The following is a 72,089-nucleotide window of genomic DNA, read 5'->3' as shown; positions in this document are numbered from 1 at the left end:
CACTTTAATATGGGAGGTTCTAAAGAGACATGAGAGATCTAACGAATTTTGACAGGGCTTAAATAGTTTGTGTCCAAATTGCAGGTGAGTCACTCAGAGAAGTGATGAAATGATTAAATGTGTCAGGAGAACGATGATGAAAACCATAATGGCATACAGAACGAACACCAAAACAAGGGAAACAGCATCAGGAAGGAGGAACAATGGTCACTGTTCACAGCTTACCTACAGGGCTAATGGTCTATTAAAAGAGTAGCTTCCAAAAACAACAAACACAAGCCTCATAAATGACAGCAGAACAGAATCTACAGCACAGTGACCCAGTGTCATCAAATACTGCTCATCACGAGCTTCACGAAGCTGATATTTATGGTAGTGCTGCCTTTCAGATTCCCCTTGTAACACATAACTTGACGTAACTTGACGTAATGAGTGCAAAATCTTAACTTGTGAGCAGTGGATGGTATGATAATGTCTGATGAATCGTGTGTTGCTCTTATTCCTACAACTGGACTGAAAAAATGATGTATAAGTCTGATGTATTCACAGACATATGAAAGACTCTGATGTCAAAATGTGCGTTGAAACTGTCTGATAATGTTACATTCTTACTATTAATCTAATAGCGATTGAGAAAGTAGCACTTGAAATTTCAACACAGTTCCTTAGTGTATGAAGAGGAATGCAAGGTGATGTCTGCACATGGGCTGAGAACAGGAAACAGCCTGTGACTGGGTGGATGCAGACAGTGTTGTTCCACAGAGACCCGTGTGCAGCCTGTCTGTGTCTTTCTACAACTGTATCCCTGAGCAGTTCTGAAAGCTCCTTAGTCTCCAGGATTGAATCTTTTCTTTATATCCACTGTCTGACTGAGGGATCTCAGAGAGACAAAGTATTTCTGAAATTGTGTGTATGACTATTATTACAAACAAGGGCCACAAAACTATTAGGTAAGCTCATTTTGGTAAATTTATACACCCAAATGAATTTGTTTCCTCAGTAAGGGTTTGAAAACGTATGCAATCATGACTTTGTAATTTTTCTCATCATATTAATTATCCTTTCCCATTTTGCGAAATTGCAAAAATGTCAAGATTCTTAGTACCTGTAGAATGAACTGCATGAAAAGCGCTCTATGCAACTTTATCCACCACAGTCAGCACTTCCGCTTTCCGCCATTTTGAACTTCAATACACTGTGAACCCATCTCGGCAGCTCTGTGTGTCTTCAGAGCCGGAGTCCTGCACTCGGCTGCAGACAAGGATCCTTGTCAGAAACTACCACTTGACAACGCTGTACCAGTACAGAAGAGAGGTGAAACGGTGCCTCTTTCTGACATATTCATTGCTGAGAGACTCACCCAGGGTGGTGTAAAGTTTCCGCTGAAGTCCTTCTGCTCGTGTAGTTTACTCTAAAATATTTTCAGGCTCTCGGACTCTACAGTCAGTGGTCTAAAGTCTGCTTTCTTGTCCAAACTCTTGCTCTCTCCACCAGCCACCTTCCACAATTACAGCACTTCAGTGTGTTTTTAATGCAGGGGTATTTTTTTTCCCTCTTTACTTGTACCTAATTGTGTCTCTTCTGCTTGGCTCTTAATGGAGACGTATCAGGAACATACTTTCTATTTCACTAAAGTTTCATTTTCAAATAGGAAACCACTGTAGGAAAGAGAGGCTGAAAAAGACACTCAGAAACATCGTGCTGAAGGACTTCCTGTGAAATGGTTTTGAGTTCTCTTTTCCTACTTTAAAGTTAAGGCAAAAGTGACAATTCAAATAAATTGTGTTAGAATAAATCATCTACTGCACCTGCAAATGCCTGGGAGATGACCAAATTAATGGAAAGACAGCTAAAAAGCACTTGTAAATTGGAACAATTAAATGACAGCTAAAATGGATTCTTCATATGTTCCATGTTCAGTTCAACATGAATCAACAAAACGTTTCTGCCTTAAAAGCAGTCTTATAAAACACTTTAATATTGGAGGTTCTAAAGAGACATGAGAGATCTAACGAATTTTGACAGGGCTTAAATAGTTTGTGTCCAAATTGCAGGTGAGTCACTCAGAGAAGTGATGAAATGATTAAATGTGTCAGGAGAACGATGATGAAAACCATAATGGCATACAGAACGAACACCAAAACAAGGGAAACAGCATCAGGAAGGAGGAACAATGGTCACTGTTCACAGCTTACCTACAGGGCTAATGGTCTATTAAAAGAGTAGCTTCCAAAAACAACAAACACAAGCCTCATAAATGACAGCAGAACAGAATCTACAGCACAGTGACCCAGTGTCATCAAATACTGCTCATCACGAGCTTCACGAAGCTGATATTTATGGTAGTGCTGCCTTTCAGATTCCCCTTGTAACACATAACTTGACGTAACTTGACGTAATGAGTGCAAAATCTTAACTTGTGAGCAGTGGATGGTATGATAATGTCTGATGAATCGTGTGTTGCTCTTATTCCTACAACTGGACTGAAAAAATGATGTATAAGTCTAATGTATTCACAGACATATGAAAGACTCTGATGTCAAAATGTGCGTTGAAACTGTCTGATAATGTTACATTCTTACTATTAATCTAATAGCGATTGAGAAAGTAGCACTTGAAATTTCAACACAGTTCCTTAGTGTATGAAGAGGAATGCAAGGTGATGTCTGCACATGGGCTGAGAACAGGAAACAGCCTGTGACTGGGTGGATGCAGACAGTGTTGTTCCACAGAGACCCGTGTGCAGCCTGTCTGTGTCTTTCTACAACTGTATCCCTGAGCAGTTCTGAAAGCTCCTTAGTCTCCAGGATTGAATCTTTTCTTTATATCCACTGTCTGACTGAGGGATCTCACAGAGACAAAGTATTTATTTCTGAAATTGTGTGTATGACTATTATTACAAACAAGGGCCACAAAACTATTAGGTAAGCTCATTTTGGTAAATTTATACACCCAAATGAATTTGTTTCCTCAGTAAGGGTTTGAAAACGTATGCAATCATGACTTTGTAATTTTTCTCATCATATTAATTATCCTTTCCCATTTTGCGAAAATGCAAAAATGTCAAGATTCTTAGTACCTGTAGAATGAACTGCATGAAAAGCGCTCTATGCAACTTTATCCACCACAGTCAGCACTTCCACTTTCCGCCATTTTGAACTTCAATACACTGTGAACCCATCTCGGCAGCTCTGTGTGTCTTCAGAGCCGGAGTCCTGCACTCGGCTGCAGACAAGGATCCTTGTCAGAAACTACCACTTGACAACGCTGTACCAGTACAGAAGAGAGGTGAAACGGTGCCTCTTTCTGACATATTCATTGCTGAGAGACTCACCCAGGGTGGTGTAAAGTTTCCGCTGAAGTCCTTCTGCTCGTGTAGTTTACTCTAAAATATTTTCAGGCTCTCGGACTCTACAGTCAGTGGTCTAAAGTCTGCTTTCTTGTCCAAACTCTTGCTCTCTCCACCAGCCACCTTCCACAATTACAGCACTTCAGTGTGTTTTTAATGCAGGGGTATTTTTTTCCCTCTTTACTTGTACCTAATTGTGTCTCTTCTGCTTGGCTCTTAATGGAGACGTATCAGGAACATACTTTCTATTTCACTAAAGTTTCATTTTCAAATAGGAAACCACTGTAGGAAAGAGAGGCTGAAAAAGACACTCAGAAACATCGTGCTGAAGGACTTCCTGTGAAATGGTTTTGAGTATACTTTTCCTACTTTAAAGTTAAGGCAACAGTGACAATTCAAATAAATTGTGTTAGATAGAATAAATCATCTACTGTAATGAGTGCAAAATCTTAACTTGTGAGCAGTGGATGATATAATAATGTCTGATGAGTCGTGTGTTGCTCTTATCCCTACAACTGGACTGAAAAAATTATGTATAAGTCTGATGTATTCACAGATATATGAAAGACTTTGATGTCAAAATGTGCTTTGAAACTGTCTTAAAAAGTTACATTCTTACTATTAATCTAATAGAGATTAAGAAAGTAGCACTTGAAATTTCAACACAGTTCCTTAGTGTATGAAGAGGAGTGATTTCTGCACATGGATTGAGAACAGGAAACAGCCTGTGACTGGGTGGATGCAGGCAGTGCTGTTCCACAGAGACCCGTGTGCAGCCTTTCTTTTCTTTCTACACCTGTATCCGTGATCTGTTCTGAAAGCTCCTTAGTTTCCAGGATTGAATAATTTCTTTATATTCACTGCTTGACTGAGGGACTTACAGAGACAAAAGTATTTATTTCTGAAATCATGTGAATGACTCCTATTGCACATAAAAACTATCAGTGCAGTCTGTTCTGGAAAATTTGTGAACCAAAATGAAATAAGGGTTTGTAAATGAATGCAATCATGACTTCTCCATTTCATTATGATATTATCTAATTTTTTCTTTTTTCTTTTTCTAGTTTGTGTACATAATAAAATATTATTACTTCATAGTATTTTGACCAACAAGCTTAAAAACAACAAAATGCAAACATGTCAAGGTTCTGAGTACTTGTAAAAACTTCTCAGTACTTTTACAAAAACACTGTCTTATATACCACAGTCAGCACTTCTGCTCTCCGCCATTTTAAACCTGAACTTGCTGTGAATCATCTCAGCAGTTCCGTGTGACTTAAGAGCAGGAGACCTGCACTGGGCTGCAGATTAGAATCATTTACAGAAAGTAACTAACGTTGAGTTAAATGTTGTTTTTAATCAGGAAGCACTGAAAGAAAGAGAGGCTCAAAAAGACAGACTCACCACAATGAAGGACTTCTTGTGAAATGGTTTTTAGGGCACTTGTTCCACTTTAATGTATAAGATAACACTGATGATTCAAACACGTCGTGTCAGAGAGAGGAAAGCTTGTACTGCACCAGCTATTGTACAAAAGGAGGATAAAATAATGGAAACACCTAATGAAAACAACACTTATAAATTGAAATAAATTCATGACATCTAAAAGGCTTTAACACATCATTCATTTTAAATTCAATATGAATTACCAATGTATTTTTGCTGATGAAGCAGTCTAGAAATCCACCCTTTAATATGGGCGTTTCTAAAGCAACATGAGAGATCTAACAGATTTTGAGAGGGATTACGCAGTTGGTGCCTGATTCACAGAAACTTCAGTCACAGAAGTGGCAAATTGATTTAATCTGTCGAGGGAACAGTGACAAAAATCAGAACAGCATGCAGAATACAAAACAATAAGGAAGCATAAGGAAGGAGGAACAGTGGTCACAAGTCAAAGCTCATCAACAGGGTTAGACAGACACCTTACAGGATCGCTACTAAAAACTACAATACAACAGCCTCAGGAATTACCACAGCACTTAATGTATAGCTTTGTGACCCAGTCTCTACAAATACTGCACATCTTGAGCTTCACAAAAGTAGCGGCAATGCTTGTTAATAAGACAGAATTAAGTGTTGCTGTGCTTTCCCAAATGAGGCCCCATCTCTCTCTTCATCTCTGTGGTGCAGCCACAGAGAAACTATTCATGCAGGCTGATTTAAAGATGTTTTCTTTTGATAAGGGACAGCTCCCAAATGGGATGCACTTAGCTAAGCCTGGCTATCATGACCAATGGTCATCCATTGGTGCCTATCTGTCTAGGGAGTGCCAGATGGACATCTGGACTGCATTCCTAAGTGTCAGTAGTAAGTTACTCATATCTCACCTTGATCAACCAATCAGGGACTGGTAGGGCCAAGTAACCCACATGGGACTCTGATGCCCAGGAAACTTTCAGCCAATGAACGAGCTGAAGTTGATGCCCAGGAAACTTTCAGCCAATGAACGAGCTGAAGTTCCTCCAGCTAAAAACAGGCAGCACAGAGTTCCAGAACTATTCCAAGGAGAAATGAGTAGGAGAATCTCTAAGGAGAATTCCAGGGGTGTGAGAGAATTCCAGGGCAGGACAACCCAGGAGCAGAAGGCTCCCAAGGGCAGGACATTCTCGCAGCACGCCTCCTGACCATCCTGAGACTCAGCCCGGACAACCACGGAACGGCCAGTGGGTCCGAGTGCCAGAACTTTCCTTTGTTCTAAGAGTCAAGAGTGGAGGTTGCCACGAGTAACCAAAGGATCCACCCCAAGTTAGCACCAGCAGCAAGCCTCGTGAACACGTCAGAACTGTGGACAGCTGAATCAGTATTCAGAACTAGCGCTTCATCAGGAACAAACCAGTCCTCTTCCTGACCTGCTGGGACCCACAGTCATCTGTTCTCCTGTGCACAAACTCTTGCTAGTTTCAGCCAAAACTAACTAGCCGGTCTTCAGAGAGCATCAGCAGCGCACCGTCGCAAGCCGCACAGCACAGCCTGGCACCGAGCCAGAGAGCGTGGATTGGACAGCAACAAGCCTGCAACTGCTTCTTTGTGCCTGCAGGAGATCCGAATCCCCAGAGATTGGATGAGTATTCAACTTCACTGCATTACAGCTCGAGAATTCAATTGTTATCCCAACCAGTTGATATCAATTTAATTCCTAAGAGTTATGTACTTCTTTTGAATATCTAATGTATAGTGAAGTTGTAACCAAGTTCAATTACGAAATGGTCTAAATGAATGATATACCGAACGTATGTCCTCTTGATATGTGTAACTCTTCGTAACTGAATGAATATATATCTTTTGTATTCTGATAACCCTCACGATAAGATCTGTTAGGTTTACATGCATATTCTATGTATTAATAAATGTATCCTCGTGTATTAGTACCTGTGTGTGTGTGTTGTTTGAGTTATACCGCAAGGTTGGATTCTAAAGCCATTAAAAGAATAATTTTGTGATTTACGGCTACAATTAATAATTGTCCCCGTAAATGCCCAAACCCCTACAGAACTGGTGCCTCGTGAGAACACACTACAAAAAACTGATATTTATGGTCGGGGCACCATGCAGAAACCCCTTGTAACCAAGGCCAGTGCAAAGCAATGCATAATTTGGAGCACAAAACATGCACTTCTCAGCAGTGGAAGAAATAAAATGTTCCGATGAATCGTCTTTACTCTTATTCATAGAACTGGACTGTACAGAACATTACCACACACTGTCTCAGACTGTACTGTACATGGACAACAATGATACATTCTCTCAGGCTGTACTGTCTTGTACACGAGCAACAGCCATGCACTCTGTACTGCACATTAACAAGACTGACACACCCTGACACTTTTTACTGCAGAATAACCACACTGACACACTCTTACATACTTCACTGCACAATAACAACACTGACAAACTTTCACACAGACTGAACTGCACATTCACAACATTTTTAACATTTTCAATTTAGTGTTACAAACTCAGCCTTGTCTTTTCTCATTGAATAGTATTAACTGAAAAAATAACCTGACAGTGTTTTAAACTAAATGAATTTCAATGTTACCCATAAGAAAAATACCTACTACCAGACTGATGTATTTGCTGACATGAATCAAATAACATACTGTATGACATCTTCACATTCATATGATCAACTGTGATGCCACTATGTGGACAGAAAACTAAATTAAAAATAAACACTTGAAATTTCAACACAGTTCCTAAGTGTATGAAACGGAATGCAAGGTGATATCTGCACATGGACTGAGAACAGGAAACAGCCTGTGACTGGGTGGGTGCAGGCAGTGCTGTTCCACAGAGACCTGTGTGCAGCCTGTCTATATCTTTCTACCCCTGTATCCCTGAACTGTTCTGAAAGCACCTTAGTCTCCAGGATTGACTTTTTTCTTAATATTCACTGACTGACTGAGAGGCCTTACAGCTGACATACATTACATTCTGTGAGAGCACTTCAATGTTGCCAATATGCAGTACAGGGGTTCATAATAAAAAAATACTTTTGTCTCTTTAAGGCAGTTGTAGAAAGGAACAAACAGCACACACATCGGTCCCTGCGGAACAACACTACCTGCATCCACCCAGTCACAGGCTGTTTCCTGTTCTCAGTCCATGTGCAGACATCACCTTGCATTCCTCCTCATAGTTAGGACCTGTGTTAATGATTTCAAGTGTTAATAATATAATTAGAATAGCAATAAATCAGAATAGAAATAAGGTGGACAAATAAAGTAAGTGCCTTTTATTATAATAGTTAAGGCATTTATAAATGCATTATATTAAGAATACTATAATAGTATCAGAATAGCAATAGAAACATACATCTATAAGACATTCCATGTCCACCTAGTGAAGTCACTCTTTATTTCCTGGAAATATCTCAGTCAGTTGCTTTTTAACTTTTTAATAGGTAACACTGAAATTGATTAATTTTGACACTATCAGGTTTTCAGTGAGTTTATGAAATATATGGTTAATTAAACAACCAATGACAAGACAGTTTACAGATCACTATACCACAGAGTTTGTTACCCTGTACGGAAAATGTTACAGATGTTCTATAAGTACCATACAGTACACTCTGCAAGAGTGTGTCAGTGTGGTTAATGTGCAATACAGTATGTAATAGTATGTTTGTGTTGCTAATGTGCAGTCTGTTTGTATGGCTTTTGGTATTGTACAGGAGTGTACAACCTATGAGGGTGCACTACCGTCTGTGAGAGTTTTTCAGTGTTGTTAATGTGTTGTTAATGTACAGTACAGGCTGTGAGGATGTGTCAGTGTTGCTAATGTGTGGTATATTCTATGAGAGTGTGTCAGCATTGATAATGTGCAGTACAAACAAAGAGCGTGTCAGAATTAATGTGCTGATAGACCCTGATAGTGTCCCAATGTTGTTAATGTGCAGTACAGTCTGACAGAGTGTGCCCGTGTTGTTAATGTGTAGTACAGCCTGTGAGTGTTTTTCTGTGTTGTTAATCTGTTGTGTAGTCTGTGAGAGTGTTCAGTGTTGTTAATGGGCAGTACAGTGTGTGAGAGTGTGTCAGTGTTGTTAATGTGCTGTACAGTGTGTGAGAATGTGTCAGTGTTGTTAATGTGCAGAACAGTGCAGCTGTTAATAAGAATAAAAGACGATTTATCAGACCATATTATTTCTTCCACTGTTATGTTTTGCTGCATATTGGCCTTGATTACATGTGGTTTCTGAGTGCTAGCCCAATAAATAGCTTTGTGAGGCCCATGATGTGCAGTATCTGTTCAGACTGGGTCATGGGGGTGTGGATTTGTTTCTGTGGTCATTTTGAAGGCCGTTGATTTTAGTAGTTATCTTCTTAGGTATCTGTCTAGCCCTGATGATGAGCTTTAAACAACTTTCCTCCTTCCTGATGCTGTTTTCCCGTGTTTGGTATGCTGTTATGATCTTCATCACTGTTTTCTTTCACACATTAAATCATTTTGTCTTTTCAGTGACTAACGCACCTGCAATTCAAACCTCTTTCAAAATTGACCTACACCTAACTCCACCAGCAGACAGACCCTCAGACTGTAGTCGATTTCATAACTACCTTGCAAATACATTTTTCCGCAGCCACAATCACCAGAGAAGATGGGGGAGTAGTGAAAAGAGGACGAGGAATGGCTGAGACACCTAGGACCAAGAAGGCAACCCAATCCAGACCGGTCCTAGGAATCGCTATCTTGTTCTCTGTGTGGACCAGAGCAGAGTGCAGAGACCCGACTACCCCCATAGGAAAGGACCTTAGCGCTGTCGAGGGGAACAAGGAGATGGATTGCAACATGTTCCCCCCCACCGTCCAACTATCCACAAGGGGAGCCCGAAAAATTTAATTCCACAATCTATCTGTTAACTGATTCGGTCCTCCTCCACCATAAACTGCAGGTGCTGCATGCCAAAATTAATTGAGAACTTCTAAAGTTTACTGTGGTTTTGAGTGTCACCAGGGTGCTCATCAGTGCCCCCTTAATGTGCTTTGAGATCTGCATCGGAGCAGACTGCTGAAGGGAATCACCCCTGAATCCTCGCTAAATTAATTAATTGCTTACACTTATATCAGGGCTTAGGGCTCAGTGTGAGAACTGGGACACGACCAAACTGTTGTCTCCTGTCAGTTGCGCCTGCAGGAGCCTCTCTCTGTGTCCTGGATAAGGCACTCACAGACAGAGACGGGGTAACATATAGACCTACTGTAAGTACCCTCATTAACCCCGTCAGCGTGCCTATAGACAGAGGGAAAAACACGGAGCCCCAGTGTCAGGGAGAGTTCTTTCCGGATCCTATGCAGATGACACAATCCAGGGTAAAGTGAGAAAACAAGGGGAAAAAAGCATGCAGGATATGGGGATGAGAATGGGGGTGTGTGTCCATGGAGTGCTGTAGTCGGGGGAGGTGTGGCCAAGGCAAACGATCCAGGGATGAGTCAAACAGGAAATCCAAAACGGCACAAAAAGTCCAAGGCCAGGCGATCCATCCAAGATAGATGATTAAAATCCAGAACCGGGTCGGGGCCGGCAGGGGAAATGGGAACGGGAACAGGAACAGAAACTAAAACCATAACGGAGCCAGGCGCATCCTGGTCCCGGGCTCGCATGATGCGGGAACCAATGCAGAGCCTGGATTAGTGTCAGTGTCTGGCTTTTAAGGGGGAACTGAAAAGGGGCTGGAACAGGGAACTGGTGCAGGAGATGAAACTAACAAGGAAGCGCTGGAGCGCCCTTAAGAGGAGAGAGAATCGTGACACCCGGTGTTCCCACCCACGTCACTCAGATCAGCTAAACTGACTGTTGCTTTCGGAATGTACCTGTATTTTCAACAGTAAAGTTTTATTTTGTTTACTTTGACTGCTTGGTATTTTTTCATTTTATTTTCTGTGTGAAATATTATCTCATTATAGTTGAAAACAATATCCAATAATTATTTTTTTTTACAATTGCTAACAAGTGTTTTTTAATACCGAGCTCACTTTTTCAAAACTCTTCACACAGTTAACATAACAGCCCTCTATGTGGACCAAACCATGAATGATTTTTTCATTGCTTAGAGACAAAATGCATTCGGTGAACATAGTTTTAAAAATTATTCAATTCTCACTCAAGAGAGAAACAAAATAATGAATAAAAGAAATACAATTATTTAATTATAATAATTAAATTCCAAATACAACAAGCATTTAAAAATGCACACTACTTTAAATAGGAACAATAAGTTAATTCCATGCTGAAAAGAGAAGAAAGAAAACACAATGTTTCAGCTGCAAAGCCTTCTTCGGGTGTAAGAAAGATAGGACAGTCAGCAAAGATAATATAGCATGGGAAAACAAAAGCCAGGAGAGAGTAGGAGGCAGGAGCAGGGGAGAGGCAGAGTGGCCAATCAAGTGGTGTGTAGATTAAACTGACCCAGGGACGCCAAATAATGTAGGGAAAACCGGTTCAGGGACGCCAAATATGTAATCATAGTGGCTCTCTGAAGGCACCAGTTCTGTAGGGTTTGGGCATTTACTGAGACAATTATTAATTGTAGCAGTAAATCACAAAGTTGATTCTTTTGATGGCTTTAGAATCCAACCATGCGACATAACTCAAACAACGCGCACACACAGGTACTAATACACGAGGATACATTTATTAATACATAGAATATGTATATAAACCTAACAGATCTTATCGAGAGGGTTATCAGAATACAAAAGATATATATTCAATCAGTTACAAAGTGTTACACATATCAAGAGGACATACGTTCAGTATATCATTCATTAAGACCGTTTCGTAAAGTGAACTTGGTTACAACTTCTATATTAGATACTCAAACAAGTACATAACTCTTAGGAATTAAATTGATATCAACTGGTTGGGATAACAATTGAATTCTCGAGCTGTAATGCATTGAAGTTGAATACTCATCCAATCTCTGGGGATTCAGATCTCCTGCGGGCACAAAGGAACAGTTGCAGGCTGTTGCTGTCCAATCCGCGCTCTCTGGCTGTGTGCCAGGCTGTGCTGTGCGGCTTGCGACGGTGCGCTGCTGATGCTCACTGTCCGGCTAGTTAGTGTTGGCTTTAACTAGCAAAGTTTGTGCACAGGAGAAAAGATGACTGTGGGTCCCAGCAAGTCAGGAAGAGGACCGGTTCGTTCCTGATGAAGAGCTAGTTCTGAATAGTAATTCAGCTGTCCACAGTTCCGACCGGTTCACGAGGCCTGCTGCTGGTTACTCTCTGGCAACCTCCACTCTCGACTCTTAGAACAAAGGAAAGTTCTGGCACTCGGACACACTGGCCGTTCCGTGGTTGTCCGGGCTGAGTCTCAGGATGGTCAGGAGGCTTGCTGCGAGGATGTCCTGCCCTTGGGAGCCTTCTGCTCCTGGGCCGTCCTGCCCTGGAATTCTCCTTTGAATTCCCTTTAGAACAGTCCACAGAATCCTCTTCAGAATCTGAATCTGAATCTGAATCTCTCAATCTGAATCTCTCAGGCTCTCTGTGCTGCCTGTTTTTACCTGGAGGAACTTCAGCTCATTGATTGGCTGAAAGTTCCATGGGCATCAGAGTCCCACGTGGGTTACTCGGCCCTACCAGTCCCTGATTGGTTGATCAAGGTGAGATATGAGTCACTTAGTCCTGACACTTAGTAATGCAGTCCAGATGTCCAACTGGCACTCCCTAGACAGATAGGCACCAATGGATGACCATTGATCATGATAGCCAGGCTTAGCTAAGTGCATCCCCCTTTGGGAGCTGTCCTTATCAAAAGAAAACATCTTGCATGAATGGTTTCTCTGTGGCTGCACCACAGAGATGAACAGAGAAATGGGGCCTCATTTGGGAAGGCTCAGAACACTTAATTCTGCCTTATTATTAAGCCTTGCCGCTACAGGTGTGAGGGTGAGAGAGGTGAGGAGAGGTGTAAAACGAAACCTACAAATGAATGGAGAGAATTAGAAGAAAACAAGTTTGTCATTGAGAGAAGGGGGAAGATGTGAACCAAGTTTCAGGATAATTTTAGTTTCTGACGTCTTTCTGTTATAGGAGTTAAGAAACCCTACTTTGAGAATGGAGACAGAGAGATCAGTGTGATCATGGCCATCAAAGGTGAAATGAGAAACTATAGGCTTTAAGATGTTCTCTGAAGCGGTCTCCAAGTCTCCTTCCTGTTACATGTGGCTGGGCATTTACTGCAAGAGATACAGTAAATAAGGTTGCTGGAGGTACAAGATGTCATCTAAGTGATCCAGAATTGTCCTGAGGAGCCTTGAATGAGTGTGGTGATAGATATGCACTTGCAGGTGATATAGCGAGTTCTGTAGCAAGGGAGTCTGCGGTCAAGGGAGCTGTGAACAAGAGGTTACGCAGATTAAGTGGTCGGCGATATGAGATGATAGGGCGGTCAGAAAAGAGAGCCTAATGGAGGGATTATCCTGTAGGATAGGAAAATGGTAGTTCATGGTCCTACTCTTTACTGACTCACTTTCTCTGCCTGGCTTCTTGGAGAAAAGTTGAAGTCATGACATGGTCTGCTTGGAGTCATATGATTCGTAAAGTCAGAGGTAAAGTCAGAGGGCTTCTATTTGAAGATAGAAGAGAAACCAACAAAAATAAGTTGGGTTCTAGCATTAAGGATGTGGCATAAAAGTTGCTGATAGGAAGTTATCAGGTATAGTCCTGGTGTCCGCCCTGGACCTTGGGGTGATGGACAGTGGACTCTGATCCATTTTCCTGGCTTGACCCAGTGGAGCCCATCTGTGTTGTACAGTATATAACTAGATGGTTCTGCCTGAGTTGGGCCTCTTTAGCATTCCTCTGCTTTTACACAGATGTGAAAACTGCTAGGCCAAGGCAAACAAAGATTATTATAAACATTTAATAACCCTTAATTCTAAGTGTAATAATAATACTTCATTGTCCCTAACCAGAGCCCAAAATTAGCAAAGTTCACCATTACTGCACCATGCCACCCTCATGCTTCTTCTTTTAAATTATATACAGTGGTATGAAAAAGTGTTTGCCCCCTTCCTGATTTCTTATTTTTTTGCATGTTTGTCACACTGAAATGTTTCAGATCATCAAACAAATTGAAATATTAGACAAAGATAACACAAGTAAACACAAAATGCAGTTTTTAAATGAAGGTTTTTATTATTAAGGGAAAAACAAATCCAAACCTACATGGTCCTGTGTGAAAAAGTGATTGACCCCTAAACCTAATAACTGGTTGGGCCACCCTTAGCAACAACAACTGCAATCAAGCGTTTGCGATAACTGGCAATGAGTGTTTTACAGCGCTGTGGAGGAATTTTGGCCCACTCATCTTTGCAGAATTGTTGTAATTCAGCCACATTGGAGGGTTTTCGAGCCTTAACCACTTTTTTAAGGTCATGCCACAACATCTCAATCGGATTACAAAGCAGATTACATAATGGAAATTAATTTTTCAATAGGGTAAGCACAACTTACTTAACAGAAATTCAGCAACTGACCTTTTCTATACAGATGGTTCAGCTAAAGCAAACAAAGAATACTGAGTCAAAAAATGAAAATAAAGACAAATTTATCGACACCCAAAAGAAGCAGTGAAATGATTTGCTCACAATGGTTCCTGTTAGGAAGAAGAAGTAAGAACAAAAAAAAAATCCACACAGTCATATCTGTCATATCCAGGCTAGACTTAAATCCTCCAAAGAGGCCCACTGGTTTCACTCTATCCATTGCGACAATCCCTACTTTCTAGACCCACTATTCTCTGCCCCAGGTAAGCCAACTCCGAGTACAGTTAACTCAAGTCAGTTTCTAGTGTCTCCTTTGGAATGCTAGTCCTGGACCAAATGTGCCTTTCTGCTGTGATCTCACTGAATGGGGCTTCCCCTGCTCTGGCTGTTTTGCATAGAGGGACTGGTGGGAGGAAGAAAGTCTCTCTAAGTTCTCAAATCAGTTTTTTGATATCCTTGTTGGCCAGCCAGTCCCACTCTGTGGAATCCTGCTGTTCTTTCAGTCAGGGTCAGGAATGTCCAGGTGATTAGAGGAGGAAGCTCAATATAAAAAGAAAACAGATCAGGTTTGTCTGAGGACTGTCTGTGTGTCGTGGAGCTCTGTCCCTTCTTTCTTCCCTTTCTGTCACCTCTCCCCATGTCCGGTCCACACTGCGTCACCCAATTAACATACCAGTAGTTACTTTGTAGTGATGGAATGGCAAGGGCAAACTGTGTTGTTCAATCTTTTTAGATAGAGAGGTTTGAAGACATTTATTGAGGGAGGAGACAAATACGCCACCATGACAAAAACAGTGGCCAGTATATACACTGGCCAAGAAAACCAGGAATCTCTTTCATACTGCACTGAGGAGGGTCAGGAGGAGAAACAAATGGAAGAGAGAAACCTTGTGTTAACAATGGGATGACCAGACTACATGAAGACAGGACTTGTGGTAACGTTTCAGGACTAAAGGCTGTAGAGAAGGATTCAGTTTGTCCCCTGCATTTTGTTGTTTTTATATTTTTTTCCTAAAACTAAATTGCTGTGTATTTTAAAGAAAATCCTTATTTTTTTAAAGAATGTACCATATTCTTAAGAAGTAAATGTCTGAGTAAAAGGTAACTGTATCCACACAGTTCACAGACACCTTGTTCCCAGTCTGAGTCAATCTTCCTCCCCCTCCTATCCATCACCTCCTGTCTCATCCCTCCTGTTTCAGGGGTTTGGTCTGGCGAAGAGCACCAGGGCCCCAAAGAGCGCCAGCAGTAGAATCAGTGGCATCATTGTCCTCTGGGTTTCAGTGACTCTGAAAGGGCTGAACAGTGATTGATTCCCACTGTGTGCTTTAATGAGCACAACAGTGTGTAAAATATGTCAATGACTGTCATATGCTGTTAGAAGAGAACAAGATCCCAAACTGAATTCCATCAGAATGGACTACACCTTCTGGAAAACATGGGGTATACATGGGCTCACTGTTTTCTCCCTGAAGTGAATCTTGGAATATTTCTGTCATGAAGATGCATGACTTATTATCTAGAATGTTGTAGGCCCAGAATCCAGCAGACATTTCTTCACAAACCTCAGTGCACAAATTTTGTTTACAGCTTATCTTAGCTAAAAGTCATGCTCAATCAAAGAAGTCAATTTGCATAGAACAGACACTTTGCATTGGCAGCACATGCTTCAGAGCTCTGGGAGTGCTTATAGCCCTGTGAGGTTAACACTTCATGACTGAGAGCTGCCCTTCATGACAACAGAACCCACAGCAACAATGACTTTCATCACCATCTTCATCTGTACACTTGTCTGCTTTCATGGTGAGTAGAAATGAAATGATTGCAATGAAACATTAACACAGGGAGATTTGCAATGTAAAACTATTTTATATAATGTTTTAAATCCTGAAACTATTTGCAGGGTGATCTTTTCCAAGTATTACAGATATTTTGACATTCTAAAATAATAATCATTCAGTAGTAATACATGTATTTATTTATTTTGTTCCAGGTTCAAGTGGCCAGATTATTGTGACCCAGACTCCAGCAGTGACATCTGTTCTCCCAGCACAGACAGTCACTGTGAGCTGTAAGACCAGCAGTTCAGTGGACAGCAGCAGTTGTTATTATAGTGGCTCATATTATCCCTGTCTTGCTTGGTACCATCAGAAAACTGGAAAAGCTCCTAAACTCCTGATGTATGGGGCTACAATCCGTCAGTCTTGGATCCCAGAGCGTTTCAGTGGCAGTGGATCTGGAACTGACTTGACTCTGACCATCACTGGAGTCCAGGCTGAAGATGCAGGAGATTATTTATGTCAGAGTGGTCACTACATCAATAGCAAGGATGTGCTCACATAGTGATACATGTCTGTACAAAAACCCTCTCAGTTCTACAGGAGCTGCTCTGGATCATCAACAGGAACCACTGAGGCTGAGAACAGCTGCAGAGCAGCTTCAACATTGAACAGAGCTCGGGTTAAACAACATTTATACATATTGTGTAGTAACACATAAACAATTTGTCGACATATTTCAGTTAAATTAAAAAAGCTATGAAACTTAAAAATACAAATTAAAAAGAATTAGTATTTACATTATAGCTAATAAAAGCCATCAGAGAAAATATTCCAATATATTTTTAGCATCTGCAGATGTCTGATAATTATTATCTATGATATTTATTGTTAGTCAATCCAATCAACTACATTTTTGAAATCAGATCTCAGAATCTACTGTTAAAACATAAAGTTTAGTTTCTAAGTGACATGTGAGACTAGGCTAGATCTGTTTGAATGACAAATCACAAATAGAAGAAAGAGCAGCTTGGAAATACAGAAACTATGGATGTTGTTACTTCAGACACATTCTTGTTCTGCTTGATTTTCAGCAGCCTTTGACACTGTAGACTGTAGCACTCTTCTGCAGAATTTGAAAGACTGTGTTGGACTGTAAGGCACAGCTCTGAAACTGTTTTTCTCCTATCTTTCCAACAGGCAGCAGTTTATCTCTATTAAAGAAACAAGATCAGAGTTGTTGCCAGTGACCTAACTTGTTCCCCAGGGGTCAACATTGAGGCCCATCTTGTTCTTCATTTACATGTGTCCTCTGGGTCAGATCATGCAGAACTGGGGCAGTAACTTTCACAGCTGTGCAAATGACACACAGCTGTATATCAAAACCAAACCTGATGTGGTAACAAGCTTGGAAAATATAAACAGCTGTCTGGAGGAGATCAGGATAAGGATGAGCCAACATTTTGTCATATTCTGTGGAACTCCTAATAATATCTCCAACACCAGTATCTACAGTCCCATCATTGATAGAAGTATTATCTTCCTCCTGTCCTCAATGGTCAGCAATTTGGGTGTAAATGTCTCTCAATTTCTCAGATCATATAAAAACATTAGTACATCTTCATATTTCCATTTGAAAAATATCTCCTGACTCCTGAGGTCATCTCTCAATTTTCCAGATGCTGAAAATGTATTTTAATGTCATCATATAATTGTCTGTGAGAATAGAAGTTAATAGAAGTTCATTAAGAGAGTCTTAAATAAATTATGAAGTTAAAATTAAAAAGTGTTACAGTCAAAGTATTTTGACCCTAATATTTGTAGCATCAAAGCCTATACTACTACTACTACTAGTACTACTACTACTACTAATAATACTAATAATAATAATAATAAACTTTATTTTATATAGCGTCTTTAAAGGTGGCTTCTCAAAGTGTTTTACAGAATGACAACAACAATAAAAAACAAGATAAGCATGATGAGAATACACAGTTAGAGACACAGTAGATGGTGGTACTAAGTACAGTAGGAGCAGAGAGGTAAAGACCAGTTAAGTAAAGGCTCTTCTAAAGAAGAAGGTTTTGAGTCTGGATTTGAAGGTGTTTAGAGAAGGTGACTCTCTGATATCCTTGGGGAGAGAGTTCCAGAGCTTGGGGACATAACAGGAAAAGGCCCTGTCACCCATAGAGTGTAAACTGGCTTGGGGGACAGTAAGGAGTCTAGAATTAGAAGAGTGAAGGTTTCAAGGTGGGGAGTAGGGCGATAATAGCTCAGACAAGTATGGAGGTGCCAAGCAATGCAGAGCCTTATAGGTGAGCAGGAGATTTTTGAAGTTGACACGAAACTTGACAGGAAGCCAGTGCAAAGACTCCAGGAGTAATGTGATCACCTGTACTTGACCTGGTCAGGATTCTGGCTGCTGAATTTTGGACATACTGCTGTTTGTTCAGTGTGGATTTAGAAACCCCAGTGAGTAGAGTGTAACAGTAGTTGATTCGGGAGAAGAAGATCATACTTATAAGAGATTTCTAATAATTGTTGTGTTGCCTTGACACAGACAACTTGGTCCTCTGTGCACATGCATACATCTCTCTGATAAAAGACATTGTAAAGCTGTATCCAATGCTGTACATATAAAGATATACAGTGCATATGTATTCAATCAAGTCAAGACCACTGGTCCAAGGTCACTGTTCATCACCTAAAGGAAGATACATCAATGAGGAACCTGCAGGATGATGTGTACTGTACCTTAAAATCAAGAACCCAACTCTTTTTTGTTCATTAACTAACTGGCTCCTCATCTCTTTCCAAGTAAATTGGCTCTGACGTTACCAACCATGTGTCTGCAAGCAGTCTGAGTCAGGATCCAGAGTAAATAAAGTGCAGAATTCTGCCCAAGATATTCTTTCTGAAACAGAAAAATTTTTTAATAAGTTTGTGTGTTCATGAGCCCACTGTTATTTTTGTGTGATCAATTAAATAAGACATTTTTCTGTTGGCATCCTGAATATGTGAGCATATTCAGAAACACACAATGCATAGACTGCTTTTTAAGACCAAGGTTTAGCCACACTAACTTTTGACAGAGTTGCCTGAAACCCAGAGCAAAGCAAAGCTCTCTTTCCCTCTTCCTCTCCTGTCTGTACTCAGGAAACTCCCAGGACAGAGATAGCAGCTAACAAGTCAGACCACAGACTAATCCAACCAGCTTAGTCTTTTCAGCAGAATGTTTTACTTATCAAAGATGTTGGGCCAATGGATCTCTGAGTATAAATGTTTTGATATTCAAATATTTTCTTTCTTCTTTCACATCACAATTCTTAAAAGTATAGCTATTATTCTAAACACGTATTGTGCTTTGTTCACAACAATAAATGCATATGTGACTGGTAATACCTATGAGGTAAACCATAGCGTGTCATAGTTCATACTGTATGTACTATGTTTACAAATATAAGCTGCAACCAGAAATTTGTGCTCTAAAAGCTTTTCTAACACTAACCTTTGTTGAAGTAAGTGACTTGGTCTCCTTTGCCACACTGTATTGCTAATCTGAATAGTAGCAACTTTGAATCCCCATTTTCAAAACTGCTTTATGCGGTACAGGGGTACAGGGGAGCCAGGCAAGCTACAGGCACAAGTTGGAATTCACTCTGTAAGGTCCCTGGCAAGGTGCTACAGTGCCTTGCGAAAGTATTCGGCCCCCTTGAACTTTTCAACCTTTTGCCACATTTCAGGCTTCAAACATAAAGATATAATTTTTTTTATTTTATGTGAAGAATCACCAACAAGTGGGACACAATTGTGAAGTGGAACGAAATCTATTGGATTTTTGAAACTTTTTTAACTAATAAAAAAATGAAAAGTGGGGCGTGCAAAATTATTCGGCCCCTTTACTTTCAGTGCAGCAAACTCACTCCAGAAGTTCAGCGAGGATCTCTGAATGATCCAATGTTGTCCTAAATGACTGATGGTGATAAATAGAATCCACCTGTGTGTAATCAAGTCTCTGTATAAATGCACCTGCTCCGTGATAGTCTCAAGGTTCTGTTGAAAGCGCAGAGAGCATCATGAAGACCAAGGAACACACCAGGCAGGTCCGTAATACTGTTGTGGAGAAGTTTAAAGCCGGATTTGGATACAAAAAGATTTCCCAAGCTTCAAACATCCCAAGGAGCACTGTGCAAGCGATCATCTTGAAATGGAAAGAGTATCAGACCACTGCAAATCTACCAAGACCTGGCCGTCCCTCTAAACTTTCAGCTCAGACAAGGAGAAGACTGATCAGAGATGCAGCCAAGAGGCCCATGATCACTCTGGATGAACTGCAGAGAACTACAGCTGAGGTGGGAGAGTCTGTCCATAGGACAACAATCAGTCTTACACTGCACAAATCTGGCCTTTATGGAAGAGTGGCAAGAAGAAAGCCATTTCTCAAAGATATCCATAAAAAGTCTCATCTAAAGTTTGCCACAAGCCACCTGGGAGACACCCCAAACATGTGGAAGAAGGTGCTCTGGTCAGATGAAACCAAAATCGAACTTTTTGGCCACAATGCAAAACGATATGTTTGGCGTAAAAGCAACACAGCTCATCACCCTCAACACACCATCCCCACTGTCAAACATGGTGGTGGCAGCATCATGGTTTGGGCCTGCTTTTCTTCAGCAGGGACAGGGAAGATGGTTAAAATTGAGGGGAAGATGGATGCAGCCAAATACAGGACCATTCTGGATGAAAACCTGTTGGAGTCTGCAAAAGACCTGAAACTGGGACGGAGATTTATCTTCCAACAAGACAATGATCCCAAACATACAGCAAAATCTACAAAGGAATGGTTCACAAATAAACGTATCCAGGTGTTTGAATGGCCAAGTCAAAGTCCAGACCTGAATCCAATCGAGAATCTGTGGAAAGAGCTGAAAACTGCTGTTCACAAACGCTCTCCATCCAACCTCACTGAGCTCGAGCTGTTTTGCAAGGAAGAATGGGCAAGAATTTCAGTCTCTCGATGTGCAAAACTGATAGAGACATACCCCAAGCGACTTGCAGCTGTAATCGCAGCAAAAGGTGGCTCTACAAAGTATTAACGCAAGGGGGCCGAATAATTTTGCACGCCCCACTTTTCATTTTTTTATTAGTTAAAAAAGTTTCAAAAATCCAATAGATTTCGTTCCACTTCACAATTGTGTCCCACTTGTTGGTGATTCTTCACATAAAATAAAAAAAATATATCTTTATGTTTGAAGCCTGAAATGTGGCAAAAGGTTGAAAAGTTCAAGGGGGCCGAATACTTTCGCAAGGCACTGTATATCTATATATATATTCCTCATATTCTGGGCACGTCTATCACTTTTTGTAATTTACTGTGTTAATGTGTTTTTTTTTTCTTGAAGTTAGTTAATGATAACTATGATCCAAAATGTTCTAGCATATGTTTCATGTGAAAATCTACTGTATATCTAGAATATTATAGTAAGTAAATTATATAGTATTTAACAATCAAAATATCAGAAAATTACATTGTCTCAAGCCTTTTCTACATATACATTATGTAAATAAACACTAAGGTGTCATTTTGGATTATATCAAATTTGAGTTAAACATCAAATGTTCAGAACTTCATCAGGAATTAATCTATTCAATATTTATTCCTTTTTGGTCAGCAGGTAGTATTTTGGCTGTGGTTCTGTCCGGGACACGATGATGCCTACGAAATATACCAACTGACACCTTTCACATTCAAGATGGCTTCATCTGTATGGTAGAAATAACATTCCGTCTCTTTCTTGAGGTCAGTTTTAATAACTGTAGCCTGTATTTCTTATTGTAGTTGTACTGTATTTGATGATACGTGAAGGAAAAATATTCAGCATTTCATGTTTCTTCAAGCTCCTGCTTCATCTGATTGTCATTCTGATAGATTGAGTCTTGTTTATCATGTCATTTAGAAACAAATTTCTTCTGCTTTAACAGTAGCTTCTGTGTTCTGTCTTCACAAATGAGTTGAATGGGTTGTAATTGGACATTAAACAATACGTTTCACAAGATAAAATAGACATTAAGAGATACTTCAAATCTATTGAAGAAATATGTTTGATGGCAATTGTAGTATTAGGTTCAGTGTTACAAGCCCAGCTCTTTTCAATGCAATTGTAGCACCTCTGTGTTACGCCCAGGCTGGGGGCAGCCTGCGTACAGGTGTTGCTCCAAGCAACCTGTGCATTCTCAACCCTCTCCAACCACATGAAAACCTTCATCAATCTTTCAATCATGTGCATCCTTATCATATAATTAAATAACATGATTTAAGGATAATTCCCTGTAATAATGCTGCATACTTTTGCACAGTACTTAAGAGCTCTTTTGTTTGTCCGCTGCCTTCAAAGGGCACTGAATATACAAGGAAGGTTTTCTCTTGTTGCCTCTTTTCAGTTGTCTTCTTCACAATATGGCCCGTTCCGCCCTCTGCTGTACAGCCCTACGGGCTTTCACTGCAGGAGCCTTCCTCATCAGACAGCTTCATAACCAAAGCCTGCAAACCTTCCTCCCCCAAAACCCTCTGAAGTCCGTTGAGTGCCTGTTCTTGGAGTTTGGCTTGTCATTCTCCATGGTTCCTCACATTCAGGGATTGGACATTAACATTGGACATTAACATCGGGGATTGGTTCCTGTGGATGAGACAGGAGAGCAGCTCCTGTAGAGTTGTAAACCTGTACATCTGGAATATTTTCATATAGAAGTATGCCACTGTGTGAAAGAAAAGCTCCAGCCCTGTCCACAGTAGTTATCTTCTGTGTCTTGAGTCTGGATCTTAGTTGTTTTCAGTGTAAAGGCTGTTCCAGACCCACTGCCACTGAATTGATCAGGAACCCCAGACTGACTGGTTGTTTCATTTTAAACCAGGAGCTGTGGAGTCTGGCCTGGCTTCTGCAGGTACCAGTGGATCATTGTTGATAAACTGACTGGCTGTTTAGCTGATTGAGACTGAGCTGGAGAGAACAATCTACCCACAGGACTCTGGAGTTGAATTGGTAAGAACAAACTTTTAATGCTTGTGTTTGTAATAAATGTTTGTGTTTTGATTTGCATGTGAAACACATTTACTTGCACATTTCCATTAAACAACTTAAAATTTAACATTGGTGATTAAAATTAAATTGTAACTAAAGTTAACTTTGAGTACTACGAAATTATTAATGTAATTAATCTTCATGTGAGCAAAAAGCTCCAATGTCTCTAGCATAAAAAATTGAATTTTACATTAAGATAAATAACAATATATTACACATCTGTATACTATGTATAAGCTCACTTATGTTCAGTACTACTGTATGTGCTCTGCAGCTGTTCTGAGTCTCCACTCTGGTTCCTATTGATGAGTCAGAGCAGTTCCTGTAGAGTTGAAGGAGGTTTTTGTACAGACGTGAATCACTGTGTGAGAGGGAAGCTGTTTCTCTGCTGACAGTAATCATCTCCTGCATCTTCAGTCTTGGTTGGGTTGGGAGCTGCTCGCGTCCTGGTGTTGCTCCTGGCAACCAGTGCATTCACACAGGGTCTCAGTCTGTATCCAACTCTGTGCAAACTCACTGGGGACACATCTCTCAGCCTCCAGCAATTTATCAATCAGGTGCACTGCAATCATCCAGTTAGGCTCACTATTCATGGGTAATTCCCTGCCTGTTTGGTGCTCAGACTTTAAGCTCATGTTCAGTGCCAGTGAGTAGTAATGAAGCTGTCTTTTACTTTCTCTCAGCCGACAAACTTTTCCTGACTTTTTTCCAGCCTTGACCTTGTCGACCTCTGCCCCTGCTGTGCATCCAGAGCTCTGCCTGTTTTAACTGCTGCCTGCCCTGCCTGCTTCATCTTCCACTTGTTCCTCAGTTGAGCCTCATTCTTCCTGCTCTGGTACTGATTCCTCATTCTGATTATCGATGAGAGTCACACAAAGTAAGCAGCTGCATCACTACAAAATTAGACACCAGGCTGAGAGTGTGTCCATATACAAGTAGAATTCTCCCCAAGTCTTTTCAGCACAAGAGAAGTCTTGCTACTCTCTTCCCACCTGCAATTCCTTGTGATCAATCAAACAAATATAGTTGGGACTATCGGTGTATATTCAGTGTTAGCAGTCATACCGAAGGAGTGAACTGAGTTTCTTCCTCCTTGTCTGACTTGCAGTCTGTTCCTGAGACACACCATGTGCACAAACAGGTGTACTTAAGAGTCACTTAAGAGCAGAGTCCTTTTCTCTTTTGTCCCCCAAAAATCTGAGTTATCTGGTAATTATGAGATAGCAAATTATAGCAAATTATCTAATAATTACCAGACAGCAATGATCATTTCACTGTATGAACAACCTGTTACAGTTTACAATGAGACTACCACCAAGTTACCGATAGCTTTGCTGGAACTGCGGGTTTAGTGTTCCTTATGTGCAGTGCTGCAAAATGTACATGGACTTGCTTCTCCCTCTGGTTTATTTGCAATGAAATTTTGCAGTAGTAATCTCCTGCATCTTCAGCCTGGACTCCAGTGATGGTCAGAGTCAAGTCAGTTCCAGATCCACTGCCACTGAAACGCTCTGGGATCCCTGACTGACGGATTGTAGCACCATAGATCAGGAGTTTGGGAGCTTCTCAAGGTTTTCTGATGGTACCAAGCAAGACAGGGCTTTCATGAGCCACCATAATAACGCTCACCCACAGAACTGCTGGTCTTACAGCTCATTCTTCACTATCTGATCAGGGAGAAGAGATGTCGCTGAAGGAGTCTGAGTCACAGTAATCTTTTCACTGGAACATGGAACAAAATAAACCAGGAGCTGTGGAGGCTGACCAGGTTTCTGCAGGTACTAGTGGAGGAAGTTGATAATGCCACTGGTAACAGAGCTGCTGGATATACAGTACCTCTGATAGAATCAGCTTCTCCTGGGAGAACAAGCTGAGCTGGTGACTGAGTCAGAACAATCCACCAACAGGACACTGGAAATTAAATAGCGACAATAGTAAATAGTAACAGATAACGAATTGTTAAAGCTTTCTAGCTGTAAATATTTGTGTTTTCTATTGCCTAAGAAAACATATTTCTACATCTCAATTAGTTTTTTTTTTTAAATTTACTGTTTGTGATTATGTTGGCAGGGCTAAGGTTAACTTTATTAAAAAATAATAGGTTGAGTCAATGATGTCCTGTGTGTCAATGACTTTGAAAGGGCTGAAGAGTGAATAATTAACACTGTGTTTCTTACTTCAACATGAGGTAAAATTGGGCACAAAGTTAGTTGTCTATCGGAACTCCTGGAATTATCCTGTAATGAATATGTTTTATTTATCATTGAGAATGATGCAGGACCAGATTCAAACATGTCCTCACAGACCATGTCCTTACAGTGCACAAACTGTGTTTATACCTCTTCTTGGCTGAAATGACTGATCTATAAAGGCAAAATTGCATAGAAGAGACACTTTGCATTGGCAGGACATGCTTCAATGCTCTGGGAGTGTATATAGCCCAGTGAGTTTAACACTTCATGACTGAGAGCTGCCCTTCATGGCAACAGAACCCACAACAACAATGACTTTCATCACTATCTTCATCTGGGCACTTTCATGGTGAGTAGAAATTAAATTAATGCAAAGAAATGAAGTAAGGAAATTTGCAATGCAGAGACATTTTCTGTTATTTTTCAACACTAAAACTAATTGCAAGATGATGAAATAATTAAATTCTGGGCATTTCACGCATATCATTAAGAAATTATATTACCAGTAATACATTTATTTCATTCCAGGTTCCAGTGGACAGATTACTGTGAATCAGACTCCATCAGTGACATCTGTTCTCCCAGCACAGACAGTCACTGTGAGCTGTAGGAGCTGCAGTTCTCTGGGTACCGCAATATACCTTATACAAATTAGATTGTGTTAATAGTATCTGGAATAACCTTGTAAAACCGGCAGGTGGAGGTAATAAAGCTTAAGCTCTCCTATACAGCATTTGAGCTGTCACCAGAAAACATTTGGTTTTCTGCGAATCCCGATCACTGCTAAGGGACAATCTTTATTCAATTAAGAATTTAAGTTTTATACTCTTTAGACTTTTAAATTTAAACTGTGTATAACAGCATGTTAATCATTATACATCAAAAAGTTGGTATATTTTATGAAAGCAAGATTGCTCAGTTGGACAAAAGTACACATCCTACCCCCTTTATCATAAATATTTTAATTATGCAGAAATATTTTATGCATCAAAGTCTTTACCGAAGACATTACTAATAGTATTAATAATGAATGACCTTGGACAACCTGAAAACTCAAAGTATTACCCTGGTCCACTTTCATTGTAACCGTCTTTGGAAACTAAAATACTTTATTTTTTCATTGACAAAAAGCAACACCACAGCATTTCGTTGATCCGATCATGTATTTGTTTCCAATCATACAAAGTAAGTTTTGAGAGTCTCCGATTCCCCATGTTTAACATGCTTATAATCGATATTAATTTAGGAACATAAACATATTATGTAAACTGTATATGGCTGGTATTGGTATTTTAAAGAAAAAATACACGCCAGTATTCCATTTCTCCCTAAACTTTTTAAGCATCAAAGTCTTACATGTGGTTATTTCGGAAACATTTTTATGTGCTTCTTCTGACCATATTAAGTTTATATACTTTGTAAAAAGTGATAATGTTTTAACCTTTTCTGTGAATTCGCTCGTTATTGGTAAAAACAGCATACTTTTAGAATTTTATTAACAGGGAACATAATATGGAATCGCGTATCTAAACAAATTAATAATGATATAATTATATTCATGTACTGTCTGGCAGAATAAACTGAAGATTTAGTTAATGCGACAGAATTATTAAGAATTATTACCTCTTTTTACACTTGAGAACAAATGAGAACTGTCACGTACTGCAGCAGTTCTTTCCGGACCCTATGCAGACGACACGATCCGGTTGGTGAAGACACAGTAGGAATAAAGTCATGCAGGAGAAGGGATGGAGACAGGAGGCGTGTCCAAAAAGTGCAGGTATCCAAGGGAAGTGAGTCTGGGGCGAACAATCCAAACAGACAGACACAGACAGGGAGAGAGCCTGAGGTCAGAGTGCAGGGTCTGCCATTGTACAGCGCCCCTGGAGCAGCTGGGGTTAAGGGCCTTGCTCAGGGGCTCCAATGGAGTAGGATTCCCCTGTCTATGTGGGATTTGAACAGGTAACTTTCCAGCCACAGAGCCACCGCTCTGCCCCAGTATAATACTAATAGTATTTATAATGAATGACCTTGGACAAGCTGTAAACTCAAAGTATTACCCTGGTTCACATTCTTTTTAACTGTCTTTGTAAACGAAAAGACTTTATTTTTTCATTGACAAAAAGTAACACCACAGCATTTAGTTGAGCCAATCACGCATCCGTTTCCAATCATACAAAGTAAGTCTTGAGAATCTCCGATTCACCATGCCTTTCACATGCTCATAAAATATATTAATTTAGGAACATAAACATACAGTATTACTGCATGTAAACTGTACTGTACAGTATATGGCTGGTCTTGGTAGTTTAAAGAAAAAATACACACCAGATTTAGAACTTTTAAAAATTAAATCTATTAAATCTATTTAGGTGTTTTATTGTTTAATAACCTAATCACACAATAGAATGCAATAAAGAGCATGTAATCCTAAGACTGCAAGTAAAAAACCTCTTTGATTCCCACATTTATATGTTCCATCCATAAAGGAAAGGCCCTCTTGATGGCAGGGAAGAGTTTCAGAGTTGTCATCTTCTTCTTGCTGTAGTACTTGAAAGTCCAGTTTGTCTTTTTGAAATAGTTTCCTTGAGGAAACTTTGTTTAGATACAGATTAATATGCACAACACCTCTATGTAAACATGTTCAACTCTCAAGAATTATAATGAAAATAAAAACATTTTATACTCAAGGACCCGTTGGCCAAATGTTTTGAGTTCCGAAACACCTGCTAGAAAGATGAAGCTGGGCTAAGTTAATTTGTAGTCTGACTGAGTAGCAGCTTGCACTTTGCTGAGAATGTCCTTGCGTTAAGATAGGGGGAGAAAAAGCTTTGCCTAGCATTTGCTGAGGGCAGCTCTGCCAGAAGTCTGTGCACAGTTGTTTTCGTGGGACCAGCCACACATTAGACAGATGAGAGAAAACTGGTTTATTTCAGTTATAGCTTGGTACTGAATATTCTAATATTCAGAACGTCAACAAAAAAATATCCAACTGTCTTATTTCATTGATAAGATGAAAATGAACAGTGGGTTTGCAAACCTTAAGATTTCTTTTTTTTCCAGAAAGAATATCTGGGCAGACTTCTACTCTTTACTGACTCACTTTCTCTGCCTGGCTTCTTGGAGAAAAGTTGAAGTTGACATGGTCTGCTTGGAGTCATATGGTTGGTAAAGTCAGAGGGCCAGGTTATTTGAAGATAGAAGAGAAACCAACAAAAATAAGTTGGGTTCTAGCATTTAGGATGTGACATAAAAGTTGCTGATAGGAAGTTATCAGGTATAGTCCTGGTGTCCGCCTTGGACCTTGGGGTGATGGACAGTGGACTCTGATCCATTTTCCTGACTTGACTCAATGGAGCCCATTGGTATTGTACAGTATATCACTAGATGGTTCTGTCTGAGTAGGGCCTCTTTAACATTCCTCTGCTTTTACACAGAAGTGAAAACGTCTAGGCCAAGACAAACTAAGATTATTATAAACATTTCATAGCCCTTAATTCTAAGTGTAATAATAATAATTCATTGTCCCTAAACCAGAGCCAAAAATTAGCAAAGCTCACCATTACCGCACCATGGAACAAGTAATAGGTTTATTCCATGCTGAAAAAGAGAAGAGAGAAAAAACACAACGTTTCGGCCATGGAGCCTTCTTTAGGTGTGAGAGAGACAATGTAGTAGGCAAAGGTAATGTAGGGGGAGAACAAAGGCTGGGAGGGAGGAGGGGTATGCGGTATGCTGACAAATTATTTGACACCCAAAAGAGCCAGTAAAGTTACTTGCTCACAATGGTTCCTGTTGGGAAGAAGAAGTAAAAACAAAAAAAAATCCACACAGTCATATCTGTCATATTCAGGGTTAATAGCATCCTGCCACATTGTTACTGATGACACGTGTCTTTCGGGAACATTTCTGCAATGTATTTCATAATTAAAATGAAATTGTTCAGGCTTATGTTGCAGTTGTACTATAGTATGTATTACTGATATGACTAATCAACCCAACAGTTTTCAGTTCATCTGTTGCAGTCACTGGCTGAACAGTGAATGATCCACACTGTGAGTCTTTAAGTGTTTGGAGCAGTTAGGCAGCACAGATATGCAAAGCTCCTTCCTGTCACAGACAGTTAGAAAAAGAGCTTGGAATCAGGTGCAATTCTACGGTTTGGCTACTTTTTGCTATTTGCTTTAATTTGTGTTGCTTTGAAGGAAGTGTCATTCACAAAGAATCAAACTTTGTACTGTATACATTGTACACAGCAGTTTGCCAATATTGATTTTATATTGTCCAGTATCACTAGTAGCCATAAAATCACTCTTACCATTTGGTATTTCAGTTTCTAATTTTTCCTGTAATTTCAAATCATCAAATCATTACAATGAACAGACAAAGAAGCACTGAACACAGAAAAATGATGCAGAGTGGGTAGCAATTTTAATTTAGATGTTAAAACGATCACACTGTTTTAGTAATATGTGATATGTCAAGGAAATATGATGTTTCATTTGGAAGTGAGTATGTGACAGTCTGATGTGATGGTGTTGTGTGTGTAGAGACACAGATAACTGAAGGAATGGCATCTTCAATAGGTCATCACCATGACCCTAAGAATGTGTTGCATAAGTCCAGAAGATATACAGTAGATGAAGTGTCAACATAGTCATTTTTTCATGAATGGGTACCTCTAGCTCAGTGTTTCCTATTTTTATTGTAAAAGTTTATGAAACCAGTTCATCCAACATAGAAGGACAATATCTATCCACGACACCTTATGATTATACCCCCAGTACACAGCAGATCAGATGAGGAAATTAAGAATGAATCAAGCTCACCGGAGATCACATCCCTAGTCTCTTCAACAGTGTCATGGGGTCTTTAATAACCCCACTCAAGTCATGATCTCAGGTTAAAATTTAGAATTAGGTTTAAGTACAGTAATTTTTGAGAATCGATTCACCATGCCTTTCACATGCTCATAAAAGAGATTGATTTAGGAACATAAACATATTACTGTATACAAACTGTACTGTATATATTTAGTCTTTACTGTGCCCGTTTAAGTATTGAATATTTATATGGAATTTTACCACTGAAGGGAAATCTTAGTAGCTGAGCATAAAAAGAATAGGAGCATACTATAACGCGTGTGAAGGCCATAAACTATATTAATTTTGGAACTTAAACATACAGTATATGGCTGGTCTCAGTACTTTAAAGAAAACATACACAACAGTAATTCCATTTCTCCCTAAACATTTTAAGCATCGAAGTCTTTAACTAACGTGATACAGGAGTCAACAAGCATACTTTTAGAATTTGATTAAAAGGGAATATAATATGGAATCGCGTATCTAAAGAAATTAATAACGATATAATTATATTCATGTACCGCAACACAAGAATAGTACACGCTGTACATTGTCTGTTGATAATGTTTCTGTATTGCTTTTTCAGCACTTTCCATGTGACCTTGCTGGTGGCGCTGTGGGTTAGGTTCCTGACTCCCATATCACATGGTCTGTGATTGAATCCCACTGTGAAACCATGACTTTTTTTTAACAAACATTTCCTTGAAAAAATAAGACATTTCCCTGGCTCAGAGATTAAATAAAACCTCATTTGCACCAAACAAATTTATATTTCTAAATATCACAACATGATCGAATTTAAGTCATTTTAATAACAATGAATAGTCACCTAGGCGTTACAATATAAACATTTATATTGATTTAAATCGCGTTTAAATCACCTTTATTTAAAACCCATAAATAAAGCTGATACTGTTTAGACTTTAAATTATTTAAAACTGTATTACAGCAGCACAATGCACAATGCAACGTAAATCGCTATCTTTGACTTCTGCATAATAATATTCACCTCTCTGTCCAGCAAATTAACAATAGTTATAATAATGAACTTTATTGTATATGGCGCCTTTAAAGCTGGCACCTCAAAACGCTTTACAGGATAAAAACAATAACAACAATACTGTTAGGCTGGGCAAACAATTTTTTTTAAAGAAATACAAAATGAGATATAATGATGTGTTCCGGCTTAGACATTAATGAAGAGCATAACACGTGGGCGGCCAGCGGGAGTGCTGGCTGTGAGGATTTAAACCGGTTTCACAAGTATTTTCAAAGTAGAAGGGGGCGAGATTTCCAGCGAAAGACACCTCCCCCCTCCAAAACCAAGGAAGTACAGTACTTACTAGTTAAGAAAGCTAGGCTCCTCAATGAAATCGCTTTAACATGCTAATGCGTTGGTGTAACAGTCCGGGCATGGCAAGCTTCTAATGTCAAACCGACTACGGCGAAGGAACCCTTCTTTCATTGGAAGACAATGAACATATTCTAGCCCTAAATGAATTAATAGCAATCATGGTTTACATAAAAGACATTTTTCCAAGAAAGTTTAGCCTTTGTCACTAATGAAACCACTAAATAAAGACATAAATAAAGAAATCTTAAGATTTTTAAAATACATGACTTTGCTAAAATTTATTTAAAAATAAAAACGATTACAAACACCAGCGGAGAGAGAGAACAGGGGAGGGGTATTGGTTTTGCATAAGGGCTATGGAAATTAGGTCTATTTGGGAATGTGGAGTTACATGTTCTGGCTGTTTGTGAATTATCGTTGTTGAGTATGGAGTGTTGAGGCAAAATGCAATTTGGCGCTTTCTGGCAAGAGGAGATCCCCAAATTAATAATGTAACATGCTATTGTTTGTGCTTGAACATAGTTACTGTATACTTTTATTTCTTTAGATACGCAAATCCATGTTATTTTTTAATCCCTGACGGGACTGGGAGTCCATAAGAATCGAGTAATAAGTTTCATTGCGCTTTGACAGATCGTCTTTAAATCAATTGTTGATTTAAAGGTTGACAGTAAATGTTTATATTTTAATGCATACTGTACAGCCTCTTTTTCTCTATAAAAATCTAAAAGATATTAGATATTAAGAGAGAACGTCTGCATTTATAACTTAGTTCTTAAAATTAGTCAAGCAATATGAAGCATCTCCTTTTACTTTTAAGTCCCTTAAATATCATTGAGCACAGCTTTCTCACCACTTAGATTAGAGAGAGAGAGCATAGAGAGAGCGTAAAACCTGGGCGCAACAGCTGTTTCTTTTTCTGATCACTCACTCTCTGGATACACGTCTCACCTGTCCTGTTCTTTGTTTTCCTAATTTGCTGATTATGCCTGCTGCGATCCACTCCTGCCCTCACACCTAAAGAAGACTATTTTAAATTTCTTTGCGCGGTCCATTGTGCAATTAACCCTTGTATGTGCTGTCTTTAAGGTGATATCACATAAAGGTGATATGTAAAATAATGTATTTTATTATTGTTATAGAGAAACATGATCAGATTTTCCCCGGTTCAGAAAAAAGATCTAAAGTATGTCACTTATATACTTTTAATACAGTCTTTGCTGTGCTCTTGAGGATCCTTGTGATATTTCGAGCTCTGGTTGAATGATAATGTCACAGTTTAAATAATTTTCGTAGTTAGAAATTATGAAACGCTCTGTTAAAAGCAAGGGAGTTTTTATGTCCGTTACAGTAAAAAAAAATGCCTGACAAAGTAGGACTTGGACAGATTCCAAGTGCATTTTTGCAATTTACGTTTGCATTGTGCATTTTGCTGCTGTAATACAGTTTAAAATAATTAGAAGTCTAAACAGTATCAGCTTTATTTATGGGTTGCAATTTAAAAAAAGTCAAAAACCACACTCAAAATGCAATTTAGAGCTTTCTGGCAAGAGACACCCAAATTAATGCCACTGTTTGTGCATGAACAAGGTTATACTGCTATTTCCTTAGATACGCGATGCCTGTCTCTCCTGGCTGTGCTCTCTCTCTCTCTCTCTCTCTCTCTTTATAGCTGGTGGTGTACAGCTTTTTAGTATAGATTACACTTTTCTAAAATGTATTTTAAAAATAAAAACGATTACAATCTAATCTTTCCACATTTGATCCCAAGATCCCAAGAAAAATAAATCTAAACGGGGAGAAAGCTATGCTGAAAGGTTATTAAGATGTTTAGAAGACAAAGATATCAATTTATGTTCCATTTGTCTGATTGTGAATCAAAAAACACATATATTTAAACCCGCGTTTGCGATTTAAATCAAAACGCGATTTAAATCAATATAAATGTTTATATTGTAATGCCTAGGTGACTATTCATTGTTATTAAAATTACTTAAATTCAATCATGTTGTGATATTTAGAAATATAAATTTGTTTGGTGCGAGTGAGGTTTTATTTAATCTCTGAGCCAGGGAAACGTTTTATTTTTTCAAGGAAATGTTTGTTAAAAAAAAAAGTCATGGCTCCAGCAGGATTCAAACATGGAGCATGTGATGTGGGAGTTAGGAACCAAACCCACAGCGTCACCGGCAAGGTCACATGCAGAGTGCTGAAAAAGCACTACAGAAACATTATCAACAGACAATGTACAGCGTGTACTATTCTTGTGTTGCGGTACATGAATATAATTATATCATTATTAATTTCTTTAGATACACGATTCCATATTATATTCCCTTTTAATCAAATTCTAAAAGTATGCTTGTTGACTCCTGTATCACGTTAGTTAAAGACTTCGATGCTTAAAATGTTTAGGGAGAAATGGAATACTGGTGTGTATGTTTTCTTTAAAGTACCGAGACCAGCCATTTACTGTATGTTTAAGTTCCAAAATTAATATTGTTTATGGCCTTCACACGCGTTACAGTATGCTCCTATTCTTTTTATGCTCAGCTACTAAGATTTCCCTTCAGTGGTAAAATTCCATATAAATATTGAATGCTAAAACGGGCACAGTAAAGACATTTACTGTAAATCTTTCTACGACCGACCAACGGACCACGAGTGCCCCTGTCAGTCAACCAATAACATACCGCGGTATTTTGCGTCATCGCGCGTCACGATGCGTGTCTGTACGTGTCTGTACCGCGCACTTTGAATGGCTGCATCTGTATGTTTTAAACTTTCCAAATATGACTTTTTTGCATGCAACCACATCGCAGGGAATTATAAATGCCTTAAATAAAATATATTTTACATTTAAATGTACTGACCCCACCCAACTATAGCAGCTCTACAGCAGTTCTCAGCCTCACTCCACTGTGGTGCCTCCAGTAAACAACAGATCAGCTAAAAAAATTCAGAATGTATCCAGGACATTAAAACACAACCCCACTTTCTGGGACAGAGTATTTAGAGTTTATTTTAATGATATGGTTCTGATCTGGCCCAGCTGTGTCAGCTTTTGATATCTGACGAGACCAGGCTACAGGTGGGTTGTCATTTGTAAAAAATATGACCAATCAGTTCTTATTAATTTAGTGATGATGGTTGTGTAGATGTGAATTCCCTGCCAGGTTTTAAACTTTCTATCACAGAGTAGATGTAAAAATACTTATCAATTACTTTCAAATTATCAGAACTGTCTTAGGTCTGGAACACTTTACAGAATTGACAATGAGAAAAAACAAATTAATATATTGAAAAGGAAATATAGTTTTTTACATATACAGTAATAGGACTAAAAATAATAGGACTAAAGTTAACTTAGTCAAACAACATTAGATTGATTTTGTTTGAACCTTAACCTTGAGTATTGTGTGTCAATGACTTAACACAACAATGTGCAAAATATCTCAGTAACTGTCATGTGCTGTTAAAATACAACAATATTTGAATTCTGAAATTAATTTAATCAAAAACAATGGACAAAATCTTCAGGAAAACATGAAGTAAACTTGGGCACAAGGTTTGCTCCATGGTGTGAATCTTGGAATATCCCTGTGATAAAGATGCAAAAACACTGTGTTATTTATCATTCAGAATGATGCAGCAGCAGATTCCAGCAGACCTGTCTTCACAGACCTTAGTGTATAAATTGTGCTTACAGCTTTTAGCAGGGGAATGTTATACTGTCTGGGGCTCTACAGGATGATGCCACCTTCAGTAACAGCACACTGGACCCTGTAATATAACTTTTTGCATGTAACTGCATCTCAGGGATGTACAAAAATGTTTTTTACAAAGATGAATGAATGTATACTGTATGAGTGAATGATGTAATGGCCCTGCTCAACTATAGGAGCTCTACAGCTGTTCTCAGCCTCAGTCCACTGTGGATCCTTCAGTACACAACAGACCAGGTAATGAAATCAATGACTCTGAAACTCCCACTCCCACTCTCTTGAACAGACTCACGAGTTTGTTATACACCTCAATCATGTCAAAATCTCAGGTTAGTGTTTAGAGTTTGATTTAAATGTCTCATCTGAAGGACATCAGCTCCTACAACACTGCATCCTTGTGCTCCAGCATCATTCTGGGATTGTTTGTAAATCCTGGTTCAGCAGCTCCACTGACAGCAGGAACCTGGTCTTCCTTGGAAGTCTCCCATTATGGTTCTGATCTGGCCAAGCTGTGCTTGGCTTCTGAGATATGATGAGACCAGGCTACAAGGGGGTAATGCTGTCCTTTCTGAACAATATGATTAAATAGCATGTGTATATTGTACTGTCTTCATTTAGTGTTGATTGTTAATGACATGTGAACTAACTGCCAGGTTTTTAAGTTTCTGTCACATTGAAGATGTCAAAATACTTACCAATTACTTTCAAATTATCAGAACTGTTTTGTAAGAGTTTGTCTGAAATACTTTACAGAATTCACAAAGAGAAAAACAAATCAATATACTGAAAAGGAAATGCATATTATTTTGCACAAAATAATTTGGACTTAACTGTTCTCCCAACAAATCTGTGGGTTTTGTCTGGATGATCCACAGTCCAAAGACAAGCTGGTCTATTAATCATGAGCTTCTGGGAAAATTGCCCGTGGTATTTTGAGTGTCTGTTTGCCATGTGTCCTGTGCAGGGTGTATCCCACCTTGTGCCCTCTGCTTTTCAGGATGGGCTCTCGTTCTCTTGTGGCCCTGTATTGCATAGAGTTTAGAAGATGGATGGATGCATTTTAAAATGATTAAAACATCTCTTGTTCATGATTTTTCTAACACAAATACTTTAGTTGCTCAAAAATAACACTAAAGCACTGTGCAGGTTTTATTGATCTGCCTAATAAAACACATGTATTTCTTTTTTAAAATCTACCCATTGTGAGAGAGAATTATGCTAGTACTAAAATAGTGCTAAAATAATAAGATTAAATAGGATAAGATTAAATTTATTTTAGTCAAGCAATTTTAGATTAATTTCTGTTTCAATGATCACCTTGAGCAAAGAGCCCAAGTGTCCTCAGCAGTAATTCTTTTATAGCACGTTCTGTCTGGACTTAAAATATCTCCCACTGTCTGGGCTGGAAAAACATTCATGGCCTCGTTTTGTTTCCTAAATATACTGTACTGTAGGTACAATAACAAAAAGACAAGCTGCAGGAGAAGCACAAAACAGATTTAGTGAATTTCACCAAAGTCCTTTTCACCAAAGTCCTTGATTTCCAGGAAAATAAATTCCAGCTCTTTGACACTGATCTCAAAATACGACAGCCAAGTAAGAAGCTGTTGATTGTAAGATTATTAAACAAGAGCAAAGGGCACATAGTGTAAGTCAAAGTCAACTTCACAGCCAAAACAACCGTCTTGGGTATTAGTAATTTTTTGTGATGCATATCGGAATAACAGAGATACAATAAAAATACATGAAAAAAAAGACAAATAATAAATAACATACTGTACATGTATCATAAACAAAATAAAATACAATGCTACAGTACATTCCAGTGAAAATAGAGATCCAACAATTTAACAATTCACACTCTTATAACAATCTTGAGTTAATAGCATCCTGCCATGTTGTTATTTAAGAAAAAAACATCTTTAGGAAATATACTTAAAATCTTTTAATAATTTAAATTTAAAAAATCAGTTCAGGTCACCTGTATCAGCAGCTGTTCTCAGTCTCAGTCCTCTGTGGTTCCTTTCGATGAGCCCGAGAACCTTCTGTAGAGCTGAGGGAGGTTTTTGTACAGACATGTATCACTGTGTGAATGGGTAGCTATAGTCCTGCTGACAGTAATAATCTCCTGCATCTTCAGCCTGGACTCCAGTGATTTTCAGTGTGAAGACTGTCCCAGAGTAACTGCCAGTGAATCGATCAGGAATCCCAGTATAACGGTTAGTTGCATCATGTACCAGGAGCTGTGGAACCTGGCCAGGTTTCTGCAGGTACCAGTGTACATCATCACTAGTAGACTGACTGGCTGTACAGCTGATTGAGACCGAGCTTCATGGGAGAACAGTTTGAGCTGGAGACTGAGTCAGAACAATTTAACCATGGCAACCTGAAATAAAATAAGGACATTTTCTAAAATGAAAATCTTAAAAATGTATGACATTATTTAATGTGTGTACAATATATATATAATTGAATACATTACAAATGTCTTAAGAAAATTGAGCATTAAGCTAGTACAAACATTTAAACGTATTTTCTTTTATCCTCACCTTGAACAAAGAGCCCCAGTGTCCCCAGCAGTAGAATCAGTGACATCATTGTCCTGTGTGTGTTAGTGACTCTGAAAGAGCTGAACAGTGATTGATCCACACTGTGAGTCTTAAAGTGTTTGGAGCAGTGAGGCGGCACAGGTATGCAAAGCTTCTTCCCGTATACAAATCCTGTCACAGACAGTTAGAAAAGGCCTGAGCTAGGAGAACAGGTGCAATCTGCAAGTGTTTGGTTACTTTCTACTATTTTATTTTATTTCTGTTGCATTACTAGCAGTGCACTGCAGTACTGTTAACAGTTTGTCCCTAAATAATTAAAAGGCTTGCACATTCCTTAAACTTTATTACATTTTCTGTTTTAGGGCAGTAATACTGTAGCTTTAAAACTAATTATGTAGTTACTTACTGTAGTAAGCTTTTATTTACTTAGTTTAAGCAAGTATTTGATGTAGAATCCTTCTTTAAAAAAACACACGAATTTTACTCATTTTAAAACAGTTCTGAAGCACAAAGTTGAGATGAGCATCACCTTGTGGCCACTGTTGTGTCCTGCAAGCAAGCAGGGTCTCTGGGCTCTCAGGGTTCTGTGAGATCTGGAGGCTCTTTTTTCTCTGGATTTCTTTGGAACTCATTTATACAAATTTCATGACAATGACACACCTGTTTAAATATCATATGAGTTATTTTACAAAGGAGTGTGTTTTTAACCTCTATCTCTTACAGTTCACACACTGAAGCAGCTCTCTACTAGAACTTCTGTTATACCTGCCACAGATACTGAACCCACAATGTACCAACTGTAGCCAACTGTTCAATTCAATTCAAGGTGCCTCATCTTCACACTTTAACCCCTCACAGGCTGTCAGATCTCCCAGAGCCACCAGTGTACCACAGACAGCACAGGATTTAATATAGGACATTTATTCTTCAATCACCCTCTCGATTACTAGAGAGTGAGTACAGCTCATAGTATCCTCATTACTCTGTACAGTAACTTGCCTTTGCTATAAGGGTAGGTAAACTAAATAGAAGATGATCAATATATTCTTAACTAGAGGACATTGCAATGAAAAGTTCCAGATATGAAGATCTGGTACAAGACAGCAAAGGGAAAGGGGGGCAGGAGTGGTTGTTCCAACTGCAGGCTGGGTACAGAGGATTCCCTGCACAGTCAGTGTGGAGAGAGATGACAGCTGTGGGGCTGACTGGAAGGGTCAGACAGACAGCACTCTGAAGGCTGGAAGAGACAGTGGAGAGAGAGAGCCTCAAGCTAGCTCTGGAACAGGAGAGACGAGCCTGGTCTTCATACCGTAATGTGAACTCTGAACGCTGCAATATAAAGGGCTAAACCAACCAGTAAAGTGTAATAAGATTCCATCTCACCCACAGAATCTTTAAGTGAGAATTCCTCCAAGAAACATTCAAACCTGACACATATGACCATTTCCACACGGGTGGGGCTGCTTCATTCAGATTCCCATGGAGAGACCAGAGACAAAAGCAGATACTGTAAGCTCTACAGCCCTCTGCAAAGTGTCAGGTAACAGGTGGACAGTAGGGTGCCCCTGGTGTGATGTCCCTCCTCCACTTCTGTCAGCTTGCAGACACACTGTCCATCATCGGTGTGGAGAGACTGGACTCCTTGTACTGTACAGCTAAAGAGCCCGAGACAATGGGGTGTCCAGGTTATGAAATAGACTGGAATCTGAGAGTTTGAGGTTCGGTTGGCCGGAGGATTCATAATGGCTATCAGACCAGTACACCTATTCTCTATGTAAACCTGAATGTGTCAATTTTCTGTGAAAACCCATAGAGATGTGAAACGAGCTGGCAGTGGCAGGCCAAAGTTGTCAACGTAAGTCAACACGCAGTTTCACAAGGGGTTTAAATACCTGCTTACATGTACAGAGGTGTTGTCCAAGTATGCCTGGGGCTTGCCTTTATGAGACAAGTTGGGCAAAGTTTTATATTGACTCATGCTTACTTTCCCCAGAAACATTAGACTAAAAAGGGTGTGGAATTTCTCCCACTTTTGATACATTCAACAAATATACTGAATTTGATCTGCTCTCAGAAAATGGCTGTAAGAACTGGAACTCTTCTACACCTGCAGGGAGGTACAAATTATGAACAGATAAATGTGATGAACATGTTCTACAACAAAACTTTGATAATCCAAAAGTTTACTTCAAGTGTAACCCCATCAGCAGAAATGTTAAAGAGGCTCGTGATAAAAATATCACTTTGCTCAGAGGAGAATGGGCACGTGTTACAAGGTTTGAGGCAGCTTGAGAGGGAAGAAGTCACCCCATCCTGCTGATCACCTGAATTTAATACCCTATCCTGCTACACTGACAACATCACCAGCTACTTGGTGACACTTACACACCTATCCTGCACTGTTTACTTATCCAAGGATCAGAAGGATTGCTCATCATCCCCTCCTTCAATAAGTCACATTATGTTCCTGTAAATGTTGAGCCTTTCAACACAATAACAACTGAAATAAGAAGTGATTAGAACAAACCCAGCAACTTCACGTATGGAAAGTGATATTCAAGTTGCAGCTCAGGCCTATGAAGAATAACCAATTAGACCCTATGGAGACTCTGCCATGTATTGGGACTATCACAAGTATCAAGCCAGTTACAGATTGCCCGGTTTCGAAGGCTTGCCAGTCCAGTACTGGAGGGGATCAGTGATATATTCAGGGCCCTATTTAGGAAAGCAGTACTTTTTTGAGACATTGTTGTGAAATTGCAAAACCGCACATAAAAAAGCAACAGCATATATTGCTAAAGACATGTGCAGACATGCTGCTAATGCTGTGATAAATAGTGGACCCTCAGCTGCAACAGGGTTCAGGACTAATGTTTATCAAACATGGAGTCGAATCAAACTCAGTCACAAGAAATGGGCTGTGAGAAAGAAGAAAGGTCTATGTCTGACGCAATAAGACTGGTGAGATATTTTAACCATGGACACTGCAGCTCACAAGAATGTACAAAATCTGACTTTGTAAAAGTATTACCAACACAGTCAAGCACCGAAAAATGTTTAAATGGAGTCTCACTGCTAACAGGTCTTTCAAGAATTTTTTGTAACGGGAAACGGCAATGATTACATGAACTTGAACAACACCATGATCTAGCAAACAATATTACCAATATTATCAAAGGAAATGGTGACAAGATTGCAGATACCACCAGGGTAGTCGTTTTGAATTACCCCGTGGCATTGCTTTTCAGACAGATGGGCATCACTGTTGGTGACTGTGAGATCAGTCAGAGCAACAGCCTTTAATCTCACAGGGTTCTGATAGAAACCATCCTTAACTACAATGAATACACCCTGAGAACACAGCTCTCTACAGCACTGTTTTACAGAGATACTGCAGGACAGCATGATGTCACTACATTGGATGGCGCAAACCAAGATTTCAGAAAAAGGAACCAAATTCACAACCGGCAATAATAAAGAAGACCTGTTGTGACACATCCAGGTGGACCTTTTTATCCAGGACAAAATAATGCTGAGCTGGGTGCAGAAATGAAACTCATAAGCAACAAAGAGTCCTTCTGCCTTGTGGCCAATGAGCTGACTTAATGTATTTTAATGTTCATTAAGAACATACAGAATTAATGTTCTCTCAGCATCGCTGTTTGTTAAAAGGGTGAAAGTGGCACCATGGGTATGTCATTCCTAGGCCTGCTTAGGCCCAGCAAAAATGAACCCCTTTGACAATGTCCATTTGAAAATCTACAGCCCTTGTGTGAGAAGCAGAATCTATAACCAAGAAAACAACTTGGGCAGCAGTCAAAGATGCTTGTGCTTGGGTTGTAGAAAATGAATCCTTTAGAGGAAGCCACACGGGAAACTACAACTTTCAACATTACAGCATTAATTTCTTGGCTTTGTACTAGGACGGCGAACACATACTGTACCTGCAAAGCCACTACAACCTGTTTTTTTTTTGGGGGGGAGATCTGTGTTTGTAAATATTTTAATCTAGTTCAAACAGCAGATAAACATCTGTTTATGTACTGACCAGAAGTCAGTTCTGGTCGACTGTAATGATTTTGCAAAAGGTTACACCTTGTTTGTATTCAATCTAACCAAGAGTGCAAGGGTCATTATCCTTCAATAAAAACAGGAAACCTGAGAGGTGAAGTGCACTTCACACAACACCCATCAAGCCCTACCAGCCTTGCTTTCTAGAGTGTGTAGACATCGCTGTTTGTTTTTCTGCTCCAGAGATGCAAAAGCTTGTCTTTTAACCAAGCTGGGGAATTCCACCCCAGAAACAGTTGTGGCATTACATGGGGGTGTGTTCAGTGTGGAGGCAGAGCCCTGGATTAAGGCCGATGGATTGCTGCAGCAACCACTGCTGTGGGGGCACTTAAAGATACACTGAGCACCTCCCTGAAGGGATGCGCAGACCCCCTCAAGGGGAGGACCTTCCACCGACAGTCCTGGAGGGGATTGTGACTGAGCATAAGGCCCTCTTTTTTCCTTTTTGTTTTCTTTTTGCCGGTCCCACCGTGTATCTATATTGGTGCAGACTGACCCTTTTCCCCCCCTCTCCTGCCATGCATCTTTCACCGAGACAGGTTGAGGTTTTATTTTTATTTAGGCCTTACGCTCCCTGCTCTCCCAGACTAGACCCTGTTAAATAGGGTATGTCCAGCCTGGCCACTGCTGTGCTAAGCGGTGTATTTTTTCTTTAGCATTTTTTAAAATCTTTTTCCAGCCCTATTTGTGTTTTTTGTGGGGGTTTTTTTCGCTAACCTCACACCAGTGTCTCTGCCCCCTCAGATGGGGCGGTGACTTTTACCAGTACTCACTGTGGCTCCTCCCACTCCTGCGCTGTTAAATAAACAAAAAACAAGTAAAACAAGACAAAAGTATCAGAGTTTGATTCAAATTTATTCAAGTAACTTCACTCAAATTTGTTTTGGCTCTAAAAAATTTAAAATGTACAATGACTGGAGATATAAAACTGTTGATGCAGAATAATGTGTTGGTGTGCAATTCTAATAAAACAGGCAAAGAAATTATATGTGCAATTCTTTAATTTTAATAATAATAATAATAATAATAATAATAATTACTTGCACATACATAGGGCTTTTCTGGACACTTCACCAGAAGTTCTTTGCAGGTAACAGGGGCTCCACCTGGATGATACAATTTCTTGCTTTAGGAATTTGTTTTCTCACATAATCCATCTTGCTCTCCACAAGACACACAGGCAGAGAGAGAAGCTGGGGGTCAGCCATTTATACAGCACCCCTGGAGCCTTGCTCAGGGGCCCAACAGAATAGCATTTCTCTGCCAGCCATGGGATTATAACCGGCAACCTTCTACCCTCAAGTGCAGAGCCTTAACCACAGTGCCACCATTCCACTCCATTATAAGCTTCCCAGTAGTAGTAATGATCATTTTGTGGGGGAGAGGTCTCATACTTCACTATGAATAATCAAGAGGCATCACATGTGTAATGTTCTTTCATTTACTGTGGAATGTTGTTCAAGGCATGTGAACTGACACCACATTTTTGAACTTTCATTTTTTTTCACAGACTGGGGGTAAAAATACTTACAAATTATTTAAAAGAAGTGCTTTGTGTAAGAAGTTTGTGTAAGAAGTGTTTCCTTCCGGTTTTTATTATATACACACCATTTAAATTATTAAAATATCAAAATGTTTCAGACTAAAATCCTTCAAGTGCTGAATAAGAAATCTAAACACGGTGCAGTTTTTACATCACTAGCTAGGAGGAGACAAATGTCAGCAATGGGAGAAATGGGAGTTGACGATTGTTGGAAATTAAGCCTGTTTCACTGATGAAATCATGGTGCTGTTACAGGGGAGACAGCACTGATGTGCCCTGCATCCCTCTTGAGGTCAATACTAATAATGGTAGTCAGTGTTTTTGTGGTTCTGTTTGATTAACACATCTAAATGAAAAACATCCAGATCCCCAGTGTCTCACAATAGCGTCTGTGATCTGTCTTTAGAAATGGAGTTGATTGGATTGCATTTTATATAATAAATTTTATATAATAAATATTACAAGATAAAAATAGTTATCTAGTTATGCTTAAAATATTAAATATTAAAAGGCTATACTATTAATTAACATAATTTATTTTATTTCCAATTTTCAGTTTCATAGCCTGTTAAGCTTAGTACTTAAATACATCTACACACACAAAATGATTATCAGTGTAGAGGCTGTTCCAGACCCACTGCCAGTGAATCAATCAGGAACTCCTGACTGATGGTTTGTTGCATCATAAACCAGGAGCTGTGGAGCCTGGCCAGTTTTCAGCCAGTGCATAACTGTAACAAATCTACTGGGTGAAGAGACTCAGAGCACTCTGACAACAGCACTCTGGAAATGAAATAGTAACAAAAAATGAATCCATGTTTTCTTACTGTAAACATTTGTGTATTGATTTGCCTATAAAAACAAATTTGCTACATTTTCATTCATTTTATTTTTTAAATTTACCTATTGTGATTGAGATTTATGTTAGTATTGTTACTGCTATAGGTGACTAGGAAGTGTCTCTAAGAGTTTAGATAAAGTGTGCAACACCTGACATTGTAAACATTTCCATCTTTAAAACAGAAGGGGATGTTTGCTGAGGGGGGTTACCATTGTTGTAACAAACAAATAAGTTCTGGACCCCGAGATGAAGTTGAAACAAGTGAGTTTAATTGCATGCTAGGTACAGTATATTCAAAGAGTTGTTCAAAATTATAGGTACAAAGCTCCAGTTTATATAGCAAACTTCATCCATTTCTGACGCAAATTGTTACCGTGGTAATGGGGGAAGGTCACCTGTGTTTGGACATTCTCTAGATCTTGAACACTTTGAATGGCCAGTCTTATCTTCCCATAGTTAGGGAGTCTCTATCTTATGCTTGGAATCTCTTATCAGTTAACTCCCATCCCTGCCATAACTCAAAAGAGCTTAAGCATGGAATGTTTTGTACCAAAAGAAGTCTTTGTGCATAAAGAAACAAGTAAACCATTTTTTCACATTTCCTATCTTTCTTCATTCCCCCCCTTCAGTACTACACAAACAACATGAGGCAGACTTCGCCTTTTTAGGAGTACAGGCATGCATTACCATGACTTTGTGAGTTACACGATTACAGCAAGACGTGATTAAAATCTTACCGCAAGTGACGATTACAATTGCACATACTGTATAAGCAATACTAACCCTACAAATAGGTACTGTAACAAAGTTCCACCCCAGAACCCAAACACAGACTTCAGCCATGTGGAGATCAATCATCAGGATCTCGGTATAGCAATACAGACCCAACATTAACTTTGATTATAATTTGTGGCTGATAGATATGACAATGCCAAGAATGTGTTGATACCATATTCCCCAATATCAGAGTGATGTTCCTCAGGCCTAACAAGCACACTGTTGGCCGCTCTTAGGAAGCCCGTAAGACACAGAAAGAATAGCAACAGCATTATTTCTGTTCACTCAGTCTCTGGTGCAGTGGCTCGGTGACAGTGCAATGCATGGATCCAGCGATCTCGCCCAGTCATTCGGATGGCAGAGTTGGTAGTCTGTAGCACTTGGTATGGTCCCTCTCAGCTGGGTTGCAATGTCAGTCAGGGCATCTTTTTCACTCACACCCACTCGTCAGGTATCAGGTCATGTCTTCCCTCTACTGTGTAGCGGCAATGCTTGTTAATAAGACAGAATTAAGCGTTGGTATGCTGTCCTAAAGGAGGCCCCATCTCACCCTCCATCTCTGTGGTGCAGCCACAGAGAAAGTATTCATGCAGGCTGATTTAAGATGTTTTCTTTTGATAAGGAACAAGCTCCCAGACGGGGATGCACTTAGCTAAGCCTGGCTATCATGATCAATGGTCATCCATTGGCGCCTATCAGTCTAGGGAGTGCCGAATGGACATCTGGACTGCATTCCTAAGTGTCAAGAGTAAGTGACTTATATCTCACCTTGACCAACCAATCAGGGACTGGCAGGGCGTGGTAATACCACGTGGGTCTCCAATGCCCGCCAAACTCTCAACCAATCAGCACACATCTGTGTCTTGGTCAAAAAGGGAGCGCAATCTCAGATCGGGGCTCTCCTTGGCCATTTTTGTGCATCCTCAGAGACAATCACGTGACAACTGCTGTTGTCTGCAAAAGGACTTGGACTTTGTTCTAAGCGTGAGGCCGAGGATCCCGTACATACTCAGAATTCTACTAACGTGAATGCTCCGCTTGATCAACAGCAGCCTACAGTTGGACCCTCATCGACAACCTGAATAGCTTATTCAGAAGCAGTGCTGGACCGGGAACGAACCAGCTTCTTCCCAGGCAAAAGAGTGACTTGTGAGGACTCGCGGTCACACTCTGTGCATAGAGACTTTCTACTAGCCAGCCAGACTGCTGGTAGATCCCCTCGGAGCAACGACTGCCCTGCGCACCGCAGTCAGATTCCTCCGCCCGTTCTACTCTGAGCTGCACCTCGACTGGTGGGCCGGTAGCCAGAGGACGCCGACACAATGCCCATTGGACAACCGCTGGAACAGAGGCTCCAACAGAGCCTGTCAGCTGGTTTGGTGTTTGTGCCGGGAAATTCCAAATCCAAACACAGTGGATAAGTAAACCCCATGTTCTACATTGCGTCTTGAGAATTCAATTGTACCTCAACACAAGTTGTTATCAATTTAATTCATGAGTAATGTATTTACTTCCAAGTTTAGAGTAACAGTGGGTAATAACACTGATTAGCGATTTGGTAACCGAACGATATATATTGACATATATTCTCTGTTGTGTATCTCTTTGTGTTTGCATCTCTTCGAGATTATATACCTTGTATATTGATAACCCTCACAGTAAGGTCTGCCGCTCGTATCCAGGCAGACTAGTATATGTTTGGTGCACAATTTATATTAATAAATGTATCTCGTGTATTGAACCCGTGTGTGTGCGTTGTTAGTTGTTCTGACGATTGATTTTCTAAAAGCCCCAACGAACAATCTTGTGATTACTGCTACAATTAATAATTGTCTCAGTAAACCCATCAAACCACTACAACTGGAAGTCCCCAAGCATCCAGCACCTGTTCACCAGCCCCGTGCACCACTTTAGTTAAGAACCTACAATACTGCAATAGAGAATTAGATAGCAAACTCAACAATCTATTAGCCAAATTTGGCCCTCCAGGGAGTTTCATTGGTTGGCCCATGATGATCTCAAATGGGCTCAGTCCCACAGTTCTGTTTGATTTAGCCAGCAGGCTACACAGGACCGTAGGCAGAGCATCTACCCACAGTGTTCCTTCAGTCATTAGATAACATCTTGTCAGTCTTTCAAGTTCTGTTCATTCGTTTCACCGTTCCTGCAGACTGAGGGTGATGGGGGCAATGAAGGTCCCATCTCACCCCTAACAACCCAGCCACAGCCTGACACACCTTCCCTGTTAAGTATGTCCCTTGATCAGAATCCAAGCGGCTGGGCAGTTAAAGAGGCAGTGGCCTCAACCCACCGGGAAAACAGATCCACAATCTTTAAGAGTCCAGTTTTCCCTTTACATACTGGCAAGCTACAATTGTCAATTTGCCAGTGCATGAAAGGTCCCTCAGGAGCAGGACGTTTGAGCTGTAGCACCCGCACCTGAGCTGTAGTTGACATAATTATCATGCAGCCCCACATTCCTTTCTAACCATTTGCATTTCTCTGTTCTGGAGGCCTCAGCCTGAATGTCCTGTAACTGTCCCTTTTCTACCAACAGAGGTCTCAAGAGACTCCTGCACTCCCAGGGCTGCCCGCCTCCCTCATGCACCAGAAAGGACCCATCGGTAAACAGTATTAAATCTTCATTAAATCTTCAAGGCCACCCCACCCTTTGGCAACAGCATCTAATGGTCCTGAATAGTATCCCACCGGGAGGTGCCTACCTCCATGCTCCTGCGTCAGCACAGCTGCCCAGAACCCATTACCAAGACCAGCTAGCGGCTGCGTCCAATAGCCAATAGGCATCGTCCCGGCTTCCTCTGGCTTTTTGCCAACCAGTCTTGGTGCAGCTCGGAGATGGACGAATTAGGAGGAGAGATTTCTGCTGTGGCGACATGCCGACAGTGTCTCTCTCAGGAACCTACTAGTAGTCTGGCTGATTAGTAGAAAGTCTCTATGCACAGAGCGTGACCACGGGTCCGAGCAAGTCACTTTTTAGAGGGAAGAAACTCGGTTTGCTTCCGGTGTAGCGCTGTTGCTGAATAAAAACGTATTCAAGTTGTCGACAAGAGTCCAAACGTATACTCTGGTGATCAAGCGAAGCGTCCACATTGGTGTCGGCTAGCAATTTATGTACGGGCATTCCTTGGGCCGACACTTTGCTGAAACAAGGTTCCAGTCCCAGACAACACTCACTGTCACGTGATTGTCTCTGAGGGTGTGAAAAGTGGCCGGAGAAGCAAAGTCTCTGAGCTGTGCAGTGTCTTTTAAACCAGGACCAAGACAGGTGGTGATTGGTCGAAAGTTTAGTGGCCATTTCTGACCCACATGGGGTTACCACGCCCTGCAGGTTCCTGATTGGTTGGTCAAAGTGAGAGATGAGTCACAATGACCTCTGACATCTAGGACCGCAATCCAGATGTTCCCAAGAATCTTACAGACAGATAGGTGCCAGGAATGGCCATTGATCATGATAGCCAAGCATGGCTGGCCACATCCCCATTTGGAAGCTCTTCTTATCTCAAAGATAAATCTAAATCAGAACTGCATGAATAGCTTCTCTGTGGCTGCACCACAGAGATGAGAAAGAGAGATGGGGCCTCATTTAGGAAGCACAGCAACACTTAATTCTGTCTTATTAATAAGCATTGCCGCTACAAATGTATATAAAAAGAACAGGTTAATAATCAAATTAATTCTCAAATCTGGTAGGGATTCAGGGAAACAAGTGTGAATTAATTATTAAACAGAAAGCAGATGATACAGATAAGGATGTGTTAGTTTGACGTGATGTAATCTAGTACCACAGGGATCTCTACTAGGACCACTGCTCTTTATTAATTTTATATCTGTGACCTAGATTCCTGTTTAAATATTGAAATGGTCATATTTTCAAATATGGAGGAAGCAAACCGTAGAAGCAGCAAATGAAATTTCAAAGATTTAGAAACAAATCACGACTAAGCAAACACATTTATCATATTGTTGTAGAACAATTCTGTTGTAGACAAGATCTACTCTGAGGCTGTCCATTATAAAAGTATCATCACAATACCTGCAGGAAACACATATGTACCTAAAGCAATAAGCAATAAAAATAGAAAAATATATTCCACTCCAATTAATTCGTAATACTATAATCAAACTAATAATATTACTACAGAAATGTGTATACTGTATTATTGCAGAAAAAAATATATTAGTTTCCGTGAATCCAAACTAACTACCCCGAGCCCGTTAATTCCCATTGAACAAATCCTGCAGTTTTCTATTAAGCAATGTTTTCCAGTATCATGTCTATCATGTTATAGTATAAGCCTGTATGACAAAGAAGCATATTTTGTAGGACTCGTACATTTATTTCTTTGCATTTTCAGCAGGAAAATGTAAGAGCTAACAATACTGCCCCTCATCTTCTTCTTCTTGAGTTGACATCTTCATTCCCACTTCAACACATTGTCTAACTTCTTTTATCTCTTCCTCAGAGGCTGGGGGCAATGCTCCATTGAGGGCTTTTTCAATCTTCTCTGTTCTTGATTTTGTATTCCTTTCAAATTCTATTTTATTTTTCAGTACAATTGTTTTTATTCCTGCTTCTGCTTCTTCACAGCCAATCTGTAACTTTTTCCGTTCTGTATCAAAGTCAGATTTGCTGGGGTCTAAGGCCATGAGTTTCCCCAAGCCGCTGATTCTATCCATAAGGTACAAGTTGGAGATCTCTGTGTAGGTCCCAGAGATCATGTTCACCAAACTGGCAATATTAGATGCTTGGAAAGCTTGGTTATACAGCAGATCTCTCAGGAATGATTTTGCTGAATAGCCAAGCTTGGAAGAACCTGCTTTTTCTGCAGTTTGGACAACATCCTTTAAATGTTTGTTTAGGTTGGTTTTGATTATGTTGGAGAGCATGTGGAAAAAGAATACCATCTTCTCCCATTGTTCCTTTACTTTTCCCATCGCATCCAGTCCCTTCGTCAGCATTTTAATAGTGGTCTTGAAGTCGATTTCTTTCACCTCACAGCTCCTCATTGTGACTAGGATTTCAGTCAGGTCACTATGATATTTGTCCAGATTTTCCAAGCTTTTCTGGAACATCTGTTGTGCTTGATTCATCTGAGCTCGACTCTGCTCTATGCGAAAACGGGCGTTGTCAGCTGCGACGTCGCCTGCACTTTTTCTCTGTGTACTTTGCTCCTCTTGCTGTTTGGCCAGTTGTGGGGGGGTTACAGGAAAGGCAGAGGCACCTGTGAAGCCTTTACTCTCGGTATCAAACTTCATAGCCTGTGTTTTCAACTTTTTTAGTTTTGTTATTAACTCTTTTTGTTTGCTTTCTTCACAGACATTGTCTGGAGCAATATCTGTTAGACAAGAGCAGATTGTAAGAATGTCTTCGCACATTTGCATTGCTGTTATTTTTGGCTTGCAGTCTTCTTCTTTTTCCAAAGATTCCTTAACTCTTTTCACCTGATCTGCCACCCACTCAGACTTTGCACATTCCTTCTTTTGATCATAAAGTACGCCCCAATGTATTTTGTCTTCATGAAAAAAAGACTTAACTAGTTCTAGGAGACTCAAGAGAACCTGTGATTTGGCATAAACATTGCCTAACGCAATGGGATTTTGCTCCTTACTTGTTTTTCTTCCACGCTTAGTTACACTTGCAGTACAAGCACTATAACAGATATTAACTAAATTAGTGAGGCCCTCCACAAAGTTCATGCCAACAATATCCCAACCACTGGGCAGGGAGTCCATGGCTTTTTTATATTCTTGTTGAGCTTCATCCAACTGCTTTTGCATGTTTTCAAATGTCTTATTTGCTCTACGTTTTCCTTCTTCTGCTGTTTGTTTCCTCAACTTGGATTCCTCTATTTTCTGCTTCAGTTCTTCTAATTCTTCACTATAGGCTGCCTTAGCATTCAAACAGGCCTCCATCAGCTCTTGAATCAGATCAATGACAAAGGTGAATTTTTTCTCTGTGAGCTCTGACAGGATTTTACACTCCTCTGCTATGGAGCTGATGTTTTCTAGCTGGTCAGGGAGCATGAGCTCGATGAGCTTGTCGTCATCTCGGACAATCAACTTGACTGCTAATTTTACATACTCTGGCACATTGGCAGAGTGGAGACGAATCTGGTCCATGTTCTTATGGGCCTCGTTGAACGCACCCCATCCAGCATTGCACACTTGCATGAGACAGGCGCGGAAGGACTCTGGGTAACGGATGAATTTAAAGCCATCTTTTGGGGGATTTTTATTGATAGAAAAGTCTGTATTAGAAGAGATAAAGACTAATTCTCCTAAAATGGCTATGGAAATTGGAGCTGGCATCAAAAACTCTTCCCAATTAGCATAAGGTTTCATTAGCATTTTGTTGTCATTTCGTACATCTTCAGCCTTGGTGATTTTTTTGGTACCTTGCATTATTTCCATGATTCTTCTTCCTAAGAGTAAAGGATAGAAAATCAATTTGTGATCTGCAATTATGTGTTCATGTGCACTTGTACACATGGAAACCTTTCCTAAATATTCTGGATATAACATTGTTAGGAGGTGATCCTGTTAACATTTTGTGTGACAAATGGGGGCTTATAAAATTTTACAATTTTAGCATTATATTATTGTATCAACATCAGTTCAGAAAATATTTGGATACTTTTGTTTCAAGCAGCAGAAACAGTATTTATTTTTATCCAGAGCTGTAATGATCTGATTTATCATTATTAAATGTGAAGGATGCTGAATGTCAGCAAAAACTGTAAGAAGATATACAAATTGAAGTTAAGTGATAAGCAAAAGGTTTCAGACCCATAATTCAGTACAATAGAGTCGCATTTATCTGACTTTGATTTATCTGACATTCCGTTTTATCCGACATAGCCAATTACCATAGTGTACAGTATATACTGTACGCTATGCATGTGCATGAAAGATCCCCCTTAGAATTTCTGATCTTGCTATTCACTGCTTCTATAATAACATCTTTAGCAGTGCACTGAGATTTGTGGTTGGGTTTTGATCAATCATCATGCTGCAGTACAGCTTACCAGCAACTACAGCAAACTGATGTGAGTTAATTTGATCCTTTTCTCCTGGCAAAAGTTCTACAGTTTTCTGGGCATAGCTGATGGAATTGCCAAGTCTTACCATGAATTTCTATAGAATTTTCCTTTTGCTAGTTAACTTCAATGCGGCCGTGCTCTAGTAGAGGTCATTGTCTTGCTGAAGAGTACATTTTTCTACCTAATATAAAATTCTTAGATGACAACAAAACCAAATAAGTCATTTGAATGTCAGGTGTATGTCTCCTTAAACAACTCCTATAGGTAATAACTTGTAGAGTAGGGATTTTAGAATGGATGCACCAAAAGTTAACTCATGCAAATTATTGTATGTATGGATCTGCATATCTCTGACACAATAAAAGCCCTTTTTATTTTAATTAATAAAAGGTACCTCAAATTAAAATATAATATTTAAACTTAGCAACATGCATATCAGGCAACCCAGTTATCAGTATTGCTGCCTTGAAGCACTGGGACCCTGAGTTTAATTCTAGACCTTGCTCTGTGTTTGCATAGGTTTCCTTTCACAAAGCAAAAACTTACTGTTAGATTAAGTGACTTCTGAGAAAACTGGCCTTGGTACTGTATAAGTTTGTTTTTGTGTTTGTGTGTGCCCTGTGTAATGCACTGGTGTACCATCTAGGGTGTATTCTGCCTTGTGCCCATTGCATGCTGGGATAGGCTCTTGCTCTGCAACATCACTGTATTGGATAAAATGGAAGGAAATGGGCCAGCAGCTATATCACCCTGCAGCTCTCAACTGGCTACCCACTGAAGCTAAGCAGGGTTGACCCTGGCCAACCTGGATGGGAAACCTCCTCGGAAACTACGTTTGCTGCTGGACAAGGTGTTAGTGGGACCAGTGGGGGGCACCCACCCTGCAGTCTGTGTGGGTCCTAATGCGCCAGTATAGTCTTTCTGATGAGACCTTCAACCATGGTCCTGACTCTCAGTGGTCATTAAAGATCCCTGGGCAATTCTCGAGAAGAGTAGGGGGTCATTCCAGTGTCCAGGCCAAATTTCCCCTCTTGGCCCTTACCGTGGCCTCCAAATTGTCCCCATGTATGATTGGCTTGCACTTGCCTCACCACAATCCTCACCAGGAAAAGCACAGGTGGAAATGGATAGAAACCCTATAGTCTCTCTTGGTAGCCTAAATATTGTGTCTGAGATGATAAAGTCCATAAGATTTTAAATTACACAGTGAATAGTGCTGTGAAACAGATTGTTAATCTATACTTTGTATGTCTCCTGATGCAGACTTTATGTGTACATATACTTGCATATATGTGTGAGTGCCTTAAGGCAGATCAAGTAACAACAAATTTCATTATCTACACCACTGCTGTCATAGTGTTATAAACATCACAAATAGAACTCCTATCACAAGATTTTCTTTTTATAATTTGTAAAGTGCAAATGACCAATTTTCTTATTAGCTTATTGTATTTATATACTTGGTACAAAATACCTTTGATGGTTTGAGATTATTTTGGTCTGTTAATCTCAAATACAGAGACTTAAATGTTATAAATTGTTGTGAAAGGTATCACTACAGTGAAAGATTAAATTTTGGAGTACAGACATTAAACACACAGAAAAGCAGAAATAGCATAGTTTTGCAATGCTTAAAAGAACTGCTCTTACCAGCCAGCAGCAAGAAAAACTCTCACAATAATGAGTGAAGGTGGAGTCCTGACTGATAGAGGCCAGGAAGATCAGGGTGGGCACCTGAAGTCACAGACTCTGCTGAGGAAACATGAGACAGCCAAACACTTACACTCACATACCATTGTATTCTAAACCATTCATTTCTAGTCACTTTTTATCCAATACAGTAACTACCTAGTGGAAACCTAAACAAACGTGCAGAGGATGTACAAATTCCATGTAGACATCACCCAAGGATGTAAATCCAGGGCCCCAGCTCTATGAGCAGCAATGTTAACTACTGTGCAGCAAAAAAAAAAAATCATTTATGTTTTATTAATGTTTTACTAGGATTACTTGAAGTAAGAAGTAGTTCAAGTACGTAGCTGCATCAGCATCTGTAGGCTGCAAAGGAACAAGTAAAGGTTTATTCTCTGTTGAAAAGAGAAGAAAGGAAACACAATGTGGAGCCTTCGTGGGTTCCTCACATGGTGCAGCGAATTCCTTGATTTTCCTGTGAGAATCCAACGAATGTGTCTCTCCTGATAAAAATAACTCCGCCCTTTGATGACTTACCTGTGCTTACAATCTCAGCTTTGCTACAGTTATTAATATTTGGAAATAGTTATGGCAATGGTATTAACTTCTATCCTGACTATAGAAAATATAGAATCAATAAAATGAGTATACTAATATACTCATTTTATTTCCCACTCCAAACTCTTTTGTAACATATATACATCTGTATTGAATGCAGAATTTATGTATCAAGCAAATACTGTATTTATGTAAAATAACATTGAAATTAGGCAGTGTTTAAAAGAAGAAAAAAAGTACCAAAAGTACTGTTAAAGTACTGTTACTGTATATGTTGGACTTGAACATAGTGCACTGCAATCATCTAAGAGGAATAATGATAATTTTGTATATATTTGCTTTGTCTCTATTTGGTTGATTTCAGACAATTAAAACTGCAAAGCATAATGCCGTCATTGCTTCACAGAGGAGGTAATGTTCTTTGGAGGTTCTGCATATCCTTGTTAACATTTTACCTTTCCATCACTTTGGGAAAGGTTCATCTTAGTCTCATCTGTACATAAAATTGCAGATGCTCTAAATGTCTTTTGACTAATCTTCAAAGCTGGTAAAGGAGAAGCATGATTAAGGTAAGGACATCTTCAGCCACCTCCAAATCTGGGAACAATGACAATAATAAATCTTCAATGACTTAATTAAATCACCACCTACTGTATAGTCAGTTAAGTAAAATATTTTAAGCACATTCTTAACTCAATTTAAAATAAGATGTTAGGTATTTCTTCCTTGTTTACAATGTGTACATGTATCAAAACTGTTTTGTTAACCTTTGTTTATGGTGTTAATATTTGCAAGCAACGTAATCTGTAGTTTCTTCTTGTGCGTCTGTGGACTCTGGCTGACAGATTCAGTTCCCAGTGCTGCACACCGTGCTCGTGTTGGATTCACTGCTAAACTGCTAGGAGAGGATACAAAACTGCAGAGGCCCATGTGATGTTTTGCACAAGGCTATACCTTTCATTGTATCTCAGGTTGTCTAAAATCATAAAGTAAGGTATGTAATACAGGTAAATTGATCAATGTTCCAGTAATCTTAACAAATGTCTATTACCCTAATAGGGATGACAGGAGCCTAATTAACTTTTTTCTTGGATTCTCATCACTTGATGCTATGGGGAGACTCTAACTTTGTTCTAAACTCTACATTAAACTGTTGCTCCTCTAGGTGTATTCCTGTCAATAAGACTGCATTAAACTTTACATCATTTCTTTATTTTTACACTATCTCTGATGCTTGGAGTTTTCTAACACTCTTTCATGGCAGTTTTCAAATGTCCTCCTTTCTCTCTTTCAACAATGTCTATCTCACACAATAATTTAATGCTCAAACAGTCATTTCATTTTCAGTTGCAAATAGTAAAACTCCCCTATTACAGATCTAAATCTATCAGTCGAAGATCCTACATGTCCACCTTTGGAGAATCAACCTGTTGTTGCTCTCTGACCTGGATTTTATCTAATTTATTATTTCCCAGATAGAAATACTTTTAGACACAAACACCACCAAAGACATTTCTTATGGAACTTTATGGGAAACTCTTAAGGCTTCTCTTTGGGAGCAAATATGTCCTTCTCCTTCTTCTTAATACCAATCATTTGTGTTCCCCCTTCTCTCCAAGAATGATGGGGGAAAGATCTTCAATGGAATAGAAACTAGGTTGTGACAGTTCAGCATTCACTTTAAAACAACATTTTAATGTAATTTGAAGAACTGAAAGAGTAGAGTGATACAGTGGTGGTTAGTATTGCTGCCTCTTACAGCTGACGCCCTGGGCTCCATTACAGACCTTATCATGTTATCTACATGGACTTCAAATGTTTCCTCCAGGTGCTCCAGTTTCCTCACATAGTACAAAGACATACTCATAGGTTTATTAGCATCTGGATACATAGGCCTTGGTCTGAGTGTTGATAGGCTCTGGCTATTTTACAGATGCAGTCATTCAAAACGAGCTGGGAATGCTGCGGTAAAACGCGGTTGGCTTGTCACCTCACAATGCATCATAATGGGTCATATCGCGTCATATGGTATAATACTGCAGTTATGATAATAGTATCAGGAATCACCGCCAGGTGGAGCTAATGAAGCTAAACCTCTCATGTACAGCATTTGAGCTGTTGACAGAAAATGCATGCTTTGAAATTCCGGTCACTCCTGAAAGACAATCTTTTTCCAATTAAGAATTTAAGATGTATACTCTTCAGACTTTTAATAATTGTCAACTGTGTATTACAGCAAGTTAATCATTAAACATTAAAAAGTCAGTATTTTTTATAAAAGCAAGATAGCTAAGTTGGACAAAAGTACACAACCTACAACCTTTGTCATAAATATTTAAAAATATGCAGAAGTATTTTATGCATCAAAGTCTTTACGGAAGATATAACTAATAGTATTAATAATGAATGAACTTGGACAGGTTGTAAGCTCAAAGTACTACCATGGTCTACTCTCTTTGTAACTGTTTGTAAACTAAAAGACATTATTTTTTCATTGACAAAAAATAACAGCACAGCATTTCGTTAATCTGATCCTGTATTCATTTCCAATCATACAAAGTAAGTCTTGAGAATCTTCGATTCACCATGCCTTTCACATGCTCATAAACGATATTAATTTAGGAACATAAACTTATTATGTAAACTGTATATGGCTGGTATTGGTAGTTTAAAGAAAAAATACACACCAGTATCCCACTTTCTCCCTTAACATTTTAAGCATCAAAGTCTTACATGTGGTTATTTCAGAAACGTTTTTCCGTGGTCCTTCTGACCATATTACGTTTATATTGTAACGCATACAGCCATCAGGGTGTGTAAGAGCCGGCTTACCAGAGCGGTGACGTTGCCGCCCTTCCCTGTGATAGCAGGACTACAGCTACTAGGCTGTAGAGAGATCTCTTTTTGGCTCACCAGACTGGGTCGCTGTTGAGTGACACAGGAGTCCTGGGTTCGAGCCCCCGACCGTGGAGGGCCGACCTAATGCGGCAAGGGTGCCCGCCTGAACCCCCGTTGCGTTACAATATACTTTGTGAGAAAAGTGACAGTTTTAAGCTTTTCTGCGAATACGCTCATTATCAGAGTAAACAAAAGCATACTTTTAGAATTTGATTAATAGGGAATATAATCGCATATCTAAAGAAATTAACGATATAATTATATTAATCTAATGCAGCACAAACTGTTTGTGGTGTGATGGCTTAAGTGACTGAAGCTCTGGCTTAAGTGATAGCCTGAGATTGGGTGTTTAAATCTAGCTATTGTCATGAGTTTTCATTTAACAAATAAACATTTCTTTGAAAAACTAAAATAGCAAATATTATGGACACTATATTGACATTTTTTATATTTCAAAATATCACAACATGTTCGTACTGTATGTACACAGCGGTACTGCAGGGTGTAGACCCCACATGACCCCATAAGCGCTACATTATTAATTATATCTTCTGTGTAACATTAATAAAGGAATGTTCTTTTTCACAAATGTAAAACGAGGCGATATACTTTTGTAATGTAGTGTGCTCTCTGAAGGCACCAGTTCTGTAGGGTTTGGGCATTTACTGGGACAATTATTAATTGTAGCAGTAAATCACAAAATTGATTCTTTTGATGGCTTTAGAATCCAACCATGCGATATAACTCAAACAACGCACACACACAGGTACTAATACACGAGGATACATTTATTAATACATAGAATATGCATATAAACCTAACAGATCTTATCGAGAGGGTTATCAGAATACAAAAGATATATATTCAGTCAGTTACGAAGTGTTACACATATCAAGAGGACATACGTTCAGTATATCATTCATTTAGACCATTTCGTAAATGAACTTGGTTATAACTTCTACATTAGATACTCAAAACAAGTACATAACTCTTAGGAATTAAATTGATATCAACTGGTTGAGATAACAATTGAATTCTCGAGCAGTCTCAGGGTGGTCAGGAGGCGCGCTGCGAGAATGTCCTGCCCTTGGGAGCCTTCTGCTCCTGGGCCGTCCTGCCCTGGAATTCTCCTTTGAATTCCCTTTAGAATAGTCTCAGAAGTCCACTGAATCTCTCAGGCCCTCTGTGTTGCCTGTTTTTACCTGGAGGAACTTCAGTTTGTTCATTGGCTGAACGTTCCATGGGCATCAGAGTCCCACGTGGGTTACTGCTCTACCAGTCCCTGATTGGTTGATCAAGGTGAGATATGAGTCACTTACTCCTGACACTTAGGAATGCAGTCCAGATGTCCATCTGGCACTCCCTAGGCAGATAGGCGCCAATGGATGACCATTGATCATGATAGCCAGGCTTAGCTAAGTGCACCCCCATTTGGGAGCTGTCCCTTATCAAAGGAACCTTAAATCAGCCTGCATGAATAGTTTCTCTGTGGCTGCACCACAGAGATGAACAGAGATGGGACCTCATTTGGGAAAGCAGAGAAACACTTAATTCTGTCTTATTAACAAGCATTGCCGCTACACTTTAACTGTTCTTCAACTGTTTAACTCTTCTACAGTTTAAAGAGAAATTCCAAACAGAGCCTCACAACATTGTCCAATAATACTCTTCTTGTGTCTAATTTCTAGTTCAACAGGATTTGAGCTACAGTATATGAATATAATTATATTGTTATTAATTTCTTTAGATACACGATTCCATATTATATTCCAATTTAATCAAATTCTAAAAATGTCAATATAGTGTCCATAATATTTGCTCTTTTAGTTTTTCAAAGAAGACTTTCAAAGGCTTGAGGCGTCTGTTAAATTGCCCCATTGAATAAAGTGTTTTGAATTAAACCGGTTTAACAGCTCTTAAGCATACTGTAGTTTTTGTTCACACAACTTTGTCAGTGAAAAAAATGACGGCTGGCACTTTTCCTCCCTCTCTAATTCTCAGAGTAGAATAGGCGAACAGTCCCCCTTCCCCCCACGGACAGACTGACAAATGTTTTCACTGCCTATTCACTGCCTATTATTTGAGCTACAGAACATGAATATAATTATATCGTTATTCATTTCTTTAGATACACTATTTCATATTGTAACGCCCTCGCCTGGTGGTGATGAGGAAGCGCCCCTAGGCGCTCGTAGTACCGCTGGGCATGCTGGGAGTGGTAGCCGGGAAGAGTCTGAGGGTCAGCACGATGACCTGCGGCTGACCCTACCTGTGTAAATAATGTCCTAGTAATTCTAGTGCCCTGTGTAGTCCTGTAAAAGTATAGTGTGTTGTTAGGTAATTACCCACCCTAAATGTGTGTACGTGTTCGTCAGTCTCCTCATGTGTGTGTAGATCTTGTGTTTGGTTTTTGGTGTGGTTGCTAAATAAAGTCAGTGCTTGGTTAATTGCGTCTCCACTGTTCTTTAGTTCTGGAAAAGAACCTGCAAACGCTACAATATTATACTCACTATTAATCAAATTCTAAAAGTATGCTTTGGTTTACTCCGATAACGGGCGTATTCGCAGAAAAGGTTAAAACTTTTTACTATTATTATAAAAAAAATTTGGGTTATTTTGGAAACATTTTGATGTGTTCCTTGTAACTGCTGTAACTGCTGCACTGCTGTCGATATTTTAACAGTAGACAAAATGATGCACTTGGAGTTTGCAATGTAAGGATTTCTATATTTATGTCTTTATTTAGTGGTTTCATTAGTGACAAAGGCTAAACTTTCAGCTTCAGTAACACGTACACCGTATGGCCAACATTACAGTTATTAGGGATTAATAATACTGGCTGGTTCCCTGGGATGACGGGTGGGTTCGATGTCCCTGGTAGTGGGAGCACAGCCTGTCCTACAGACCATAAAAAAACAGGCTTCCCTTTTTTTCTCTTTTCTCACCCACTGCGATTCAGGCACAGAAGGGTTAAAAAGAGCTCAGATAGGCAGAGGGAAGGGGGAGGGGTGACACTGTTACCTGCCCTGGATAAAGCTGTTAGAAAATAGGTGGATTTACACCTCTGAAAAGCATTCCAATGTTAATGCAATACAGAAGACATTATTCATAATAAATGATCTTGGACTGTCTGTAAACTGAACATTTATAGTGGAGACTCATTGTGTATCACCTCTTTTTACACTTGGAAGAATATTCCAATGTTAATGCGACACTGAAGATATTATTAATAACCTTTTAAATCTGAAGCTGTTAACTTTACTTCAGACCTACATACCTCCACACCTGCATATCAAGATCATGGTTCATCATGCATGAATGAGTCAAATTAAAAATATAACATGTTTACAAAGAAAGTAGAATACAGTAATGAGCCGGGGACTCAAACCCGGGCCTCTAACATCACTACCAGCTGTATCAGCCAGCTGAGCTAAAGGACGATCTCTACTTACCCTGGCGGATGAGGTCCCTGCTAGCTATTCAGAGGGAAAGTCGGTGACGTCACCACGTTGACAAGCTCATTTATAATAAATGAGATAAAATGATGTGTTCTTGCTTAACTTAGACATTGCATGATTTTAAAAGCTATTTAAATACATTTTTTAAATTAAAATTCATTCTATAAAGCAATCGCATATTTGGGGACCATTTTATAAAAGCAATAAGACACTCGAGGCCTGTGCTATATCATGGATATAGCCACAGTTAAAAGGGTTGCCAGCCCTCCGCATCACGTCGGGCCTAACAACACCTTTTAACTGTGACTATATCCACAATATAGCACAGCCTCTTGTGACTTATTGCTTAAATAATTAAATTCTGAAAAGTATGAGTTTCTTTTACTGTGATAATGAGCGAAAGTATTCATGGAAAATGGTAATCACTTAACTCACTTAACTTTGAACGTTTTTGTGATATTTAGAAAGACAAACAAATTCAATATAGTGTCGATAATATTTATTATCAGTAATAAAGACAGTAGGCGCAGCTTCAAATTATTCGTTGTTATAAATAAATGACTTAGCTTTGAACATGTTGGGATATTTAGAAATATAAAAAATGTCAATATACAGTAGTCTCCATAACATTTGCTATTTTAGTTTTTCAAAGAAGTGTTTATTTGTTAAGAGAAAATGTCACGGACGTCCAAAGGGACTAACCGTGGGGAGCAGGAGAGCAGAAAAAGACCCATATGCGTAGCGGCGAGACGGGAAAAAGGCCCGGGCTCATTAGTGCAAAGAGTTCAGGAATGCCGTATAGAAACCTATGCCCTCAGGGAGCGGACGTGGGGCGCCCTGGTGCTAGGTGGGTCTCAGGACATCCAAACATCAATGCTGAGCCAGGACAGAGTGCAAGACCCGGAAATATATAGCCCAAGGGAAAGAGAGGGACAGGAAGGACAGCAGACTGGAAACTAGGGACAGGACAGAGAAGGAGCGCCCTCTGGCTGCAGAGGGCGTGACAGAAAACTCATGGCAACAGACCATGACCTAAGGCTTATAAGTCACACACTTAAGCCATCACACCACAGACATAATCACATGGGTAGCACTGAAACTGAAGCACACATAAAAAGCGTATTATACTACTAGTTGAGCTACAGTACATGAATATAACTTTATCGTTATTCATTTCTTTAGATACGCGATTCCACATTATATTCCCTATTAATCAAATTCTGAAAAGTATGCTTTTGTTTACTGCAATAATAAGCGTATTTGCAAAAAAGGTTAAAACATTATAATTTTTTACAAAGTATATAAACTTAATATGGTCAGAAGGAGCACATAAAAACTTTTCCAAAATAACCTCAGTATGTAACTGAATGCAAGACTTTGAGGCTTAAAATGTTTAGGAAGAAAATGGAATACTGGTGTGTATTGTTTTTTAAACTACCAATACCAGCCATATACAGTTTACATAATATGTTTATGCTTGTAAATTAATATCGTTTATGACCATCAGACACATTATGCTTCTCTTCTTTTTATGCACAGCTACTAAAATTTCCCTTTAGTTGTAAAATTCCATATAAAAATTCAATACTAAGTGGATTGAAACATGCACAGTAAAGAGATTAAATGATTAAATCATTTCACTAATGACCAATGCACCACAAGTGCCCCTTTCGATCATTTTGGCCAGCCAATCACGTACCGTGGTACAACGCAGTGGCTTGTGGGTAGTGCGTGCGGTACGGGTTTATCTGCGCATTTTGAATGGCCGCATCTGTAGATAATACAGCTCTTATATACATCTACTGTAAATCTATTGCTAGAACAACTATGAAAATTTCAGTCTCCTTTCTACACCCAGTCTGTTATGCAGATGAAACCTGGTAGGGCTGACTTTACACTATTTTTCATGCTTAGAGACTGTTCAACATAGTGAGTATTTTGCTATTCCATTTTTTTGTGTCTTCTACCCATTTTGGGGGGCATTAGAAGGGAAGAAATTCTGTATTTCCCTTTTACCAAACACTGTACTAACAATTTGCACATTCTGAAAAAAATATTTTATAAGAAAATTATCCAATATGTTTTTTTGTTAGAATATAATGCAATCAAAATGATTGTCCAAAAAGAATGATTGATTCTGATTCTGGCTCAAACTTAATAATAATAATTTCCAGGCAGCCTTCTAGCTGCCTTTATTGACAAGATATAGGATACCTGTGGAGTTCTAGCCTGATAAACACTTCAGTAATTCATTGTTTATCCTTTAAGATTTATTTTTAGATTCAAGAATTATTGTTAGGTGTAGTTAAACAATTCATATCCCTGACATAATTAAAATATACAAGATTGTTCACAGATTACGACATCAAAAAACTTTTACTGCTTATTTTCCAACATGCATCATTGCTTTAACTTTCACCATTTGATTTTGTATTGCAGCTGCAACAGTCACAGATTTTTGCACGGGGACTATTCTAGCTATTGTAACACATATGGCCTCCATTGCTTGTGAGAGCTAAGCTAAGCTAAGCTGAGCTGAGCTGGCTTACCAGAGCGGTGATATCACCACCCTCACCTGTGAATAGCAGGGACCGCAGCCACTGGGCTGAAGGGAGATCTCCCTTTGGCTCAAGAGGCTGGGTCCCTGTTGAGTGATGCCGATGGCCTGGGTTTGAGTCCCTGATGGTTGGGAGCTGACCTGATGCAGCAGTGGCAAGGGCGTCCACCTGAACCCTGTAGCATTACACTATTATTTTAGCATTCACAGCCACCTCTTGGACTGTCGACAATAACAATAGAAGATTTGGTGCACAGTTCCAGTAGTTCATTAGATATAGTCAGTTAAGTAAAATAGTTTACAAGGAAAAACTACAATAACAACTCAAATTTACTCACAAAGTGTTGGGTATATATTTTACTAACAATCAGTGCATTTCTCAAATTTAAAAAAAAAGTTTTCTCTGACAATTGAATTGTTGTTGCTTACCTTTGTTAACACTGTAAAGATCTGTGAGTAGTGTAATCTGTAGATAGGTCTTGTGCTTCTGTGGGCTCCTGGCTGTGTGATTCAGTTCCCAGTACTGCACACAATGCCGATACAAAGCTGCAGAGCTTTTATATTAGAGAGATGCACTTTCACTTTCAATTTCCTGTAACAGGAGCTGTGTATTAACTTACATATTCCATGACTTTTAACTTTTAAGAATTTATTTTGATGTAATGTTTAATGTTTAACTGTAGCATTTGGAAAGAAGAATACACTTTTAACTTACCTAAAAACATTTGCAATATGTAATTATAAACTTAATACAATTAGATTTTTATTTATGACTGTACATTTAATACAATTTATAAAGCAGGGAATGATTTCTAGCTAAGGGCTGCTGCTGTACTTTACTATTTTTACATTAATGAACATTTTTCTTAAACTTCCTTGAGACTTTTCCTATTTTAAATATACAGAATATTCTATCTATGGGGGGGAAACCGAGCTTGGAGAAACATTAAGATAAGAGTAATTAAAATACAGTATGTTTTGAATCTGAGATACAGCCCATATTAAAGGTTTACAAAGACAGGAAAGCAGACCGTAAAGAACTGTAGATTGTAAAGAAGTGTAGAAAAGGACAGGATGAATACTGCATGATTCAGTCAGTAATTGATGGCAACAGCTCAACGATATTGTGTTTGAATCACAGAACAATGATCAAGTATATATATAGTTTTATAGATAAAAAGAAGACCAATGTACAGTGTAAAAGTACAGTAACACAGAAGTCTTGCACAGCAATGGATTGCTATTGTCTGTCTATCACTATCAGGCAGTTTGAATGCATGCTTGATATGTTTGCTTTTATATGAGCAGGTCTGAGTTGCATATTGTATCTCTTCATTATTTATAATGTATGTTCTGTTTCCCTATCTGTACTGTTTTTTTACAGCATCTGAGTGTTCCTAACTCTATCGAAATTTTATATCCTTTTGAGTTTCCTTCCCAAAAATGGAATGGAATTCTTTCAATGTTCACATGATTTCCTGATTCTGCTAAGAAGCAAACTGAACATTTTAGAGGAAAGAGTTTAAACATTAACCAGTTTCACATTCCTTTGGTTACAAAGTGAGACCAATAAATGAAGAATAAACACAACAATATATTTAAAATCTCCTCTCTTCCCAGAACTCATGTGGTGCAGGAAAATACATGTTTGTTAACAGTGTTAACAAAGGTAAGCAACAATGATTCAATTGTCAGAGGTAATTAAGAGATTTTTTTTTAATCTGAGAAATGCACTGATTGTTAGTAAAATACATACCCAACACTTTGTGAGTAAATTTGAGTTGTTATTGTAGTTTTTCCTTGTAAACTATTTTACTTAACTGACTATATCTAATGAACTATTGGAACTGTGCACCAAATCTTCTATTGTTATTGTCGACAGTCCAAGAGGTGGCTGTGAATGCTAAAATAATAGCTAGAATAGTCCCTGTGCAAAAATCTGTGACTGTTGCAGCTGCAATACAAAACCAAATGGTGAAAGTTAATGTAATGATGCATGTTGGAAAATAAGCAGTAAAAGTTTTTTGATGTTGTAATCTGTGAACAATCTCGTATATTTTAATTATGTCAGGGATATGAAGTGTTTAACTACACCTAACAATAATTCTTAAATCTAAAAATAAATCTTAAAGGATAAACAATGAATTACTGAAAAGAAGATTACTCCAAAAGAAGTCAACAGGCCAAAGTGCTTGTTTGCCATGGTGAAGGATTCTGGTGGCTCTGTAATTGTGTGAGGTGCTTTTCAGACATGGTTAAGGGCCACTCAATCCCCCTAGAGGACAAGAGGACAAGATAAATGCCAATAATTACAATAATAACAAAATCATGCTGAATAACTGTCACATCCCTCCAGTGGAGTTCTAGATCTTTGTAGAATCTATGTCAAGGCACATTGAAGCTGTTCTGGTGTCACATTGTGACCCTAAACCATATTAATACACTTCATGTTGTCGTTTCCTTGATTTTTATAGTTACCTATAGTTAGGCTTCACAGCCTGCTAGCAGCGTGTATCATAAACCAACCAAGTTAACATCTACAGTATTTCACTCCACTAACAGTGAGAAAAATATTAAAGTTAAAACTTCAGTAAGTTGTGCACAAAAAATTGCAGCAGTCAGCTGACACCCGTACCTTACACGAATCATAAGTTTAAGAGACCCATACCTATTGTTAAGAATGTTCTTTTTATGAAAATGCAATGCTTTGGAACATGAATTGTTACCCAAATTTGAATTAATGAAAGGTGAATTCAAACTATGAAGAAGCAATTTAAAGAAATTTAGAAAGCTCCGGCAAATGTAGAGAGTAAAAAGGAAGGTGTCATGCAACTCATTTCATATCGAGTGTACACCTCATATTCCACTAACTAGTATGTGTGAGAGCTAGCAGAGAGCCTATGGAGTAGTACAAGCCATGTGTGATATGAAATATAGATGAATGGGTTTCAGGGAATTAATTACATTCATAAAAAGAGGTATGGGTGAAATTAATCTGAAGAGGAAATTTGCCACTTTAAGTAAATATACTGTACACTTCTTAAGATACCTAATAGAGCACACCAATGGTTTGCCTTAATAAAAAGTAACTGAAAACTGTTACTGTTACTGTTAAAAACAAATTTGCTACATTTTCATTCATTTTATTTTTTAAATTTACCTATTGTGATTGAGATTTATGTTAGTATTGTTACTGCTATAGGTGACTAGGAAGTGTCTCTAAGAGTTTAGATAAAGTGTGCAACACCTGACATTGTAAACATTTCCATCTTTAAAACAGAAGGGGATGTTTGCTGAGATGTAGGGGGGTTACCATTGTTGTAACAAACAAATAAGTTCTGGACCCCGAGATGAAGTTGAAACAAGTGAGTTTAATTGCATGCTAGGTACAGTATATTCAAAGAGTTGTTCAGAATTATAGGTACAAAGCTCCAGTTTATACAGATGCAGCCATTCAAAACCATTTTGCGGTGCGCTTTAAGCAGTCTACCGCGAGTTACCGTAAATTCTCCTATAATACCGCAAGCAAAATAATAGTATCCGGAATTTCCGCAAGGTGGAGCTAATAAAGCTCAACCTCTCATGTTTGTGCTGTCGCCATCAAAGTCTTTAACGAAGATATTACTAATAGGATTAATAATGAATGACCTTGGACAAGCAGTAAACTCAAAGTCTGGTCCACTGGTCCACATTCTTTTTTTCATTGACCGTCTTTGTAAAAGTAACACCACAGCATTTCACAATCACAAATTTGTTTCCAATCATGCAAATAACAGTAATTTTTGAGAATCGATTCACCATGCCTTTCACATGCTCATAAAATAGATTGATTCAGGAACATAAACATATTACCGTATGCAAACTGTACTGTATACAGTATGTATATGTATATTTAATGTCTTAACTGTGCCCGTTTAAGTATTGAATATTTATATGGAATTTTACCACTGAAGGGAAATCTTAGTACCTGAGCATAAAATGAATAGGGTCATACTGTAACGCGTGTGAAGGCCATAAACGATATTAATTTTGGAACTTAAACATACAGTATATGGCTGGTCTCAGTACTTTAAAGAAAACATACACACCAGTATCCCATTTCTCCCTAAACATTTTAAGCATCGAAGTCTTTAACTAACGTGATACCGGAGTCAACAAGCATACTTTTAGAATTTGATTAAACGGGAAAATAATATGGAATTGCGTATCTAAAGAAATTAATAACGATATAATTATATTCATGTACCGCAACACAAGAATACTACACGCTGTACATTGTCTGTTGATAATGTTTCTGTAGTGTTTTTTCAGCACTCTCCATGTGACCTTGCTGGTGGTACTGTGGGTTAGGTTCCTGACTCCCATGTCACATGGTCTGTGATTGAATCCTGCTAGAGCCGTGACTTTTTTAACAAACATTTCTTTGAAAAAATGAAACGTTTCCCTGAGTCAGAGATTAAATAAAACCTCACTCGCACCAAACAAATTTATATTTCTAAATATCACAACATGATCGAATTTAAGTCATTTTAATAACAATGAATAGTCACCTAGGCGTTACAATATAAACATTTATATTGATTTAAATAACATTTTGATTTAAATCGCAAATGCGGGTTTAAATATATGTGTTTTTTGATTCACAATCAGACAAATGTTACATAAATTGATATCTTTGTCTTCTAAGTATCTTAATAAACTTTCAGCATAGCTTTCTCCCCGTTTAGATTTATTTTGGGATCAAACGTGGAAAGATTAGATTGTAATCGTTTTTATTTTTTAAATACATTTTAGAAAAGTGTAATCTATACTAAAAAGCTGTACACCACCTGCTATAAAGATACATATTGTAATGCTTTCGGGTTCGGATAGGACAGACACAAGAACTCAGACTTGCGGAGTTAAAGCAAGTTAAAGCCTTGATTTTATATATCACCTTTAAAAGTGGCATCTCAAAGCAAAGTAAATACCCAACACCAATTGTACCCATCTGTCATGCTAATAAAGCAGCTTGAATTGAATTGAGAGGGGGGGGGTATATTTGCTTTGTGTATAAAGTACATTGTGAATGTTTTCACAGCCTTCACTTTGTCGTTTTTATGCCATTTTTTGACCACGCACGAATATTCCTATGTCCGTATCTTCGCAAGGGAATCAGTGCGAATTTTAATACTAATTAAGTGACCGCGGGCACTTTCCACCCCCTCTACATTCTCAGAGTAGAACAGACTAACCTTCTAATGAAAGCCGGTCCACCCCCCACGGACAGGAAAAGTGCCCACAGGCACTTAAACTTAATATGGTCAGTAACAGTAAACAGTAACATGGTCAGAAGGAGCACGTACAAACGTTTCCGAAATAACCACATGTAAGACTCTGATGCTTAAAATGTTTAGGGAGAAAGTGGAATACTGGTGTGTATTTTTTCTTTAAAATACCAATACCAGCCATATACAGTTTGTAACGCAGGGATTTCTATATTTATGTCTTTATTTAGTGGTTACATTAGTGACAAAGGCTAAACTTTTAGCTTCAGTAACGTGTACATATCTCCCCTTTTTATAAAACGACATGGTTGAAAACTGTTCCAGAGCCACTGTTGTTTCATCAGTGAAAAGTACATCATGAAATGCCTCTCCCTGTTCAATCCACTGGAAAAAAGAAAAGCAGCGTAAAGCTTCTGATGGTCATAAACGATATTCATTTAGGAGTAGCATCAGAGGTATGTTTTTAACTGCACTGCATTGGAGAGAATACTAAATAAAACTGAATATTAAATAAAACTTCACTCGCACCAAACAAATGTATATTTCTAAATATCACAACATGATCGAATTTAAGTCATTTTAATAACAATGAATAGTCACCTATGCGTTACAATATAAACATTTATATTGATTTAAATCACGTTTAAATCACCTTTATTTAAAACCCATAAATAAAGCTGATACTGTTTAGACTTTTAATTATTTAAAACTGTATTAAAGCAGCACGATACACAATGCAACGTAAATCGCTATCTTTGTCTTCTGTGTAATAATGTTCACCTCTCTGTCCAGCAAATTTACAATAGTAATAATAATGAACTTTATTGTATATGGCGCCTTTAAAGGTGGCTCCTCAAAGCGCTTTACAGGTTAAAAACAATATTGTTAGGCTGGGAAAACGATTTTTTTTTAAGAAATACAAAATAAGATATAATGATATGTTCCGGCTTAAACATTAACGAAGAGCATAACGCGTGTACTGTATACACTGCAAGTACAACCCCCCTCTCTGCAGGAGTGCTGGCTGTGACGAATTGAACCGGTTTCACGGGTATTTTTAAGGATTCAAGGATCTAGGAGGCGAGATTTCCAGCGAAAGACACCTCCCCCCCCTCAAAAACCCAGTAAGTACAGTAAGTACAGTACTTACTAGTTAAAGGCTAGACTCCTCAATGAAATCGCTTTAACATGCTAATGCGTTGGTGTAACAGTCCGGGCGTGGCAAGCTTCTAATTTCAACCCGACTACGGCGAAAGGAACCCTTCTTTCATTAGAAGACAATGAACATATTTTAGCCCTGAATGAATTAATAGCAAACATGGTTTACATAGACATTTTTCCAAGAAAGTTTAGCCTTTGTCACTAATGAAACCACTAAATAAAGACATAAATATAAAAATCTTAAGATTTTTAAAATACATGACTTTGCTAAAATTTATTTGAAAATAAAAACAATTACAACCGCCAGGGGAGAGAGAGAACAGGGGAGGGATGTTGGTTTTACATAAGGGGCGGGGTTATGGAAATTAGGTCTGTTTGGGAATGTGTAGTTACATGTTCTGGCTGTTTGTGAATTATCGTTGTTGAGTATGGAGTGTTGAGGTATTGATTTTGTGTAATGCTTTATGTTGAAAATTGAGGTGGATTTTGTTTATGATAAACAGGATAAACTGGGATGGGAGGAAGGTTTGGTTTTGCATAAGGGATTATGATAATTGGAGGACTTTGCGAGAGTAAAATGGTTTGATTATTTGATTTTGTATTGTGGTTGTTATCTATGTTTTTGGTTGGTATTATGTTTATATGGTTGTTTTTGTTGGTTGGTTGTTATTATGGTTATTAATAATACGATCTATAGTTGAAATCTGAGCCTAAATAAAAAGAAAAAGCAAGTGATTAGTTTTATGAGCAATCGAATTACTTATTCATTTAAAACGCTATATAAAATAAAGTTTATTATTTATTTGCTAGACAGAGTGGTGAACATTATTATACATAAGACAAAGATGACGAAATCTGTGTACGCTGTAAGGTTTTTACGTCTTAAACTTTTAAAATACACGTTTCGAACAGAAAGAAATTCTCTTCCAAGTACAGTACTGTATATATAGCAAACCAGCACGTCTTTTTTCTCCAATCAGAGGGGTGTCAGATGGTGTCAGCCAATCACCATTCTGAAGCCCTACCATAATCTCTGGTATGGGGAGACCCCAGAATTCTGTCCCATAGTTTAGACAGATGATAGATACTTTTATTGATCCCGTGAGGGAAATAAAGTAAATCATTTTCATTTAAGGAAATTATTAAACGCTCGGTTAAAAGCAAAGGAGATTGTCTGCTATAGTGGACATAAAAACAAGAGTTCGCTGCCATTATATCCTAGAAGACCCAGACCAGGAGAATGCCCGCAGCGTAAAAGAAAATGCCTGATGAACTAGGGATTGGACAGTTTCCAAGTGCTTGTACAATCGATGGAAATGTTCAAATAAATGTGCAAAAGAAATAAACAAAATAATAATTTATTTCTTTAGTGGCTGTGTTTCTGCGTTGGGTAGCAACGGGTGACTGTTCTCAGGCGGAAGATGTAAACAGCTTAATGTTCGTGTTAAATATTTTTTTTTAATTAAAATTCATTCTATACAGCAATCGCATATTTGGGTACCGTTTCATAAAACTTTCATGCTTAAAATGTTTAGGGAGAAATGGAAGACTGGTGTGTATTTTTTCTTTAAACTACTAAGACCAGCCATACACAGTACAGTTTACATACATACAGTAATGTTTATGTTCCTAAATTAATATCGTTTATGACCTTCAGATGCGTTATGCTCCTCTTCTTTTTATGCTCAGCTACTAAAATTTCCCTTTAGTGGTAAAATCCATATAAATATTCAAAACTAAGCGGATTAAAATGTGCACAGTAAAGACATTAAATGATTAAATCTTTGCACTACCAACCAATGCACCACGAGTGCCCCTGTCGGTCATTTTGGCCAGCCAATCACTTACCGCGGTGCCCTCCGGTGCCCTGCGGTGGCTTGTGGGTAGGTTACTGTACCGCGGGTTTTTACCGCGCATTTTGAATGGCTGCATCTGTATAGCAAACTTCATCCATTTCTGAGGCAAATTGTTACAGTGGTAATGGGGGAAGGTCACCTGTGTTTGGACATTCTCTAGATCTTGAACACTTTGAATGGCCAGTCTTATCTTCCCATAGTTAGGGAGTCTCTATCTCATACCTGGAATCTCTTATCAGTTAACTCCCATCCCTGCCATAACTCAAAAGAGCTTAAGCATGGAACGTTTTGTACCAAAAGAAGTCTTCGTGCATAAAGAAACAAGCAAACAATTTTTTCACATTTCCTATCTTTCTTCATTCCCCCCCTTCAGTACTACACAAACAACATGAGGCAGACTTCGCCTTTTTAGGAGTACAGGCATGCATTACCATGACTTTGTGAGTTACACGATTACAGCAAGAC

General features: G+C 39.0%; 1 protein-coding gene across 3 annotated transcripts; it reads right to left on the bottom strand.

The window, feature by feature from the left end:
* Positions 1–46,620: 46,620 nt before the first annotated feature.
* Positions 46,621–63,860, bottom strand: LOC138223911 (synaptonemal complex protein 1-like). 3 transcript variants are annotated; one of them, XM_069180097.1, is made up of 4 exons: positions 63,770–63,860; positions 55,195–55,322; positions 53,828–53,929; positions 46,621–51,559 (listed from the first exon to the last, which is right to left on the bottom strand). In XM_069180097.1, the coding sequence occupies exon 4, from the start codon at positions 51,546–51,548 to the stop codon at positions 49,509–49,511; it is 2,040 nt and encodes a 679-aa protein (XP_069036198.1). In that variant the 5' UTR covers positions 51,549–51,559; positions 53,828–53,929; positions 55,195–55,322; positions 63,770–63,860; the 3' UTR covers positions 46,621–49,508. The 3 variants fall into 3 exon arrangements, with proteins under 3 accessions (XP_069036198.1, XP_069036200.1, XP_069036199.1); XM_069180099.1 differs by having other exon boundaries at positions 53,828–53,926; XM_069180098.1 differs by having other exon boundaries at positions 55,195–55,325; positions 63,770–63,854.
* Positions 63,861–72,089: the final 8,229 nt, after the last annotated feature.

The sequence above is a fragment of the Lepisosteus oculatus genome, chromosome 18, assembly GCF_040954835.1.
Source record: "Lepisosteus oculatus isolate fLepOcu1 chromosome 18, fLepOcu1.hap2, whole genome shotgun sequence".
Classification (NCBI taxonomy): Eukaryota; Metazoa; Chordata; class Actinopteri; order Semionotiformes; family Lepisosteidae; genus Lepisosteus; species Lepisosteus oculatus.
Note: the sequence above shows the minus strand (reverse complement) of the source record. Positions and strands in the feature narration are given on the sequence as shown.

Excerpts from the sequence above, each read along its gene's own strand:
- LOC138223911 (XM_069180097.1), bottom strand. The coding sequence starts at position 51,548 with ATGGAAATAATGCAAGGTACCAAAAAAATCACCAAGGCTGAAGATGTA.